General features: G+C 38.3%; 3 protein-coding genes across 7 annotated transcripts; 2 read left to right on the forward strand and 1 right to left on the reverse strand.

Annotated features, from left to right (window-relative positions):
• Positions 1 to 1,057: 1,057 nt before the first annotated feature.
• LOC132168114 (probable phosphoinositide phosphatase SAC9) lies at positions 1,058 to 37,225 on the forward strand. 4 transcript variants are annotated; one of them, XM_059579195.1, is made up of 13 exons: positions 1,058 to 1,315; positions 2,049 to 2,647; positions 3,251 to 3,383; positions 5,037 to 6,253; positions 11,166 to 11,273; positions 11,427 to 11,597; positions 18,710 to 18,952; positions 21,564 to 21,998; positions 25,281 to 26,117; positions 27,377 to 27,574; positions 32,406 to 32,864; positions 33,121 to 33,351; positions 36,782 to 37,225. In XM_059579195.1, exons 1-13 carry the CDS (start codon positions 1,303 to 1,305, stop codon positions 37,058 to 37,060), a joined length of 4,923 nt encoding a protein of 1,640 aa, XP_059435178.1. In that variant the 5' UTR covers positions 1,058 to 1,302; the 3' UTR covers positions 37,061 to 37,225. The 4 variants fall into 4 exon arrangements, with proteins under 4 accessions (XP_059435178.1, XP_059435180.1, XP_059435179.1 ...); XM_059579197.1 differs by lacking the exon at positions 21,564 to 21,998; XM_059579199.1 differs by lacking the exon at positions 1,058 to 1,315 and having other exon boundaries at positions 2,504 to 2,647; positions 3,261 to 3,383.
• Positions 37,226 to 39,471: 2,246 nt separating this feature from the next.
• Positions 39,472 to 41,182, reverse strand: LOC132187977 (F-box protein At5g49610). 2 transcript variants are annotated; one of them, XM_059602407.1, is made up of 2 exons: positions 40,917 to 41,182; positions 39,472 to 40,795 (listed from the first exon to the last, which is right to left on the reverse strand). In XM_059602407.1, exons 1-2 carry the CDS (start codon positions 40,954 to 40,956, stop codon positions 39,747 to 39,749), a joined length of 1,089 nt encoding a protein of 362 aa, XP_059458390.1. In that variant the 5' UTR covers positions 40,957 to 41,182; the 3' UTR covers positions 39,472 to 39,746. The 2 variants fall into 2 exon arrangements, with proteins under 2 accessions (XP_059458390.1, XP_059458383.1); XM_059602400.1 differs by having other exon boundaries at positions 39,472 to 40,819.
• A 2,656-nt stretch (positions 41,183 to 43,838) lies between these two features.
• LOC132177152 (uncharacterized) lies at positions 43,839 to 44,273 on the forward strand. Its single transcript, XM_059589422.1, has one exon. The coding sequence runs from the start codon at positions 43,839 to 43,841 to the stop codon at positions 44,271 to 44,273; it is 435 nt and encodes a 144-aa protein (XP_059445405.1).
• The last annotated feature ends 9,975 nt before the right edge of the window (positions 44,274 to 54,248 follow it).

The following is a 54,248-nucleotide window of genomic DNA, read 5'->3' on the forward strand; positions in this document are numbered from 1 at the left end:
TAGTACATTGGAAGAGGCTAAAGTTGTTAGTTTGGTCAAAGAACACCTAAATATAGCCAAAAAAAAAAAAACTATAGAAGGGGAGGGGAAGGATAGGAATGGGGAGTAGAGGGGGAGAACCAGAAAATATAAAAAGTTAAGTTTCTCTTAGAATCCTAAGTGTGGTTCTCTTAGAACCTAACATCTATCCCCATTTACATTTTTGTGTTTGCAAAAAATCATTTACGTAACACCATCTTAATTGAATTTAATAGAAATCGATAAATGTGGTTTGTTAATGCATACAAAATGGTTTGTATTTTTAACACAAATTAATCTCACTGCATTTTCTTTCATTATTATTATTATTATTTTTCAAATAAACAAACAAGTAGATATAAATGTGTCATGTAGACAAAAATACTAAGAAATAAACACTTGAAAAATATATGTTACGCATTATTATTTTAACCAGCTATTTTTACAAATATAATGAATTACTATTAAATTTGTAAATTGGGAGTTATACACAAATTTAATAATGAATTAATTAATTTACAATGCGAAAATAGTTATTTTTTATTTTTTTATCATTTATCTATTTAAAAATATTGAGCAGCATTTTTTTTATATCAATTCATGTAAGCAGCACACGTGGCCGCTAGTTTTGACAAATTCCACGTCAGAGTTGCACATGTGCACCTATTAGTTAAAAGGATGTCACACCCGCAAATAACACGATCTAATGTAAATTATAAATTTATTTGAAATTAAAAAAAAAAAGAAAAAAAAAGGAAGGGTGGCGGTTGTTTGGGGGCAGCGTCCCCTAGCTGGTGTGACCAATCGTTAGTTTATTTTTATTCAGCAGCAAGTGCAAGATCTATATATATTCCACTTCCTTCTATAAAAATGCAAAGTTACAAAAATTAATTTTGGATTTATCTCTTTATGTTTTAAAATTTTAGATTTTAAGTAAACACGTATTATGACGTAATATTGTTTTTTTTCTAATTTTAGACCAGTAAACATTAATTACGTCTCTTTCTCTTTCTCTCTCTCTCTCTCTCTTTCTCTTTTACATTCCAGGAGGCAGGAGCCACGCACATCCAACGCTCGCGTTCCTCCGGTTTCGCAATTCTCCGGTGCATTGAGTTCACCTCTCTCTATCTCTCTATGGCTCTACACATTCATTCATCGATGATACAAACCGCTCGATGATTGAATTCCCTCATCAATCGCTCTCTCTCTCTGCGCGTCCAAGGATCGTAGGCCTCGGCGGTGCTATCCAAGACTAGTACTACTAGTCGGTTCGATTCCCAGGTCATGGAATCACCTGGTCAGCTTCTCTATGCGCCTCACTCTTCTTTCCGCTTGCATTTTCTCATTTTTTGGATTTTAATTCACAGCCTCACTTTGTGTCTGATCTGTTGCTGAATCTGGAAATTCAAATTGTAAATTATCATCTTGTAGCCTATATGATATTTGGTTATGTGCCTTAATGTTGTTATTGGGATCCATAGATCTGTTTGTTTACGGTTATCAGATAGTATCCGTGGCCATTTATAAATTCTGGCATTTTTCAACTTTGAAGTAGCTCTAGCTCCGATGAACCATACTCTGACGCTTTGAATATTGTTATTGAAACCAACCTAATATATTTGTATGATTAGTAGACTTGTTCTTGTTCCCATCGACGCATCGAGGATCAAAGTGTCCCTCAAAAGTAATGTCAAGGTAGATCTAAGTGAAAATGTGGTGTTGACGGCATAGGGAATCGGTTTTTTTTTTTTTTTTATGGCTCTACAAGGATGGTATGTTGGAGCCATTTCATGCGAAAAAGGGTAAGGAGGAAATGCTTATTTATGTACTTTTACGAGTAATCTATTTTGCAAAGGATTAGAGAATCAATATTCGTAATTGATAATGCTAATTCGAGTGATGATAGCAGTCACCAACTATTCTTGTTTTCTTAGTTTGTTGTAAACATAAATATGACTAATATCTGTTACTTCCAAACAAATTGTTCTGATTATGGCATGTTTTTCGTTTTTCCTTGTATTTTGTTGCAGTCAAGGGTTTTAAGGATACATCTGTCATTGTTCTTACACTGGATACTGGTGAAGCATATATCATTGCCAGCTTGTCTTCCAGGACTGACACTCAAGTGATATATATTGATCCAACAACTGGTGCGCTGTGTTACAATGGAAAGTTGGGTGTTGATGTTTTTAAATCGGAAAATGCGGCTTTAGATTATATTACAAATGGATCACAATGGCTATGTAAGAGTATAATATATGCCAGGGCGATATTGGGTTATGCTGCCCTGGGAAACTTTGGTTTGCTTCTTGTTGCAACAAAGTTAACCTCTAGCATTCCGAATCTGCCTGGTGGAGGGTGTGTATATACTGTGACTGAGTGCCAGTGGATCAAAATATCTCTTCAAAATCCCCAACCCCAAGGTAAAGGAGAACTCAAGAATGTTCAAGAATTGACTGAGCTTGAGGTCGATGGAAAGCACTACTTTTGTGAGACAAGAGACATCACTCGGCCTTTCCCAAGCCGTATGCCCTTGCAAAAGCCTGATGATGAATTTGTTTGGAATGGATGGTTTTCAATGCCTTTCAAAGACATTGGGCTGCCACAGCATTGTGTCACTCTGCTGCAGGTTTTGCTTCATACTTGAAATCTTCATATTGATGCTCCTCTGATGGTCATTGTTTTCCTTTCTTTCAACATGACTGGTTTTCAAGTCGACCTCTTCTACGTGTCATTTAAAATATCCTAGCTAGTGCGTCATATGCCCATAATAGTTTGTTTTGGAGCATGTAGATGAGTATACATATACATAGAAAGAATGTATAAGGTGACAAGCTGTGAGGTACTCTCCATATCAGGCGGTGAACTTTGCAAGATAAAAGTATTTTCCTTAAGTTACCACGTATCAATTATGAAGAAGTTAAGAAAACTAATTTCATTCGACTGATGGATAAACAGAATTTTAGTTACATGCCATTGAGGGTTAGACAATCCTTAATTGATTGGTCTAGTGGGTAACACATGCACCTTATTTATATGTCTCTCTTTCATGCAATTCTAGTCAATCTTAGTCTATATTAGTATATTCCTACTTGGGGGTTTGAATGTATTAAAGGAGCTTCCCTGATATGTTTGTGTTTGATGTAACATATTAGTGATTTACCTGCCTTACAACCTGGTAGTATTCAAATGGTTATCTTATGTGTGTTTAAGATATGATATTAATGTGTAGGGGTTTGCAGAATATCGTAGTTTTGGAAGCTTAGGTCAGCTAGAAGGGTATGTTGCTCTCATAGCTCGGCGTAGCAGACTGCATCCTGGCACTCGGTACCTGGCTAGGGGGTTAAATTCATGTTTTAGCACAGGTATGTAACCTATTAACAACTCTTGAAATCAAATGGCATTTTTCTTGCTGGTTTTTGTGACGGTCTTTTGTTTCCCTCTGGGTTATTTCCCCTTTGTATACTTTCTGTGCCCTTGGCTACTGGCCCTTTTTGGCATTTTTATTACATCCTAGTATCTACACAAAAGAAGAAATGCTAGGTTCTTCTATGCCATGCTGAATGGATCATTGTGGGATATTTGGTCAATTGTGCAATTCTCTTTGCTTCTAACTGTTTTTTTGGTTTCACTAAACTGGTTTTCACTCTTAATTGATAGATGCATAAATATTCGTATTTCAAATTTACTGGGCTATCATGCCATTGTTGGGCGAGTACCAATAAATTTTACACTGGACTATGTGATAAAAGTATTTCTGTTCCCCTTGACTGTGTCAATGAAATATTCGATTGTTGTCACAAGTTCACTTTTACAGCTCTACTTAGCCAACATTACTTCAGGGAATGGTTTTATGCCTATTTGTAAGTTTGTGATGTACAATTGGGTTGGGAAGTGTTGAGCTCAATAGCTCTATGAATTGATTCCTGCAGAAAAGAATTTTCTAGGACCCAGGTGAATCATCCTCACTAGAAAATAGATATGACAAACTTATGGGAAACCAATAATTAGACTAGTATGTCCTTTGACAACCTCTTTATTTCTTATCGATTCTTCCCTTTCCATTTGAAACACATGGGTGTACCATATCTTATGGTGTTGGTGAAGTATATTTCAGAGTTCTATCAGTAATAGTTACTATATTGTCTCTAGTTCGGAATTCATTGACTAATTAAAAGTATCGAGAATTTCCCATGTTGGGATGAAGAGATATACCAGCACTGAAGGACATTAGACAAAGAGATGAGTCAATGTGATTACATTATCTATTCATTGTTGATGATTTAGTTTTTAGAGGTAATTTCATTCCAAATCCTTGCTATCTGTGCAAAGGATGGGGGCTCCATGGGTCATCTTTTATTCCATTTTTTGGGTTTTGAGGGAACAGGATCTCCTTTTTATTTATTTTTATTTATTATTTATTTATTTATTTAATTTATAATTTTATTTTTATAATTTATAATTTGGGGTTTGCCTCCTTTGGATTATGCAAAGATATGCCTTTGATATTTATTTTGGTTGAGAAGGGGGAGTTGGAGATAAGAGGAGATGTTTGGTGTCGAAAACTGCTTCTTTTTGTTCTTTTGTTCATTGGGGACTGTTTGGACCAAGAGAGGTAGTTGTGCTTTTATGGGAAAGAGGCACCTGCACATGAAATTAAAGCAGTTGTCTTTTTGTTGTTTATTTATTTCACTTGATCTTTTGCTGTTTTTCCACTTCTTTTTATTTGTTAGATTCTCTTTCTTGTAGACATTCATAAATTTTTACAAGCTTAGGTTCTTGTGACTTTCCTCTGTAGTTGAGTGGTGTCGCTTATCTTTTCCTAATTTATTCATACTGTTTAGGCATTTTCACCATTTCGTATTGCTTGGATAAGTAACTATGAGCTTATACGTGTATCTCATTCCTTTTTTATAAGTTTCGCAACTACCATTACATTTTATTGCCTGCTCTTCTCTCAGCTTTATGTTGTGTCCCCATAAACTTCTTTGAACTTAAGAAGAATATGTATTTTACAGGAAATGAAGTTGAGTGCGAGCAACTTGTATGGGTCCCCAAAAGAGCTGGTCAGAGTGTTCCTTTTAATACATATGTTTGGCGACGTGGCACAATTCCAATCTGGTGGGGAGCAGAATTAAAGATCACTGCTGCAGAAGCAGAAATATATGTTTCAGGGCGTGATCCTTATAAAGGAAGCTCACAGTATTATCAGAGGTTGAGTAAAAGGTATGATGCTCGAAATTTAGATGTAGGTGTTGGGGGCAGTCAGAATAGAAAAGCTCTGGTTCCAATTGTATGCATCAACTTACTTAGGAATGGAGAAGGAAAGTCAGAGTCCATTTTAGTTCAGCATTTTGAGGAATCTTTAAAGTATATCAAATCAATTGGAAAACTTCCTTATACTCGAATGCATTTAATAAATTATGATTGGCATGCCAGTATAAAGTTAAAAGGTGAACAGCAAACAATTGAAGGATTGTGGAAACTTCTAAAAGTACCCACTGTATCTATAGGCATTTCTGAAGGGGATTATTTGCCTTCACGACAACGGATGAAGGATTGTAGAGGTGAAATCATATATAATGATGACTATGATGGTGCCTTCTGCTTAAGATCACATCAAAATGGAGTGATACGTTTCAACTGTGCAGATTCTTTGGATAGAACCAATGCAGCTAGTTATTTTGGCTCCCTCCAAGTTTTTGTGGAGCAATGTAGGCGGCTGGGGATATCACTTGATAGTGATCTGGCTTTAGGTTATCAGCCAATGAATAATTATGGTGGATATATTGCTCCATTGCCTCCAGGTTGGGAGAAACGATCTGATGCAGTGACAGGGAAAACATATTATATTGATCACAATACTAAGACCACAACATGGACGCATCCCTGCCCAGATAAACCCTGGAAGAGATTTGATATGACATTTGAGGAGTTCAAGCGATCGACAATACTTTCACCAGTATCTCAGCTAGCCGATCTTTTTCTGCTTGCTGGTGATATTCATGCAACACTTTATACTGGTTCTAAAGCTATGCATAGTCAAATCCTTAGCATATTTAATGAAGATGCTGGAAAGTTTAAACAGTTTTCTGCAGCACAGAATGTGAAAATTACTTTGCAGAGAAGATATAAAAATGCAATTGTAGATAGCTCTCGTCAAAAGCAGTTGGAGATGTTTCTTGGAATGAGGCTTTTCAAGCATCTTCCATCAATTCCTATTCAACCTCTAAACGTATGTTATTCTAGAATCTTTCCAAATGATCTCTAATTGTATTTTATTCTTTTATTCATTGTGTTTCTTCTATGTGCTTTGTTAGTTCATTTCATAAATGCCATAGTTTTGCTTGAATAATAACTGGTTATTCTTTATTGATTTTGTAAAGCATTTTATGAACTTTTCTCTTTCTATATTGTCTTTTTGGCTCTCTTGAGTTTTTAAGTACGTTAAACTTTATGATTAAATAGTATGCAAATGTTGATTCATTATATTAATTTATATATTTCATATTGTTGGTATCTTTCTCAAACCATGTTGGAACACTTAGCTTGTGGATCATTAGTTGTTTTACGGGAAAATGCTGTAGAGGTCTCTAAGGATTAATCTTTTATTACCTCCCTAAGGTATAAAATTGATCAAATCACTCCTTAAGATATGGTGTACCTTTAGGGTTTTTAATGAAAATTGTGACACGTAAGCATAGGATCACGTTAGATCCAATAAAATAGCTTCATGTGCACAAAAGTGCTATCTCAACTTGACACATGGCAAAAAAAAGAGAAAGAAAAAGAAAAAGAGAAAGAGAAAGAAAAAGAAAAAGAAAAAGAAAAAGAAAAAGAAAAAGAGAACGGGGAGGGAGGGAGGTGGGTGGTGGCGGTGTGTGGGTGGGTTGCAAGTTAGGCCCTCCACAATGGATGGAGTAGGCGGTTGGGTGACCCCAACCCCCTCCTCTGTTGATGGGTAGGGCAACCCACCCATCCATGGAGGGTGTGGATTGTGACCTACCCACTCCCCCTTTTCCAGTGAGGGTGTGGATGGGTCTCCTTTCATTTTTTCAATTTTTTTTTTTGTTTTCTTATACCTACATGTTACAATTTCTGTTAAAAATCCTAACAAGAGATGTATAGAGGGAGTGATTTGGTCAATTTTAAACCTTAGGAACTGATTTGATAAAAGATTAAACTCAATGGACCTCTACAATATTTTTTTTCCGTATTTTACATTTCTAATTCGATGGACTGTTGTTCCTTATCCTTTGGTCTTTTATTTATTTATTTTTAATCTTTTAATTTTTTTTTTCTTTCACTTGTAACTAAGCTAAAATTGTATGGATTCTGAATTTATTGTTGCTTTATCTTTTTCTGCAATGAATACACTACTGTTTTTTATGTTTTGGTGAATGACACTCCGATGGGCTTTTTTAGTAGGTCCCATGGTTTGAGACAGGGAGACCCTTTCTCTCCCTTATTGTTCCTTAATGTTATGGAGGCGTTGATTAGAATGATTTCTGCTATGGCGAGCAGGAGTCTATTTTCAAGCTTTTCAGTGGGATCCAAGAATGTTGGCGCCTTCAATATTTTCCTACCTTTTGTTTGCGAACGATACTTCGATGTTTTGTGTGGCAAATCTAGATCATCTTTGCAATTTGCATTGTTTGTTCCTATGCTTTGAAATGATTTCAAGTTTGAGAATTAATCTAGCTAAATTAGAGTTGGTCCCCATTGGCAAGGTCAACAATGTGGAAGGTTTGGCTAACATTTTGGGTTATAGGGCCTTTTCTCTACCTTTGAAATATGTAGGCCTTCCGCTAGAAGCTTCGCTTAAAGGCAAAATCTATTTGGGATAGCATTATTGAGAAGATAGTGTCATTTGGTTGGATGGAAGCTGATGTATTTGTCAAAGGGTGGGAGGGTGACTTTGATCTAAAGTACTTTATCTAATCTGCCTACTTCATGTCTCTTTTCTCCCTCTCGATTGGTGTTGCCAACAGCATAGAGAAGTTTCACCAAAATGTTTTTGGGGTGGTATTGGTGATGAGTTCAACTTTCATTTGGTTAGCTAGTCTAAGGTGTGTTTTTCAATTTTTGAAGCAAGGTTGGGGACTGTAATTTACTTTCATTCAACTGAGCATTGTTGGAGAAGTGGCTTTGGCGTTATGTTCATGAAATAGAGGCCTTATGGAAGGTGGTTGTGGATTGTAAATATGGCAGTGTGTGAGGTGGTTGGTGTTCTAATGATGTTCATGAGGCGTATGGGTGGGGCTTTGGAAGAATATTAGGAAGGGGTTGGGGGAGTTTTCCAGTCACTCTAGATTTGAGGTCTGTGATGACTCCAGGATTAGATTTTGGTATGACTTGTGGTGTGGTGATTAGGCCCTCAAGGTAGCTTTTTCGGACTCGTTCAATTTGGTCCATTGTAAGGATGCCTCAATGTTAGAACTTTTGGAGTTTTCTAGCGACTTTCATCAGTGGAATGCTAGCTTTCTCGGAGTGGCTCAAGATTGTGAGGTGGATCTCTTTACCTCGTTCTTCAATATTTTATACTCCTTCAAATGGAAACAGGGTGGCGAAGACAAACTTTGTTGGGTACCATTTGGTTTGATGTTAAATCATACGACAATGTCCTTGTTCCTCATTGGAGGAGTATTTGGTAGTATAAGGCTCCACTGAGAGTGGTTTGCTTTTCTTGGTTGGTTGCCTTAGGGAAGACTCTTTTTTTGATAAGTAATGTTGTATATATCAAAAAAAGTGTAAAGCGCTTTGAAGAAAAGGGTGATTAAACACTTTTCTCATGGAGAGTATTGTGGTATTCTTCGTAAGCTTCAACGCTCGCGGAATTTCTAGATTTCTGTGCGCCATTTTCAGTTTAAAGCTTGCATTTGTGGGATCTGGGATCTTTTGTATACTTCATGTGTACATGGGTTGTGCCCCTTGCGCTTTTTAATACATTGATTTTACCTATCCAAAAAAAAAAAGTATACATAGGTAGCCCAACATAAAGCCCAAAAACACAACCCAAGATGACCCAACCCAAAAGACCCAACAAGAAACCGCAGCCAAACAGAAAAACCTAAAAAAGACCCAAAACTAAAGCCCACAATAGCCTAACACCTGCCCTAAAAACCCAAACCCCCTACTGCACCTCAGGAGGAAATGAGAAATCATTTTCGGTCCCAAAACAACCCCGCTGGATAATCTTAGAAAGCTGCATGTCATCATGGTTGTTGGTGCTATTTGTGTTAGAAGAGTGGGGAGTTCGTGGATCACCTTTTACTACATTGTGAGATGACTAATGTCTGTGGAATACCATCTTCAGCCTTGTAGGGTTGCTGTGGCTTATGCCTTGTTGAGTAGTAGATCTTTTTGCTTCATGAAAAGGGTTCTTTTGGTGGAAGTCGAAACAATATTATATGGAAGATGGTTTCGTTTTGCTTATGTGATGCCTTTGGATGGAGAGAAATGATTAGATGATGAGGTTGATGATGAGGTTCTTGAGGTGGTGAAAGCCCTTAATGGTGACAAGGCCTTGGGTCCTGATGCTTATACTATGGGTTTTTCCAAGCTTGTTGGGAGTTGCCTAAAGCATCAAGGAGTTTTGACCTATTAGCTTAGTGGGTGGAGTGTATACGATTGTGGCCATAGTTCTATCTAATAGATTGAAAATGGTAGTGGAGAAAATCATTTCTAAGCCTCAGAACGCTTTCTTCAAGGGTAGGCAGATCCTTGACTCAGTTCTCATTGCCAATGAGTGTACTGATAGTAGACTTAGATATGAGGTTTTCTAGGTGTACCATGTCAATTGGGATTTCCTTTTGTATATTTTGAAGAGATGCGGTTTTGGGGAAATATGGTGTAAATGGGTGGCATACTATATTTCATTTGTACACTTCTTAGTCTTGGTGAATGGGACCTCGTCAGGTTTCTTTAGTAGTGCCTATGGCCTGAGACAGGAAGATCCATTGTCTCCCTTTTTTCTTTTTTTTGTTGTTGTCATTGTTATGGAAGCGTTAAGTAAAATGATTTTAGCTTTAGTGGATGGGGCTCTTTTATTGGGATTCATGGTTGGGGTCAAGGAGTGGTGGTGCTATCAACATTTCTCATATTTTGTTTGTGGATGACACCTTGATTTTTTGTGAGGTAAATTCAGATCACTTTCACAATTTGTGTAGTTTGTTTTTATGATTTGAAGCGGTTTCTGGTCTAAGAAAATCCAGGTGGGTCTTGGCTGTTAGACCAAGTGAAAGGACCTCCCACCAACAGAATATCTATCAAGCCTTGTTCTGAAATGAAATCTGAAAATTCCTTCATAGCAAAGGTTAATTGAGATGCCCCAAAATCTTTCATTTTGGAAGTGAGTAAAATTAAAGTCTTCCCCGATGCACCAAGGAACTTACCACCAACTGAAAACCCCTAATACCTCCTCCCATAAATAATGCCTTTGGGAATCTGTATTGGGACCATAAACTCCCGAAAAAGCCCAATCAAACCGGTCCAAAACAGATTTGAATTTACAAGAGAGCGAGAAAGTGCTCACCAGAGTCACCACCTCTTCAATGCATTCTACTGCACGTTTATCACACAAAAGCCCAATCAAACTGGTCCAAAACATATTTGAATTTACAAGAGATAGAGAAAGTGCTCACCACCTCTTCAATGCATTCTGCTGCAGGTTTATCACACCTTAGTAGATACCCCCGAAGCTTCTATGGCTGGCAGAACAGGCCACCCCGTGAAAGGACCACCCCACAAACCCCAGACTACCAACTGAAATTTGCTCCATTTTAGTTTCTTTGCAAACACACTATGCCAAGCTTCCAACTTCCTAGAAGTTGCTGGTGGGCGCGCCTTCGGATCGTAGACCATTGTTGCATGTTAGCACAACCGTTTTCTTGCTTGTAACTATATATAAAGCTGATGAATAGAATGAAGAGAGTACACTCCCAACGGAATATTTTATATAAAGAGCTCATGGGAATTGATCTTTTCTAGAATAGATCTTTTCTTTGGGAGGTATTACATATGCATATTTGTTGCTTGTGATTTTTTTTTTCTCCGAGACGATATTGATCTTTTCTAGAATAGTTTGAAAATAATCTAGCTATTTAGCTGTGTAAACTTGGAATTGTATAACATGACAATCATTGCAGGTACTCTCACGACCATCTGGTTTCTTTCTTAAGCCAGTTGCCAACATGCTTTCAACTTCTGATAGTGGGGCCAGCCTTCTGAGTTTCAAAAGAAAAGACATAGTATGGGTATGCAAAATATATTTCTTTTCATTACTGAGGAATAATTTCTTGCAACTTAAGAATGAACAAAAAAAAGGAATTCTTTGTATATTATTTCAAATAAAAGGTAATCCATCATTTTATTTTCTTATGGAAATATATGCATTGTCTGTCTCACAGGTTTGCCCACAGGCTGCAGATGTGGTTGAGCTTTTTATATATCTTGGGGAGCCTTGTCATGCTTGTCAGCTTCTTCTCACAATATCTCATGGTGCAGATGATTCAACTTATCCCGCAACAGTTGACGTAAGGACAGGACGGTGTCTAGATGGGCTTAAACTGGTTGTGGAGGTCTGTATCTCTCTTTCATACATGTTTCTTTTTCAACTTTACATCCACATTTGCACTTGCAGTTTACTTCTGTATGAGGTGGAAGAGATAGTGATATTTACATGGTTAAGAGGATGAGGGATTCTTTCCCCTTGTAGTTCCTCTTCTAAGTAAAAACGTGCTTTCTTGTACCTTGCTCCATTATGAAAGAAATTCTCCCATTGGCTAAATTACTTTCTTGTGGGCAAGAAATCGACTCATCTACTTTTAATTTGATTAGTAATAGTAATTTTATTGAATAAATGTTGTACATAGAACACAGGTGATGTTCATAGCATTCTTTAAATAATTTCAATTTTCAGAAGAGCAGGAAAACCCATAGATGAATGAAATTGGCAATCATCTAATCATACAGATATCTCAAATCCATGATGGATTCACCAGTTCCAATCCGGATAATCATATAACAAAGCTCATAATAAGTCATGGACGTTTATAAGTTTTCTGGATATCCATACAGCCTTGAGTCACTCTGAAAACAGTGGATAGACAGTAGAGATTTTAGTACTACGTATTTAATGTATTAACTGAGGGTGATGTTTAATGTATTAACATCACCATAGTAATATGCGTATTATGACAATATCTACTGGAGTTTTTAAAATTGTAGTACTATAATCCCTAATTTTTTGAATCCATATTTAGTGTGGGATAAAAGTTTGAACTTGTAAATCCTTTTTGCTCCTTTCTTGGGTGCGTTGGTGATGATGATGATAAATCATTCATATCTCCAAAGTGACCATTGCTTTTTGGATACCAAATTGATGATGAACTGATACGAATCAACACCAATCCACCGAGAATATATGTATTTTAAAGGTGGGAGTCTGTTGGTTGTTTTTGGGGGGCCTAGAGTACTAAGAAATACAACTCATGCACCTACAGGAGATTCAAACAATAACATAGACAGCACAACATCACGCCATAGGATTGCACCACATGGAACTAAAAGTACTTTTCATCATTTCTTAAAAAATTGTTTCTAGTATAGGCTACTAATGCTTGGAAAACAAGCAAATAGGTGGTCATGTAAACCAGCCATGTAAGTTGATACTCGGACCACTCAAGAGTCGTTCCTTTTTTTTTGGGATAAGAAGAGAATTATAAAAGAAAAGGTAGGAGAAAGGTTGTATACAATAACTGCCCCACCCACAGCTCTCAAACCTTAAAGTTTTGAGTGTCTAAAAAATCCAGAAGAGCCAAGGATGATAGAGCATGAATGAGCTGATTACAAAGAGAATAATGAGTGAAGAACACCTTGAGTTTCTGTCAATCTAATATGACCTAGCCACTAGACCAACTAATTAAAAGCAACACTTGACCAACCAGCTGCTGGTTCAGTACATACTGTTGATTATCAGAGTACAAAACCTTCTTTTTTGGCAAATAAGAATACAAAACATCTGTATGCCTGACAGGCTGCAGTTTCAATGTTTTTTAAAATATTTATGAAATGGTTTCTACCTTATATTGGAAAGAATAGGACTCATAATTACTATGATATATGTTCTGAAGAGCTTCCAAATTGATCTAGACTTGAAGCTAGGTCAATTTCCTATAGTTATTTATTTAATTATGTAGTTGGGAGGCTTCTTAAATTTGCATTGGAATTATTCAGTTTGTTCATAGATTGGAAATACTTTTTTTTTTTTTTTTTGATAAGTAATAACTAGTCTTATTAAAAGCGTAAGACGCCCCAAGGTACACATGGAGTATACAAAAGGATCACTTAGCTAGAAAAAGAAAAGCGAGCAAGGAAATCATCATAGCTAATCGACAACGGGGATAGATGTGCTTCAGTCCAAAGATACAAAGTGTGAAAACAGAGGATAAAACGTCATCCAAATACCTCTCCAAGTCCTCAAAGCACCTATTGTTCATTTCTTGCCATAAACACCAAAAAATACATGTAGGCACCATCTTCCATACCACAACACTCCTCCGCCTCCCAAAAGACTACCAACAGGCTAGCAAATCAAAGACCTGTCTAGGCATCACCCAGGCCATCCCAAAGCGACTAAAGATGGCATACCACAGAGCAGAAGCAACCTCACAATGAAGAAAGAGATGATCTACCGTCTCCTCACTCTTCTTGCACATACAACACCTGTTTATCACAATGATGTGACGTTTCCTGAGATTATCCAAGGTCAGAATTTTGCCTAGACCAAACGAAAAAAGCCGCTCTCGGATGAGCTTGCGTCCGCCACACATTCTTCCAAGGGAATCTCCTACCCTCATTGCAAGCCAAAGAATAAAAGAGGGCCTTAACCTTGAATAGACCTCTTTTGGAAGAAATCCACCACAATCTATCTTCACACACACCCTTGTCTCACTTTGACTTAATGCAACACTTGTAGAAAGAACGCAAAGGCTTCCAACTCCCAATCTTGTGCCTCTCTAGTAAAACTCACATTCCACTAATTTGAACCTCCCAACATCTCCATATTAGCCGCAACTGAAGCATTCTTCTCACAAGCAATTCCATATAAAACTGGAAAGGCTACCTTGAGAACCGAATCTCCACACCACAAGTCATGCCAAAAGCTAATCCTCGTTCCATCCCCCACCACATGTCTAGTAAAGCCTTTGAGAGTCTCCCACCCTTTTCAAGAGAGCACCACCCACCCCATAAGCTCCCATACTTCGAATCTACTGCCACTCTCCACCAAGCATCTCTCTCAATCCCATAGCGCCACAACCATTTCCCTAAAAGTGCGCAATTGAACACTATTAAATTTCTGATACCCAACCCTCCCTCCTTGATTGGAGTGCAAACCTTTGCCCAATTTACCAAGTGAAACTTGAACTCTTCGCCTATACCACCCCATAGAAATTTGCGTTGTAGCTTCTGGATGTGCTTAGCAACACTCATTGGGATAGGAAAGAGAGACAAATAATGAGTGGGCAAATAAGCTAGGGTGCTCTTGATAAGGGTGACCCTACCACCCTTTGATAAATACTTCCTTTTCCAGGTAACCTACCTGTATTCTAGCTTCTCAATAACACTATCCCAAATATGCTTGGCCTTATAAGAGGCTCCCAACGGAAGACCGAGATACTTCACTGGCAAAGATGCAACCCCACATCCTAAAATACCGGCTAACATACGCACTTGCTCTACATTCCCCACTGGAATTAAAACCGACTTAGCCAGGTTTACCTTTAGCCCAGAAGCAGCTTCGAACAGCAAAAACACATTCCGCAAATAACGCAACTAGCTGGGCATAGCATTGCAAAAGATCAAGGTGTCATCGACAAACAGAAGATGTGAGAAAGAAGCATTACCAACTTTTAATCCTTCTAGCAGTCCCCCGTGCATCGCCACTGAGATCATCTTGCTCAGAACCTCCATCACAAAGACAAACAACAAAGGAGAAAGGGGGTCCCCTTGTCTCAATCCCTTGGAGCTACTAAAAAAACCATTAGGGGAACCATTAACCAGACTCGAAAATTGCACCGAAGAAATGCAATGTTTTATCCAAGAGCACCATTTCCCCCCCAAAACCACACCTCCTAAGCAAATATAACAAAAAATCCCAATTCACATGGTCATAAGCTTTTTCTAGATCCATCTTATAGATCACCCCTGGCTCCCCTGACCTCAACCTACTATCAAAGCATTCATTAGAAATCAAAATAGGATCTAGAATTTGCCTACCCTTAATGAAGGCACTCTGCGATTTGGAGATAATTTTATCCAACACTATCTTCAATCTATTTGCTAATACCTTCTCTATGATTTTGTAGATACCTCCCACCAGGCTATTCGGGTGGAAATCTTTGAGGTCAATAGCACTTGGAATCTTCGGAATAAGCGAAATGAAAGAAGCATTGAGGCTCTTTTCGAACATCCCTCCTGCATAAATATCCCCAACACCTTCATAATGTCCACCCCTAGAACATCCCAACAAACTTGGAAGAAGGCCATAGAAAACCCATCGGGACCTGACGCCTTGTCGCCGTTCATCTTTGACACTACCATCCTAACCTCTTCCTCTTCAAAGTCTCTCTCCAACCATCCAGCTTCAACCTCTGAAATGGAGTCCAAGGATATATCATCCACCCTCGGCCTCCACCTACATTGCTTAGAAAAGGGCTTTTGATAGAACTCTACAATGTGCTCACTGATCTCTGTCTGATTAGAAGAAGGGTTGTCTCCAATCATAAGTGTATCAATAGCATTATGCCTTCTATTAGAGTTGGCTATGGAGTGAAATAATTTAGTGCACTTATCACCTTCCTTCAACGACAACACCCTTGATTTCTACCTCCAACTCACTTCTTCCGCAAGAGTATACTTCTCTAAATCTCGAACCACCTCCACCTTCCTCACTAACTCCTCGCCATCCAAATTCCAAGGCCCCAATTTCTTCATGCAGACCAAACCCCCGAAGATCTTCAAGGAGAATTCTCTTATTCCTTCCTATATTGCCAAACACCTCCTCATTCCACCTCTTCAAATCCAGCTTTAAAGCCTTGAGCTTGCAAGCAAAAACAAAGCTAGGTGTACCTTGGAAAACACAGGACTCCCACCATTGTTTCACAAGAGCCACAAACCCCTCCTCTTTAAGCCACATATTCTCAAACTGGAACGGCCTTCTCCCCCTAGACACATCCCCCATATCAAGAAGAATTGGGAAGTGATCCGAACAAAGGCGCGGCAGCCGCTTCTGCATAACCCCCGGAAACCGGGCTTCCAACTCTGGAGACACAAGAAAGTGATCTATCCTTGACCACATGGGAGGATCATGAGAAATCGACCAAGTGAAGGAGCCCCCTACAAGAGGAAGATTCATCAGCCCTTGTTTAGAAATAAAATCTGAGAACTCCATCATAGCATAATCTAGGCGAGCTGTACCTGATCTTTCACTAGGGAATTGAGTTACAATGAAATCTCCCCCTAAGCACCACGGCAAGTTCCACAAACTTAGGACACCCGCCAACTCATCCCAAAGAAGCCTTCTATCCCTATCAGAGTTCGGACCATACACACCTGCAAAAGCCCAAACCGAGTGATCCACCATATTCCTAAAAGTCACAGCCAAAGTGTAAGCCCCTACACATTCTTCTACCTTTTCCACCACCCTATTATCCCACATGATCAGGATACCCCCCGAGGCCCCATTAGAATCCAAACAACACCAGTCCACATGACTCCGACCCCATAAACTGCGCACAATGTTGCGAGACATACCCTGGAGTTTGGTTTCTTGAAATCATACAATATCTGCCTTCCAATCTCTAAGCCAATTACTCACCCTCAATCGTTTATCCCTCTTGTTCAACTCTCTTACATTCCAAGAAATAATTCTTGGCTTCATAAAATTACTGCGGTTCCCCTCCCCTTCCTATTACCACGGCTAGAGCTTGAACCTCTAGCATCATAATTCACTGAGCACTCAAAATTCTTGACCTCCCTCTTACCCTTTGTACCGCTGCCCGAGTTGGCTACCATTGCATTGTTGCGGTGTTCCCCCTCTAGGAAAGTCAAAAGGGCCAGCAATTGCAGTTTATGACCCACAAACGATATCCCCACAATTGGATAATTCTCGTTTGCACATTGTACTACCCAATCTGAGTAACCCGACACACCCTTTGAAATAGGCGCATAAGAATTTAGAGGAGCATGCCTATCAACACTAAGGTCCCCTACCTCCTCTTCCTCCCTGCACCTTCGTCCCAACCTATCAAGATTACCAATAATCTGGACCTCATTACCTGTCTCAACCAAATTAGAGGACCCATGACAAATGCTAGTGAAATCACAATCAAGAGGGGAGCACACTACAGGCAAGCCAACCGTAGCTGAAGACCCCAAATTACCCAGTCCCTCACTAACCTTTACTCTGTCCTGGTTTATCTCTCCAGTAGACCAAGCCACCAGCATGCTGTCCTCTGTCACCGGAGGTGACATCTCCATAGTCATCGTCGCACCTCCTCCCAACAGATTCTGAGGAGTTCCGGCAGACTGGATTGCTAGTATCGGCACACACAGAGATGCACCGGCCTCCTTTGTTGGGCCCATACCACCGGGAATCACTCTGACCTCCTCAATCACTTTCGCCGGCAACACACCGGCCTCTCTTGGAATGCCTAGAGCCGCTGGACTTCTCTACTAGCAATCTCTGAGGAATTCTGCTCGCCTCTTTTGGGCCCAGACCGCCGGAAGTCTCTTCGGCCTTCACACTCACCATCGCCGGTGTCCAGATCGCCGGTCTTGTTAAGCACAGATCACTGGTCTTCATATTGGCCAGCCCTCGCGAACCCAAGCAGAGTTGCCGAGGTCAGCCGTGGGTGCCCCTCCTGCCGAAGACGACGCCCTTGCCAGGCACGACCGCAAGGCCTTCGTGCCTTTCGATTTCTCCAGCAACAGAAATGAAAAAGAACTACCCCCTTTGACCCAGCACAACCTGGGCTACTGTCTTGGCCCACGCCCGGGCCCAAAACACCCTTAGGCTTAAATGACACCTTCTTAGCCTTAAACCCTCTCGTGGGCCTTGTACCTTTGCCCTCAACGCCTATCTTCTCCTTCCCTTTTTGGACTAATTCCTGCTGGACAATAGAGCAGAAATACTGGGGGTAGAATATGAAGCAAATAATACTAAACATATTCTGCAGAATTTTATAATTTGATCTCGGAGTAAAATGGATAACATGCTTTAGTGCAGATTGTAGTAAAATTTAATGCGTTGATATGACTTAGTAAATTTCCATGTATACTATTAAAAAGGCATTGGAAAATATTGAAAAAATAAAGTGTGGATTCTTTTTTTGGGTGTGGTTGTGGCCCCAAAAGAGGAAAAAGTACCTAGATGAACAATAGCTTTTGAGATATATGTTGCCTAGCTATAAAACCTCAGCACATCTGACACTTCCAATGAACATTGCCTGTAACCTTTATTTTTGTCTATAGGTTGTAGATATTAATACCTGATTTGACCAGGATTCCCATAACAGAGTATAACACTTCCCATCTCTATGATTTTCCTTTGATTTGATTTGATTTGGTATCATGACTTTGTTATTAATATTTTTATAGTTTCTAATCCCGCATATCACATTGTTGACAGGGTGCTTCCATACCTCAGTGTGAAAGTGGGACAAACCTCATCATACCCTTAACTGGGCCAATTAGTGCTGAAGATATGGCTGTTACTGGGGCAGGTGAACGCCTTCATGCTCAAGATACACCAAATATTTCATTACTGTATGATTTTGAAGAACTAGAGGGAGAATTGGACTTTCTTACTCGTGTAGTAGCACTCACGTTTTATCCTGCTGTGTCTGGAAAAAGCCCTATGACTCTTGGTGAGGTACAAAGCAATTTTAAGATATATTTTAGTTGATGTGTCATAATCCTTTCAGCCTAAGCTTTTTAATTTTTTTTTTTGGTTTTCACATACATAGTTAATTATAGCAGTATATTAGAGGTTGATGTGCTTTTTCTGAATAAAGCTTTTGTGCTAGTCAAATGGAAATTTGACGAACATGGAGGGTGGGGATGACAAACATGGCATTTTTTGATGTGCATATCTGTTGTTAATTGGATAATATCATTTGTTATAATATACTGTTAAAAGTTCCTTTGATTGGGTTTATAAGATTGACATTGTAGTCATTGAACAGTCTCGAGCTTAGGAAGGTGAAAAGTTTTGCTATGTGGTGTGCTGGTATGTCAAAATCACAATTTAGGCATGAAATGGAATTGGATGCGATACTGGTTTCATCTTGGGTTTCTCAGTGGGAGATAATCTGTCTGAGAGGATTACCATTTCTCATCTTTTATTTGCAGACGATACCCTGGTTTTCTGTGGGGCGAATTTTGATCAAATCCGCTCCATTAAAGCACTTCTTATTTGCTTTGAAGCCGTTTCTGGTTTAAAGGTGAATATGGCTAAATCAGCTTTGATCTCGGTAGGTGAGGTGGAAAATGTGGGAGAATTGGCTGGGATTTTGGGCTGTGGTTTAGCTTCTCTACCTTTGAAGTATTTGGGACTTCCCTTGGGCGCTTGTTTCAAGGCCAAAAACATTTGGGATGATACTTTGGAGAAGGTTGAGCGGATGTTGGCTAGTTGGAAAAGGTTGTATCTATCCAAGGGAGGAAGGGTCACTTTGATCAAGAGCACACTTTCCAATCTTCCTACTTATTTATTATCCCTCTTTCCTTTACCTGCTTCTGTGGCCAAGCGAATAGAGAAACTCCAACGTGATTTTCTTTGGGGTGGCTTAAACGAAGAATTCAAGTATTACTTGGTTAGTTGGGATAAGGTATACTCTCCCATCTATAAAGGTGGCTTAGGGATCAGGAAGTTAAGAGTTTTCAATCAAGCCTTATTAGGGAAGTGGCTATGGTGTTATGTGCACGAGAGAGAGGCTTGGTGGAGAATTGTGGTGGATGCCAAGTTTGGTTCTGCATGGGGTGGATGGCATTCTGTTGACAATCCTGGGCCTCATGGGGTGGGTCTTTGGAGGCATATTAGGAGAGGGTGGCGAGTGTTTTCTAAATATATTAAATTCGACCCAGGAGACGGATCTCAAATCAGATTTTGGGATGATGTTTGGTGCGGGGAAATGATTCTTAAGGAAGCTTATCCAGGCCTATATAACATAGCTAATGCAAAAGATGCATCCATTGCCGATAATTTGGAGTTTATGGGTGGAAATCGTCAATGGAATGTTAGCTTCCTTTGATCGATCCATGATTGGGAATTGGAAGTGCTAGCCTCGTTCTATACTACGTTATATTCTCACAAGTGGAGAAGGGGAGGGGTGGACAAAATTTGGTGGATCCCATCAAGAAAAGGGAAGTTCGATGTTAGATCATTCTACAACATCCTGATAAGTAAAGAAGCGAGTCCTTTTCCTTGGAAGAGCATATGGCGCACCAAGGTACCTTCGAGAGTGGTTTTTTTTACTTGGACGACGGTGTTAGGAAAGGTTCTCACAATTGATAATCTCAGAAAAAGGAATATTATCGTGATCAATAAATGTTGCTTGTGCAAAATTGATAGGGAGACTATTGATCATCTCTTCCTTCACTGTGAGATTGCTCGTTCCTTATGGCAGGCCATCTTCAGTCGTTTTGGGTTGTATTGGGTCATGCCTAGCAAGGTGGCAGGCTTGTTTGCTTGTTGGTAGGCGGGAGGTCACTTTAGGTGTGTTGTTGTTTGGAAAATGGTCCCTCTATGCATTATGTGGTGCCTTTGGTTAGAAAGGAACGAAAGATGCTTTGAGGATTCCGAGAGATCATTGGAGGAACTTACGGCCTTCTTTTTCCATACGCTTTACACTTGGACAGCTGCTTGGCTCGCTCCTATAGTAATTAGCTATCTTGATTTCCTTGTTCTTTTCTCTTCTTCTAGCTGGTCGTTTCCCTAGTATACCCCCTGTTTACTAGGGTTGCGCCCCTCTGCGCTTTTGATATATAAACATTATTTATCAAAAAAAGAAAGAAAAAAAAGAGTTATTAGGGTTAATAAGTCATTAGGGTTTGATGGTAGTTTGGTCATTGTGATATTTTCCTAATCCTGTATATTAGGATGTTTGTATTAGGTTAAGGACAAGCTGAATATATATATATCAAATAAATAAATAAAACAGAGGATGAAAAAGTAAACAAAAGAATCTTCTCTAATGAAGGTTATCAAACCATGCCAATTCATAGGTTTACTGTTTACATGGATCTACTAAAAAATAGAAAAAGATACATAACCAAATGTTAACATGGCATCCAATATATATATATATATTTTCAGGGTGGAGTTTACTATGATTGCTGCTGGTTAATATTTCTTTAGTACAGGTAGATTGTTTTGTTTTCTGTTTTCTGGTTAGCTGTTTCTCTTGTATTTATCTTGTATTCTTGGGTTGCGCCCTTGCGCTTTATAATGAAATTCAATTACTTATAAAATTTTTTTGTTACAGATAGAGATCCTTGGAGTTTCTCTTCCTTGGAAGGGTGTGTTTACTAATGAAGGCCATGGTAAAAGATTAATTGAACTTGCCAAAAACAGTCAGAAAGAAATCAACCCCTTTTTGTCCAGTTCAGATTCCAATCCATTTTTGGGCACTTCAACTAATGAAAATGTGCCACCGTTGGTGCAACAAAGTGCTTCTGCCAACCTCTGGGTTGACCTTTTGACTGGAGAGGGCACAGTTTCAGAACCCATTGTGCAACCAGTGAGGGGAAATGCTGTAGACAAGGGAAGTGACGTGCTTGATTTCTTGGACCAAGCTGTTGTTGAATTTCATGGTGCTGAAGATGATCATACACATTCTTCATCACAAGATTTACGACCTTCGGATAGTAGCTCCCAGCAGTACTTAACTTGTCTGGCGTCCCTTGCAGGGCCAAGTGTGGTACGTTGTTACCTGTTGCATGTTGCTTTGAGCCATCATATTATTCCTTGTTTAAGACCCATCATAGAGTTTAACATCAAGTTGTTCTTTAGCACCCTTTGTTCATAAATATATTATTTGTCTTATTGCTAAGTTTGATGCTTTCATATCCTGGCTCATTTCTGCCTATTAGTTCTTTTTTTTTTTCATAATTAATTGCTTGGTCTGCTTCAGTCTAACGTATTTGGTAGTTCCTCCCAGTTTCTCAGCTTTGTATTTTCATAAAAGCAGACACACTTCTTGCTATTACCCACCTTATCTTGAGGGCATTGCTGGCGACTAAAATCTGTTACAAATCTGCATAAGCCTTCATCTTACGGAAAAAAAAAAACCTTACCCAATGTTGCTACACATGACGAAATCTTCTCAAGTTTCTGCTCTTTTGCATTTCAATATTATGCTTCTGACATAGAATTCAGATTTTTAATATATGAGGTCTTTGACTAGTTTAATGGATGATGTTGATTGTGGAGTTTGTTGATTTTGATAAACTTAACTCAATTAAACTCAATCTCAATCCTAAATAAACTGGACTTGGTTCTATGAATTCCTAATAAACTAATTGGGGTAAGCCATAAGCATATCTTTTCAAAATTATAATCTATTTAAGGTTATACTTTCCGGTACTTCTCTATCTAGTATATACCTCACTGCCTTATAGGCCTTTCTTTAGTCCTTTTCACTTTCTACTTGAATTATATATATTTTTCTCACTAGTTCGGTATAGGTCGTCATTGTGCATGACAAGACCATCTTAGTTGTCTTTCCCTTATCTTTTTTATTTTTATTTTTTGGTAAGTAATAAATTAATCTCATAAAAAGCGTAAGACGCCCCTAAGTACACTAGGAGTATATAAAAGGAACCACCTAATTAGCAGGAGCAAAATGAACAAGGAAATCACTAAAACTAATCAATAGAGGAGACACATACGCAACCGTCTATAAATTCAAAGTTTCATAGAGCAAAGATAAAATTTTCCCCAACGTCCTCTCTCTGTCCTCAAAGTACCTATCATTTCCTTCCTTCCATATACACTAGAAGAGGCATGTAGACTCCGTTTACCACACTGCAGCACTCCTAGGCCTGTGGAAGGACCACCAACAATTAAGCAGATCAACAACACTACTAGGCATACCTCAGGACAACTCAAAACGAGTAAAACAGGCACTCCAAATGGCGGAAGCCACATCACAATAGAGAAGAAGGTGATCCACCGACTCCCTAATCCTCTTGCACATGTAACATCTATCCATCACGATGATGTGCCACCTTCTGAGAACCCAAAACGAGTAAAAGAGGCACTCCAAATGGCAGAAGCCACATCATGATAGAGAAGAAGGTGATCCACTGACTCCCTAATCCTCTTGCGCATGTAACATTTATCTATAACGATGATGTGCCGCCTCCTACGACTATCCAAGATGTCTCTCCCTTATCTTTTTCTCAAGAAGGACCCACCTCCTTGTTATATTTTTCACGATTTCCCATCTATCCAACTCGACGTTATCATTTTAGCCACCCACATGTTGTGTACGTTCTTTCGTAATGGTCCGACATTTTTTTCCGTAACTAGTTGAAATTTTATTAAAAAAGCTCAAAGGCATAACCCTAAGTACATAAGAAGTATATAAGAGATACATCTAGCCAGAACAAGAAAGAATATTTGTCCTTGTACTAGTCCTATAAAAGTTTCGTTCAAATTAATGGGTATTATACGCTTACACAATACCATGGATATCCTTCTTTACTTTATCCACCATGCTATAATTCTATGAAAAACAGCATTCTTGAAAATATTGGGGTTTTGGAGTAAAAGAGGAAAGAGTTTGGGAAGAAAATTTGTGTGTAGGAAATCTCTACCCACCTGTCACTATTGCTACAATAGATTGGTATACGCTCACTGTGTATACTTATTACAATCATGCCACTTACAATTCGTGTTCTCTTTATTTTATTGAGAATTATCTAAGATATCAAAAATACATAGATTTAACTAATTTATTGTTGGCTTAACATCATTCTCAATCTTAATCTCATGTTGTTGTTAAACTACCACTCCATTCTCTGGGCATGGTACTTGCTATCTTAAAAACTTAAGATACTGAGCATGATATGGATGGAATAAAATGACAATGCTTTTGCATGTAAAGTCGAATTTTTCTTTGCCTAACATTGTTGTCATGAATTCTGAATTATTTCCTAAAAGTATTAAACAGTTGACATTTGAAGTGTGGTTACTTGGGGACAGATTTTTCTAGGGGTTTTAAGTAGTGGACTAGGCTGTGTCTGCATGCTTCCTCCATCTGGTTGAGGTGAATACCAATTGTTAAAATTGAACCCTTTGGTTTTTATAAGTTGCCCCTTATATGTGATATGCTTGTATTTATTGTTGATGTGCGTATCAAAAGAGCACATATGTGTTGTTGATGTTTTCTTTTGTGGCATATATCACAAACAAATATCAGATCGCATTATTAAAAAAAACAAAAACTTCAAAAAGTTAGAATTGATTGCAACAGCACAAGGTTGAAGCTATTGTGATAAATTCACAACTTAACAATGCCCTAAATACCATCTACTTTAGGTTAGCTATGCTGGTTGCTTTCTCCTCGAAGCTCTATTTTAGGCCACTTCCTTTGCTGAATCATGAGGAAATATGGCTTTCTCTCCTCAGTTCCACTTATATCATGCATAGACTATGATTGCTGAACACCTTAAAAATGTAAAACACCAAAAAAGAAGATGTCAGTCTTAGTGTTTATAGTTCCTAATTTAGATTTATCTGTGATTATTACACTTTTTCTTAGCGGCAGTCTCAAAGCAGTTGGGCATCAAAAGTTGGGCTCTAAGAATTTCCATATAGTTTCTTGAGCCAGGAGGTACAAGCGCAATGCATTGCTTTTAACGATAAAAGGAATGCACAGTAACATTATTTTAGGTCAGCTTATTCCAGGTTCTCAGTGGCATCATTGCTTGCAGGTTTTAGGCCTCATTTGCATCTTATGTAACTAGTAGAATTATGTAAAACTATGCCCATTCTAATGAGGATCTTGTCACATGATATTCAACTTAGTATGTCAGCTAGTATTTTTAGTATTTATGCATGTATTAGATGAGTTATTTGTTAGAATAGTATGCATATTGTTTAAGAATAATAAAGCTTAATAGTTAATGGATTTCATTTATTAAATGTAAAACATGATAGGGTATAAATTGACCTATATGACTATGCAATATTACAGGAAAGGAAACTAGACTTCACGGAAGCTATGAAACTTGAAATTGAACGCCTCAGGCTGAATCTTTCTGCTGCTGAAAGGAATAGAGCTTTATTATCATTTGGAATTGACCATGCTACTCTAAATCCAAATCTTTTGCTTGGTGAATCCCAAATGGGAAGATTATGCAGAGTTGCAAACAACCTTGCACTGCTTGGGCAAGTTTCCCTTGAAGATAAAATTACTGCTGCTATTGGTCTTGACACTAATGATGATAATGTGATAGATTTCTGGAATATTGCTGGAATAGGAGAGAGTTGTTCTGGTGGCATATGTGAAGTGCGTGCTGAAACCAAAAGACCAATACGTACATCCCCTATGGTGTCAGTTGCTGTAGGTCCACAATCTGTCTTGTTGTGCTCTCAATGTGAAAGAAAGGTTTGTAAGGTTTGTTGTGCTGGGAGAGGGGCTCTTCTGCTTCCTGGCTATAACTCAAGGGAGGTTTCAAACTACAATGGTCTATCAAGCCAGAGTGGATCAAACCATGGCGGCCAAGATGATGTCTCTTCGAATCGTTCAGTAGCACTAGATGGTGTTATTTGCAAACAATGCTGCCAGGACATTGTGCTTGATGCTTTGATCTTGGACTATGTCAGGGTCTTGATTAGTTTGCGAAGAAGTGCCCGTGCAGATAGTGCTGCTCATAAAGCTTTGAACCAGGTGGTAGGATCATCCTTAAGGGATTATCTTTCCGAAAGGAATCAGCCTTCTGATTGCCAGCGAGCTGTCAAAGTCCTAAGACATTTTCTTAACGGAGAGGAATCGCTGGCTGAATTTCCATATGCTTGCTTTTTACACTCGGTACTGTCTTTTTTCAATTGTATTATAAGAGTTACTAGTTGCTGTGTGTCCTCATTAGTAATTGCTTTGTGCTAATATTGATCTTTCTCGGCATTCATTTTATCAAGTTTAAAGGTCTTTTTTCAAGCTGTAGTCTGTTTACATCTTCTCCATTATTGCCTTCTCCAACCACGTGGTAAAGCTCACGTTGTTTCTTTATTAATTTTAATGGATTCCATATATTAGTTGGTTTATTGTCTTGATAAAATATTTTCCCTAGATGATATTTTCTGGTTTTAGGTTTGCTTAATTATTTATGAAACAGAAGGATGTAGGATTGTTTGAGCAAAGAGACTAAGGGACACTTCTATGACTTCTTCTACTAAGTAATTTGAAAGTTCCTACTAGTTCTATCTGACTAGCTAGGTTGAAAAAAATTGGAACTCATGAGAAGAACGTGTCAAAGTAGAGGCCAAATTGGAATATAGTTTAAGATAGAATATAAATGCCATCTTGCTTCTTCCCCTATGCATGATCATAGTATGTTCAGGTAAAAGAGTTAGAAACATTTAGCTTTGGGCAGTCCAACATTTAGGCTTGCCATTTGGCAATTTACAGTCATAATCCTTTTGGTTTATTTTACTTCATGTCTTATTTTTGGATTTAAGGAGCATTAAACAAGTCCTTATTCGTGTTAGACAATTGACATTGTGTCATTAGGATACAATGTATTATACAAAATTTAGTGACTGCTTACTATCCTGATCTGGGAAATGATGCACCATTATTTCCTCTCTCTCTCTCTCTCAACTCTCTAACACGAATAAGAACTTGTTTAATGCTCCTTAAATCCAAAAATAAGACATGAAGTAAAATAAACCAAAATTGTGTCATTAGGATACAATGTATTATACAAAATTTAGTGACTGCTTACTATCCTGATCTGGGAAATGCTGCACCATTGTTTTCCTCTCTCTCTCTCTCTCGGATTGAATGCAAATACCAATCCGATATAATTAACCATACAATTAAAGTCTTGTCAGTCGGAGTTTCTTTCTGCATTACTTTCAATTATCCGAATATTCCTTAGGAAGCTGAAAGAATATCTTTGAGTAGAAGCTGTAAGCATTGTTGTGTTATCTGTTTACTACAGGATAATTATGGTACATATTAACAGAAAAAAAATAAAAAAAAATTTGTGCTACGGTGTATATAGTGTTTCGTTATTTTTTTTCTTTTTAATTATTTCTTGATGCTGAACATAGTATATCTAATTGTAGGTTGAAACAGCAACAGATTCAGCACCGTTTTTGTCATTGCTTGCTCCATTAAATTCTGGATCGCAGCATTCATATTGGAAAGCTCCCTCTAAAACAACCTCTGTTGAATTTGTTGTTGTTCTCGGTACCCTTTCTGATGTCAGTGGCGTAATCTTGCTTGTTAGTCCATGTGGTTATTCAGCGGCTGATGCTCCCACGGTGAGTGCACTGAATTTATGTATGGGTAAAGTATTTATGTAATTGATTGATGTGATTCTATGCACTCAACAATAAGTCTTTTTTTTTTTTTGATAAATTCACTCGACAAGAAGTCTAGAAGAACATTAAATTGGTGTATAATTTCAAAATTGCAGGCTACTCTCCTGTCACAGATATTGAACTTGAGAATAACCTCTTCTTTTTTTTAATTTGGTTAAATGATTAATGATATTAAGCTTGAGGGTCAAGAATAGGATTGACAAGAGAGAGGCTCAGTACATCTTTGGGCTTAACAACCCATTAATATATGTAGAAACAAATACAATATTCTGGAATATGGACACCTCACAGGGACACCACATAGGGGCACACCTCATAGTGACACCACATAATAACAACTCATAGGGACAACTCATGGAACACCTGGTCCTTTCCATTTTTATTATATTACCCTCATTCTGTAACACTCCCCCTTAAGGTAGATTATATACAAAGGAACTATAATGATTACGACAAAGACATTTTAAACACATCAACAAGTTGGTCTTTTTTTTTTTTATAAGTAATGTTTATATCAAAAGCGCAGAGAGGCGCAACCCAAGTACACAGGGAGTATACAAGAGAAAACGTCTAACAAGGAGAAGAGAAAAGAACAAGAAAATCAAGATAGCTAATCACTAAAGGGACAAGCCAAGCTACAGTCCAAGTGAAAAGCGTGTAGAAAAAGAAAGCTGTGAGTTCCTTCAAAGATCTCTCTGAGTCCTCAAAGCACCTCACACTCCTTTCTAACCATAAACACCACACTAGGCATAGGGGAACCATCTTCCACACAACATTAACAAGTTGGTCTTTAGGCCCAAAAACCACCAAACCACTGAATTGGCTGAAAAACGAACTGAACTGGCTGAAATGCCACTAAACCAGCCAAAAATGAACTGAACTGGCAGGAAAAGCACCGGACCGGTCAAAAAAACTAACCAAAAAACCATCAAAACCGGCTACAACAACATTGAATTGACCAAAATATCACCAAACCGGCCAAAAACACAACAAACTGACTGACAAACTGAACTGTACCAACCTAAAACTTGTCTGAACCGGCTAAATTGGCTTATATCGGCCAAAATAAGAACAAAACCAATAGAAACGGGTCAAAACTCACTGATAAACATTGAAATTGGTAGAATCTCGTCGGAAAACACCAACACCGGCTGAGTCACTAGAGTTTCTTTCGTAACACTGACACTGGTTGAACTTCAGCAGAGAACACCGAATCTGATTAAAACATGCGGAGAAAAACCAGAACCAGTCGAAACTCACTCGAAAACACCAAATCCAGTTGAAACACGCCAAAAATTTCCCTCATCAGCTGAAACTCACAGATAATCTCCAACACACAAAAATGGAAAATTGGCTAAGGGTCGTCGGGAACCAAGATATCGACCAGCTTGACTCAAATCCAAATTGATCCGGTTTGGATATGGACCTAGGCTTCTATTTTTTTTAAAAAAAATCGATGATTGGGTCTGGGCTTGATTCAAGTGAAGAAGGTTTGGATCAGGCTGATTCCATATTGGCCTTGGATTTGGCTCAAAAATAAGTGGAAAAAGGTTATTCTAGAATAAGGGATCAATCTAAACTGAGTTTATCCTTATCCCAGATGGGGATAACATACACCCACAACCAAAAACCAATTCTTTTCATTCAAACACGCCGAAGATTCGCTGTTGGCAACCAGATGATGCTGACAATCACTGCAAAAACAATAACAGACACCACCAAGGACTACAATAAACCACAAGCACCAAAACATCAAGCAAAACACAATCAATGACAACCCCCGACTACCAGAACTACCAACAGTTACAATCATGAGAGAAATAACCAACCACCTTTACATACATGGCCAACAACCACTATAACACATAAATGACCAATCAGAAGCAACCGAAAACCACTGCAATGTGGGACAAATTTCCAACCACCACACATAGCCACTAACGCCTTTGATGACCAACAATGACCACCACATTGATGAGGTGGATGGCAACGACATCTCAACTTTTACAACGATGATGCCGCCATCGACCTCCTTACTGTTGCAAAAGGGTGGAAAGAAAACAAAGAAGAAAAAGGAAAATAGGGGGAACTAGACCTTTTTTTTTAAAAAAAAAAAATCATGTCAAGAATAAGTTTCACAAAAGAGACTCAATAAATCTCTGATTTTTTTTTATAAGTAATGTATATATCAAAAGTGCAGAGGGGCGCGTACACAGGGAATATACAGGAGAACGCCTAGAAAGCAAGAGAAAAGAAAACAAGGAAATCAGAAAAGCTAATAATTAAAGGAGCTAAATAAGTAGCTGTCTAAGCAAAGAGGGGAAAAAAGAAAAAGTACTTGAGCTCCTCTAAGGTCCTCTCTAGATTCTCGAAACTCCTATCATTTCTTTCCCTCTATAGACACCACATGATGCATAGGGGCACCATCTTCCAAATGACCACACTTCGAGAGTTACCACTTGACCACTAACATGCGAACAAATCCTTCACACTGTTAAACATAACCTAGGAAAGACCAAAGCGACTAAAGATAGCGTTCTATAATGAACAAGCGACCTCACAAATTCACAATCGAGAAGAAGATGATCGCCAGATTCTCCATTGAGCTTGCATAGACAACACCGATTAACCACGATAAGTTGTCTTTTCCTGAGATTGTTCATAGTAAAAATTTTCCCCAAAGCCGCCGACCAAGCAAAGAATGCTACTTTTGAGAGAGCCTTGGTCCACCAAATATTCTACCAAGAAAAAGAGGGATTGGGATCGGTCTTTCCTGATCCTCACAGTTACATTGATATATATAGGAACAAGTACAACATTCAGGAATATGGACACCTTATGGGAACACCACATAGGGATACCTCATAGAGACACCTCATAGAAACATCTCATTGGGACACCACAAAATGATACAACTTGTGGGGACACATTATAGGGGCAACTGGTCCTTTCCCCTTTTATTAGAATATTACCCTCATTCTCTAACAGGAAGTCAAGGACAATGGCCAGTCGATTTAACAACATACATATTATAGTTAATGGTTGTATAGTAGATATAGCTATGTAAGCCAGAAATCTGGTTCATTTAACTGATCTCTTTTGGAGAAATGGTTGTGGTGTTATGCTACGGAAAGGGAGGCTTTGTAGAGGTTGATGGTGGAAACTAAATATGATAGCATGGGAGATTGGTGCTCTAAGGAGGTAGTGGGGCCCTTTGGAATGGGAGTGTGGAAATATATTAGGAGGAGGTGGGGAGTCTTTCTAGATTTGTTAGATATGAGGTGAGCGATGGATCAAAGATCAAACTTTTCCAGAATTGTTTAGTAGCACAATTTGAAGAGGTGTGGGTGGCAGATCATGCGTATTTTTCTAATAGAAATCTTTAGTGGAATATATCACTTACCATACCAGTGTAGAATGGGGAGGTGGATTTGATAACTTCTTTGATCTTTTGTACTTATCGAGCTTAGACAAGGCAGAGAGGAAGTAAAATCATTTTATCATGCATTGTCCATTTCAGTAGGCTCCCCATTTTCTTGGAAGAGTACTTGGAGAGGTAAGGTTCCTTCAAGAGTGACTCTTTTTGTGTGGATGGAGGCTCTAGAGAGGATCTTAACTTTGAATAACTTGAGAAGAGGAGAGTTATAGTGGTATGCTAGTGTTTCTACGTGTAAGAGGAATGGGGAGCCCATTGATCATCTTCTTCTTCATTGTGAAGTGGCAAGAGAGTTATGAGTGCGCTATTCCGTCTTTTTGGTGTAGAATGGATTATGCCTAGAAAGGTAATAGAGTTGTTGGATAGTTGGAGAGGTTAGGTGGGAGGTGTAACATATTATAAGTTTGGAAGATCGTTGTGCTTAATGTGGTGCATTTAGAGAAAGCAAAATACATGGAGCTTTGAAGATTGTGAGATTTCGGTGGTAGAACTAAAATCCATTATGTTCAAATTCCTTTATGTATGGATGGCGGTGTCTAATAGTCATAATTTTTCTAGTAGCAAGGGATGAACAAAAATCTAAAGCCTTGATTCAAAATTATCTTGATATACCCCCATGAGGATCTGTTTAGGCGGTGTATAATAGTCATAATGGGGGTAAATCAAGATAATTATGATTTCACCACTTCCAATATCAAGGATTAAATCAGATATTGATTCTTAAAAGGCATGCATGCATGCTAGAGATCATGCCACATTCATGACCTATACTGGGTAAAAGAATGTATAATACTTGTAGGTCATACCCAGTTGAACCAATATAGGTCATGAACGTGGCATCATCTCTAGCATGTATGCATGCCTTTTAAGAATCAATATCTGATTTAAAGTTTTTTTTTGTCAGTTTTTGAACTTGAATGCGCACTTGGGTCAAACCTCATAGATGTCCTCTAGGGAGGATACGAGGATAGAATGGGAGTGATAAATTAAAAGGGAACAAATCAAATTGACAATTAGTATAGGTTTAATGTTGATGTGGAGCTAAATGTCATTTCAGTCATTCAAATTGGAATTGCATACAAGATATTGACCATAATCATTGATGTTTGTTGTATGTGGTGTAATTTTATGTACCTGTACATATAGATATAAATTGCAGTTATCATTGTGCCTGCAGTATGCTTGCATCCTTTTTGAAAACTCAGTCACTTGTAGGTGTGAGATTCTTTAGAGTAAATCATCTTTTACAAATTATGTGTTACATTACACTGGTTCTTGTAAATTTTACTTATTGTATGCTTTTCTTTGACTAGCTACCTCTTATTGTTAGTACAGGTACAGATTTATGCTAGCAATAAAATACACAAGGAAGAAAGGTCATGCATGGGAAAATGGGATGTCCAATCCTTGGTCATGTCTTCTTCAGAGTTTTATGGACCAGAAAAGTTGGGTACAGAGGATAAAGTACCTAGACACATTAAATTTGCCTTTAGGAATCCTATTCGGTGCCGCATCATTTGGATAACACTCCGTCTTCAGCGACCTGGTTCAGGTTCTGTTAGTTTTGAGAAAGACTTAAATCTTTTGTCTTTAGATGAAAACCCCTTCGCACAAGTAAATCGACGTGCCTCTTTTGGAGGGTCAGTTGAGAGTGACCCTTGTCTGCATGCCAAAAGGATTCTTGTAGTTGGAAGCTCGGTAAAAAAAGAGACGGGGCTTACATCAGCACAAGGCCCTGACCAGATGAATTTTAAAAGCTGGTTGGAGAGAGCTCCACAATCATATAGATTCAAGGTAAAACTAATGCTTCTGTGCTTTTTCCTCTCATTATTTCAGCTCATTATTGAATGAGAAATGATAGAATTCATTCATTGTGGATGAATCAATCATTGAATTTGTGTGTGGTCTACATGAGTCCACAAATCTAATGGCTAATCTATTGAATTTGTTGAGATGAGGAAAATAGGAGAAAAATATTGATGTGAATAATTTCTCTTATTGAACTATGTCGATATGCATTGCCACTGAAAATCCTCTTTTATGCTTCTAGGTTCCAATTGAGACTGAGAGCTTGATGGACAATGACCTTGTCTTGGAACAGTATCTATCTCCTGCTTCACCGTTGCTTGCTGGATTTCGCCTAGATGCTTTCACTGCGATAAAGCCTCGGGTTACCCATTCACCCTCTTCAGATATACATAGCAAGGAGACATCAATGACATTCTTGGAAGACAGATACGTCTCTCCAGCTGTGTTGTATATACAAGTGTCTTATCTCCAGGTATTTACTGCCTTGCTTTTTCAGGTTGCTGTTAGATTAGCCTGGCTAATCCTGTGTAGCTCATTTTCCATGCACAGTGGATGTGAACATGAAGTTCTACATTCCTCTTAATATGTTTTCTTTCATTGCTCATATATTAGCCACTTTCTTACACTTGGTCAGCCCTTGGTTTCTTTGACCAATGACTAGTTGTTCTTTCAGCATGCAATTTATTAAATCTTGACAAATACTTACAAGGACAATTCTTGGCCACCCTTCTTGCACTAGGCTACCTGAGAATGTGTTAATTGGAGACAACTGCTTTCTCTTTGTGGTGCCATAAAACCCATAAGTTTTCATCAATTGATTCTCTTCTCCCTCATACCCCAATTTGATATATGATCAATATGATAATTACAAGCAGCAGCCAAACAGCAATTCTTAATGATGAGGACTTCTACTGAAAAACAGGAGAGACAACTAAAAAGTTTGCTGATGTAGATTTTCTCAGGACAGTTGACTAGGAGTGTCTTTGGTTGCAATTTCAAAGTGAAACACAAGAAGTTTTCAGATGTGTCTCCCACAAAGCACTTCTCAGTTTTTGTTTTCAAAATAATTTTCTAAACACAAAACACTTTTTGTAAAACAAAAAACACTTTTAGAAACTCCCCCATCTTCATATAAGAATGTTTTAGAAACACATGTTCAGTTTTCAAAAAGAACTGAAAAACACATTTGAAAATGTAAAACAAAAAACACTTTTAGAAACTCCCCCATCTTCATATAAGAATGTTTTAGAAACACATGTTCAGTTTTCAAAAAGAACTGAAAAACACATTTGAAAACTCGATTTCAATCTTTCATGCACCAGCCTCTACTTAGGAAAAAACAGTGGAGGCTAACCTCCACAAGGTAGAGGCTGCCCTTTCACCCATATGGTAATTGAAGTCGAGCTAAAGTTCCAGTTGTTCCGACTATCGGCTACCTCTCTAACTACTGGAAGTGGAGGGGCATATTATAATCCTGTGATCAAAGTGGACATGGCGAGTGCTTGTTAAACCCACCTCACGACCATTGACAAGGGGGTGGCTTCAAGAGGAGAGTTGGTGGTTACAACCACCCCTAGCCACCCCAGGAGAAGACGGGGTGGCTGCGTGGTCATCCCATGTCTTCTCCTGGGGTGGACGCATGACTGCTCTCAAGAGCAACAATCACTCACAGTGTCTTCTTTGGAGGTGGCTGCGGCAGCTCGCAAGAGAAAATAGTGGGTGGCCGCTTGTCTTCTTGTAAGGTTGTCGCGTGGCTACCCTCAGGAGAAACACGGCCACCCAAGAGAAAACAAGGTTAGTTGCTCGGCCACCCCAGGAGAAGAGGGGTGGCCACATCTACCCCATAACCTTTCTCATCTCTCATGAACTTCAGCGTTGTGGCATCCAAATCTACCCATGTGGTCACCAAAAAACCGTTGCAGGGATTATAAATGTAGCTGCTTGTGGGGAGTGTAGTGTTCAAATGAGGTTCATGGGTCGTATGGGGTAGGGCTATGGAAGAATATCAGGAGGGGTTTGAGAGTTTTTTTAGTCACGGTAGAGTTGTTGGTGATGACTCCAAAATTAGATTTTGGCATGATGGTGATGGGGGGATTAGGCCCTCAAGGCACCTTATTTGAGATTGTTCAGTTTGGCCCATAGCAAGGATGCTTATGTGGCTTGTAACTTGGAGTTTTCTAGTGACTCTCATTAGTGGAATGTTAACTTTCTCAAAGCGGCTCATGGTTGGAAGGTAGATGTATTTACCTTGTTCTTCAATTTGTTGTATCCCTTTAGATTGAGACAGAGTAGTGAAGACAAGCTTTGTTGGGTACATTTCAAGAAAAGGGTTGTTTGATGTTAAGATCTTACTACAATATCCTTGCTCCCCATGATAACACTCCTTTCCCTTGGAGTATTTGGTAGAGTAAGGTTCCTTTGAGAGTAGTGCTATTTGCATGGTAGGCTGCCTTAGGGAAGGTACGTACTACTAATAATCCAAGAAAGCGGCATGTCATGATGGTTGATTGGTGTTTGTATGTGTAAGAATAGTGGAGAGTCTGTGGGCCAACTTTACTCCATTGTGAGATGACAAGTACTCTTTGGAACACCATCTTCAACTTTGAAGGGTTGGCTTGGGTTATGCCTGGACAAGTAATAGATCTTTTCGTCTGCTGGAAAGGGCAATTTTTGTAGGCTTGGGAATGCTGAAATGTGGAAGATGGTTTTATCTTGCCTCATGTGGTGTCTTTCAAGGGAGAGAAATGGTTGGAGTTTTAAAGACCGTGAACGGACGATGGAGGAAGTTTCAGACCTTTGGATATATGCCTTCGATTTAAATTTTCTACCTTTCATGTGTTTATTGATCTTTTTTCTTCTTCTTTGCTAGGTGTATTTCTTGTATACTTCATGTGTGTACTTAAGTTGCACCTTTTACGCTTTTTAATATCAAAACAAATAAAAAAAGAAGAAGAATCAAGCACAGTTCCATTTAGTTGATCAAGTATACTGAACTGGATGTTGGATAACTTCTACGATTGCTTTGACAATGAGTATGCTCGGACTGGATATTTAGCTCAAAAAATTGAAGCTTGTTTCTCTTACACTTATTTAATATGAGGGAAATAAGATGGTCTGCAATAGTTCCCATCCTGTTGTCACATCCGTCTCTTTTAACAACTTTATTACCAGTGGTATTGCCTCTCAATCACTTCTACTCTCCCGTTCTTGTCATCTGTGCTATCTTTAACTGTGTCATGCAGTTGTTTGGATTGTTGAAATGTGTTTCGGCTCTCATATCATTTTGCAACATAGCGAGAGAGTAGCTTGTGTTTGCCTTGTCAAAGTTATAGGGTAAATGGTGTTCTGTTTCTATCATTATAGTTATATGGATAAGGGTGTTTTTGTAATGATGAAAAGTAGTTCCCTGTAGAGCATATTAAGAGGACACCGGTGACATTTTTAAGGATGAAGCATTGTATAGGGTGATACATTCATCTATTTGGCAAGAGTGTTCTCATTTAAATCATTTTGAGAATCATACGAAATGCCTGTAGTCTTTGTACCATATGGAAATGGAATCACCACCCCTCATTTACAAGGGGTGGTGGGTAACCGCAGGGGTTGAATCCTGTTTGGGAATATGAGTTGTATTTACTTATAAAAAATCTTGGAAACAAGAAGGTTTAAGAATGGGTATGGCTTAGGAGACTCGAATGGGTGCAGAAAAAAAAAAGTTTGAGACTGATATAATCATTCATGATTAGCATTCTAGTCTCTTTGCTTTGTTTCTACATTCAAATAAGACCTAGCTTTGCAATCTGAAATCTTGTTTCTGTTCTGAAGAAAATAATCTAATTAAAGACCAAAGTATGTGAATTCCAATTTCAATGAGAGCTTATTTAGAATAATATATGTCACAGGAACCTCATGGCATGGTAACAATGGGGGAATTTCGACTGCCAGAGGCTAAGGCTGGAACAGTAATGTACTTCGATTTCCCTAGGCCAATATCAACCCGCAGGATTTCATTCAAACTTCTTGGAGATGTCGCAGCATTTGCTGATGATCCTACGGAACTAGACGATTCTGGATTTTGGCAATTGGCATCGGGCTTGTCCATGGCCAATAGGATTAAGTCGTATTACTATGGTGATCCTTATGAACTTGGGAAATGGGCTACTAGTCTTTCGGCAATTTGAGTCTTATTTTTGCACGTAAAATAGCGTCTGAGGATTGACTGGGAGGCTTGTCATCGTCCAATAGGGGGTTGGTTGTGGTTGTTATATTGTTTTTACTTTTCTTTGATGTGATATCAGCTTGTAGCATTATATTCATTGATGTAATAATATCAGTGTTGTGTACAATTGATTTGCTTCACTCTTTGGGATTAAGCTTGCAGCAATCTACTTTTTTATTTTTACCCGTAATTTTTCAGTACTGTACTTGAGCCAACCCAAACAGTCATTATTTTCAAGACTATATCATGCTGCGATTTATTTGTAATTTGCCTTATTGGAAGTAAATGACGTAAAGAAACATTATTTAGTAAACTGTTATACGTTTGTTACACGATTAAAATGGTGTGACAGTAAAAATTAATAAGAGCTTGTAAAAAGAAAATTTAAAGATTAATTTTCACTGATACATTATCCCAATCATATAACAATTGTATAACAATCTATTAACATACGACTTTGCCAATAGAATACAAATATAAACATTGAGTCTCTGTAGATAGCACAAGACCCTTCTTCTTCCTGGAAGAAACCAAGCCATGAAATCAACATAGAGTGCTGATCCTATATGGTGCATATATATGCCACATTGAAAACATTAAAATCCTTGGAGCAAAAGAGCTCAAATACCAACAATGCACTTTGATAGGATTCTAAGTTCCTTGATCCTCCTCTAATCTAACATCGAATGCGATTAAATGGTTGATACTATAAAGGGTGTTCAGCGTTTCAACACAGGTACCACCAAATATATAGATTCTGAAATCAATATTATAACTATGCAAATGTTTTCGAATATAAGTTTCCAATTTCCAATCAACATGTAGATCTATAGGGTATACACGAATAGATATTTCACAAGCAATGCATTTATCAAACTCAAAATGTATTCAACCGCCGAAACGTTCTGGAATGATTAATTTTTCATAGGAATATTGAATCGTTACAGGTAAACAATTTGCATGGGATAAGGGAATCATGAAACTTTGACCAATGTACCTTACCGCTCGTATTGTTTGTTGGCCATAATTCATGACCCCATTTATCATAGGGAACATATTGTAAATATCTATGAATCTGTTCCGGTATACATATTATACCTTCATTGAATGTAAAGAACACGAGAAAATGTATCGTATTGGTATTGTTTTCGTTCATGACGACTCATTGTTTGCAAGGCCGAAATCTGTCATTGCTTTATGCCTCTCCAAGCAAAAACATGCATCACCTAGAATATTAACGAAAGCTCTAGATTACATTAGTTAAAAAAATTTAATTGAAGTTGTCAACTATTCTAATTGGTGGCATTTTTTCTTTTTTGGCTTACAGTGTAACAAAACTTGGGAATCAAAAGATTAGTAGGATTGAGAGATAAATGAGGCACACCTCGTACTTGTAGGTACACCAAACAGTATATTAACTATAAATAGATTCCGTTTCCCTCCATGAGTACATAAGCAAAACACGCCAAGAAACAAGAATAGAACAAAAAAAAAAAGGCACTCACGCACAAAGGAAAAAGGACAAAAGAAGATGAAGAAAAAGAAAGAGCCAAAACAAAAAGAGTTGGGAAGGGGAGGGAATTAAGGGGGATTGAGATCACTAAAGGACGGATGAAACTAGGTGTATGGGTAGGGGCACTAGCCCCTCAAAAGTTTTAAAGTTTTCTAATGTTTACCCTTTAAAATTAATTTTTTGCCATTCAAAAAGTATTATTTTTAGTTGTCCCATGAAACTAAATTTCTAGTCCGATCCATGCTATGGAGATGGAAGAAAAAATGAATATTTCTACAAACTAAGGGCTCTATCAGATTTGGAGGAAAACTTGGTCAGATTGGAGGAAGTTCCTGCTGCCGCCAGACCACTAGCCCTTCCTCCGCCAAACGCCTAACAAAATTTGGATAGGATTACTAACAAGGTTCTTCTACAATCAACATTGTCAAGGCTGCGAATATCTCATTTGAGAGCATCCAAGAACATCTTCAAGCTCTCAAGTCTCAAATTTTGGATAGGATTACAAACAAGGTTCTTATTTAAAGATAAATAACATGATCAGACTAAAGGCAACAAATTTGCAGTTTGATCATGCAACCAATAACTGCCAAGAGATGGCGTTATATAGACTTGCTTGGTTGCTTTCTTGCTGTAAAACTGTAAAAGGAAGAATGAAAAACTCTTCTTTTATGAGTTACCGATGCGAAGATCAAAGCTTGAGAATCAAAAAATGGATCTTGAAGTTTCATGGAAACCTTGAGAAGCAAACTAAATATAGTACTGAACTATATACAGAGCAATGTGATGGGATCAGCATCACCAACCAAAATGAATCAGAAATATGCACAAGTAGTAGTAATAATCAACTTCATGCAATATCATTGAACAAAGAATATCTTTTATTTACCTTTCAAGCTGAGGAACAAGGAGAATTAAATTTCCGAATCCAAGAAAAAACCAGCCTCACTGTTTTTCATTTGCAAAAGTGAGGAGATTCAAGCCCAAACGACAGCTTAAATTGAAAACTTTACACTTAAATAAGTAAAAAAACCATCAAATTTTCAACAAATAAAATTGGCCAATTGAGTAGCAGTGCTTTGTTTCGACAAAGAAGTTTATTTACAGCAGAGTTCAGCAGATGTAGTAAGTCCACACCTTAGTGACAGGAGAATATTGTGCTCCTGAATGCATGAGCTGAGAACCACAATGGAAGCGTCGAGCCGTTCTTCACGGAGTACATTTCTTTCCACACTCGATTCTTCCGCTGATACACCAACACCTGCTTATGAGTTGCTAGGAAAACATATTCACCTGTCTGACTTATCGGGAAAATGCCCGGAACAAGTCCTCTGATACATCTAAGACTCACCCTATCAGCCAATTGCCATTCTTCCCTCTCATAGTCTTTCAATACCCAAATATTCATCCAAGCATCTGATATCTGCACCACGGACAGGCAACCATCTGATTCCAACAAATAAATCCTATTCCCAGCAGAACCATAGCTGACTTGCTCAGGCAATGGCATCTTCCTCCATATCTCACAATCCAAATCAAGCACAAGAATGCCAGACCAACTACCTGTCAACCAATGCAACGAGCCATTCACAAACACAACTTGATTCCGATTCATGTGCGTGAAATGATCATCTTGAAATGACACAAACTTTGTCCATTTGTTCAACTCCGAATCAAAAACCAAGCATATAAAAGTTCCATCCGACCTATGACCAAAAGAGCGGTGATAGCCCGCCAACACAACCTTAAATTTCTGACTCGAGGAATCGCATGCCAAACCAACCAGAATGGCCTCACCATCAGGGTAAAACCGAGTCACAGGCCTCTCTCTACTCCTAGGAAGCAACCTCAACTCCCTAGTCATTGGATTGCAGATATAGTAAACACCCTTATCAGGAATACTCGAGCAACACAGCAAGCCATTACACGAGGCTCTAACCTTAAATCTATCTTTCAAGAAATCCAAAGAAAATTCAGAAACACCCCTCAGATTATCAACACAAATCAAGCAAGATTTCGATTCTGATGCCTCTGAGACCTCAACCAATACCATAGGGTTCTTGACAGACAATTCATTATAGAGCTGGACAAAATACTTGTCCGAGGACAATCTGTTCCAAAGTTTACACACGGTTTTGCTTCTGAATAGGGACTTCACCGGCAATCTTGCAAGAATTTGAAGAACAACTTCGTCCGGGAAAAACCCATCCCCTTGTGAATTCATAATTAGCAAATTCCAAGAAGAAAAAAAGAAAAATTTGAGATACCCAGATGTGAAAATCGATAGAAAGGTCCAAGCTTTGCTTACCAGATGAAAATCCCGATACGGGTATTCGGCGAAAACTCATTTGATGCGTGTGAATCTGAGTGGGGCTTTTCACTTTTTGCCTTTTGAGTTCGTCATTTTCTTGACTCCGTTGGGCAGTTTTATTATAGTATTTTTCTTGACCAAGCCCCAAGAGGGCCTGAGACTTTGGGGTATAAACAAATTGGCTCTGGCTGCAGAGAGAGAAAGATCTGCAAAGTGTAAACAAAGGAGAGAATCTGATGGAAACTCGAGAGCCGGAGAGAGAATATGACGGTGAATGAAATTATTTGGACCAATTTGATTAACGGTTGTGATTTAACATAAGAGGCAATTTGGGCTTGTGGACCCTCACCAGATTGGCTAATGGGCTATTCGCGGTGATGATGGGGTCAGGCATAAACGAGTTGGATATCCAATGGACCAATGGCAATGAATATGGCATACTTAAGGGAAATGCCACATGCCATAGACGTGGCCTTCACCAATCAACTCATATATATATTTCCCTTTTCCCCCTCTCCCGCTTTGAATTAAAAAAAGAAAAAAAAAAAAAACTTATATATATATATATATATATATACACTTACATGTTAACCCTTGTTTAAAAGAAGAAGAAAAAAAAAAAAAGGAAAACTCAAATAGGAGTATAAGAGCGTTCCCAATAGGCTCTCTAAATACCAATTTTCAGTCAAATTTGGGCTAATTTACAAGAAAAACATGCTCCAACTAACTCTCTACTCTCCTCCCTATATTTAGTTTTGTCATAAACCTCCATACAAAGAGCCAAAATTCACTCCCTACTCATTTTTTTTATGTTATTTCCTCTCACTATCTTTTCACTTTAATGCAATACACTTCTTTTTCCAACTCTAGATCGTGTTACAATAGAGTAATATATAAAGATTTTGTTATATTTTAGTTACTTTTAAAGTTGCTCTTCAGATTTTAAAAAATAAAATTTTCTCCTCAAATTTAGTTTGTATTTGAAGAGCTCACTATCAGAACTACTTGTGAACATACTCGGGTTTGAATTGATTAAACTCAACTCAATTATTAAATAGGCCGTTCGTGAACATGAAATTATGCCCACTTATTAAACAATACAGACTCGTATAAACTTGACTCAATTTGGTTAATGTTTGTGAACAAGCTCATACAAAGCTCGACTCATATATATTTATTAATATGTACATATATATTAATACGTGAGGTAGTATATTATTTATCAAGTAAAAGTAGTAAATATATATTAAATATGTGAGCATAAATTAAGTAACAAATAGCAATAGTCAAGTCTCCAAGAGGTAGCCACGCCTTATAAAGCGGTAGTATCTAGTTCGAATCTCCCTCCCTCCTCTTGTGTGAACATGTCAAAAAAAAAATAGCAATAGTCAATATATATTAATTAACAATAATTAATTGGATATATATCGAATAATAAAAGTAAAAAAAAAAAAAAATGTTTGTTAATGTGTTTTAGGAGTACTTTTTGTTTTTAATTTGAAAAAAATGTGGTGAAGTGACATAAAAGTAAAAGCAATTTTGAATATTTTGTGTTTGAAATTATTTATTAAATTATTAATGTTTTTGTTTTGGAGACAAGAAACAAACATAACGGGGTTGAGCATGCATCTTGTTTTGATCAGAAGTCAAATGAAATGTCCTCCAAGAAATGTTTTAAATTGACTTAATTGCTTCTTGGGATTTGTAAGGGGAGATCAATAAGATTAAAGAGATCGAGGGCATTATGATAACTATAGGGTTTTGGAAGGTCAATTACTTGTACGATGTAATTTCTCATCATATAGATATTGAGTTGTAAGCTCAATCTTACTTCTGTCGTGATTAAGATTTTATTGGATTAGGGAGGTTACGTCTAGTTTTATTGCTGTTGGAGATCAAGGGAAATTATCCTACGAAGGCGCTTTTACGTGGTTAATTGGGCTTCTGCCACCCTCCAAAATCCTTTAAAAATTTGAGGTTTTACTCGAAGCATTTGGAACTCCACGTGCCAAATCATTCAAAGCTACAAAATCAAGTGGAGGATTATTAAAGATATCCACGATTACTGATGGATATTCTAGATCGATTGCTTTTGTTTCGACTCTCAACTAATGAATGAATGAAAATATCTTGTTAACTTTGAAAGCTATTAAAATAACATTTTGCAACAATGCCAACAAAGTAAATGATGAGTTTTTTTTTGTATATAATTTGATTTGTCCACACTAAAAAGGAAATTGCTTAAGTGAATTGTATTTGTAAATTATTATTTATTATTATTTTTTTTTTGTATTATTAGATAGAGTAACACTAAAATTACATTTTTTATTTTATATTCACCCCACAATATTGATGTAACAGTTTCAATCTACCATTAGATCAAATCCTTGTTAAAAAATAATAATAATAATAATTCAATAGTTAATTGAGATTGCCACATTAAATAGATATGATAGAATATTACATAATATGAATAAATAAATAAATAAATAAGTAATGTTATAAATTACATTTTTATCTCGCAACTATAATACAAAACTGTCTTAGATTACTCTAAAATGATAATTAATTAATATACTTATATACTTGGGTATCTATAATATATGTAAGTACATCTAGAAAACTCCAAACCAATGATTACTTAAAGTCTGCTAGTTTTTATATACAAATTAAGATCAAATCCTAGAGCCTTTAGTGAAATCTTTTTTTGGGTAATTGGCTTTGGCATATATGGGCAAATCAAACGAACATTGAGGAAGATTCGAAGTACTCAAGTAAAGTAACCAAAGGGTTCATAGAAGTACCGTCCATCTATATTAGTTTCTATACCTTCTTCGCCTGCCCTCCTTTACCCCTTAACCTCACTACACACACATATTAATACACAAGACAGACAGACAGACAGACAGACAAATTAAGATGCCTGCAGCGGTAACAGCAGAGATGAAGGCCAAAGCAGAGGTTTATTACGGGGATGAAATCTGTAGAGAGAAGTTCATGTTGTTGCTGTCGGAAATGGGCTTCCCGGATGGGCTTCTAATCTTAAAAGACATCGAGGAATGCGGGTACGTGAAAGAGATCGGCTTTGTTTGGCTTAAACACAAGCAGAAGAGAGAGTTCAGGTTTTACAACGTTGTTGTCTGCTACGACACAGAAGTCACGGCGTATTTCGAGCCCAAGAAGATCAAGAACCTGACAGGTGTCAAAGCCAAGGAGTTCTTGATTTGGATTACCCTGAGTGAGATTTATGTGAAGGAGAAGGACCCTCCAGCACGGTGGATTACCTTTAAGACACCAGCAGGGTTGTCCAAGTCTTTTCCAGTATCGGTGTTCGTTGGAGGAGCCATTGATTGAAGAAGTAATTATGGAGGACATATATGCAAGTGTAATTAAAAAAAAATTAAAATACGTATATAAAATGTATTAAACATTTATTTATTTATCCTTTGTTTTGTGTATAAATAATGATTTACTTGTCAATTATATATTATCTCGATGATCAGATGAGTAAGGTAGTTATCCTTTGCTTTCTGTATGGTGTGGCAAAGAAGAAAAGAATATGCTAATTACAAATTATTCTCAAAGAATATGCTTAATTACAAGTGCCTACGTAGCTAGCCTACAGTCGTCTCTTTCCAATTTCTTCACGCAACCGGAAGTGACTATTTTGGAAGATGACGTACGTTGCAGTGCTAGCTGCAATGCAAAGATTTCTGGTACCTTAATTTGGTGCTTAAAGCATGTAAGTCGGATTCAACTACATGCTTAATTAAGACAATAGGAGATTGCAGACGATATGGTGCTTTTCGGTTTATGTAGGAATGGAGGCTCACACCCCACCATAGAGATGAATCAGATTCAGAAGCAAATCTGAACTTTTAATCACAATCATAGGCAGAACAAGCTAGAAAAATTCAATTGACTATAAACCATGTTCATTAAATGACAAGGCGAAATAGTAATAGTTTATCTATCTGTCATCATCGCAATAAGCTTATCTATTGGATTGCCTAAAAAATCACAGTTTCTGACTATTCCTTTCTTGGCATGTTTGTCATATCCAAAAAAAACTATTGAATTGTGCCATTTAATTACCCAATTTTCATATGTTGCTAGTACAAGAGTTTTACAATGAATGATATGAGAAGTGTCAAGCGGGTGGTCAAATTATAACCGGGCTTCTCACTTTTATGCACATCTTTTGGTTCGTTTAGAAATTAGCGGACGAAAATTTGCTCCAACACTTTGGAGAAAGAAAGGTAAAAGCCTTGTAAAGTTAGTTAACCAACCCATGAAAAAGAAAGGAGCTTTGTATTTGAACAGCCTAGAATTAATGGAAATAAAATGTTTCAAATTAATGAAAATAGTGTCCATCAAGGGTGGTGGTTCAATGGCTCAAGGAAGTTTTCAAGTGGTCAGGCCATGTAATGGGGCGTAGGTTGTGAATCTCCGCAATGGAAAATTCTCTTATATGCCTGGCTAGTATTAGCCACCTTTGATTCTCATTGATGCCCTGATAGAGGTTAGACTATGGCTCAGTCAGATTTGAGGGAGCGCCTATGGTTCCTACCGTCTAGGCCTCTCCTGTGTGGCTCCTAACAGGTAAGTGTTACTATGGCCACGCTTAGGTAGGATAGCCACAATTGGTCTCCCCAGCCTACCTTTTTGCTCAAAAATAATAATGATAATAAATAAATAAATAAAAATGAAGTGGGTTATAGTGAAGGAATGTGAAGGAGTATTTTGTTAGAGAATATTTGTGGATTTGATTTTATTGTAATTAGATTTGATAGTAATCTTTGATTTGATGACCAAACTTATCTACCTCAATTCTGCTATAAATAGGAGTACCATATATTGTAAAAGAAATCAAACAATAAAAACATAATGTAGCCCTTTGAGCTTTATCTGTGGATGTAAGTCGTTGAACCACGTAAAATCTTTTGTGTCTATTTTATTTATTTTATTATTTCGCATTTAATATTCAAATCTTTACGAAATTCTTCGATTTGTGGTCTCTTAAGAAGATGATAATTTATTAAATTGGATTGAAGAAAATTTTTAATTTGAAAACTAGTTTCTCCTTGGTGCCCAATTCACTGTTTTGCTAATAGCCATGAAAGTTTGAAACAAATATGTATGCATTTGGCGTACATGTGTTTTTGTTATGGATTGCTTGGGTTGTGTTTTAAAAAGTTAGCATTTGAAAATGGAAAATTTTTGGGGCAGATTTTTTTGAAAACCTATAATTTTAAAGGTTAAGTTGTTTTTAAATGTTAAACTACCATTTTCCTAAATGGTTAATTTGGATATAAGCATATATATATATATATATATAAGTTGCTTATATCCAAATTAATAAAACTTTTTTTTGTAAGTTTTTTTTTTTTTTTAGTTAGAGAAGGTGATTATACCGAATTTAGGTTGTATTTGAATTGTGACTAATTAATTTAAAAAGCAAAAAAAAGTTGAAGGGGGGTTTTAAGTTTTATCGATTGTGTCGTCAAAGTTGTTAGATTCTTAAGTTGTTTTGGAGGTTTTGGCTACTTTAACTACAAACATAATTATGAATGAAAAAAATAATGTACATTTCACCAATCCAATCTTTATATATATACAACCAACACCCTTAATTGTTGTCTTCAACGTTAGGATTGTGAACGAACAAGTTTATTAGGCAAAGAAGATTACCAAGATTTTGCAACCGGACGTACTGTATACCACATTGCAGGCATTATTATCATCACGAATTAGAGAAAGAGTTACCGTTTGGAATCAAATCAGTTTATTTAACTTACAAAATGTACTTACTCACACAAGAATATACCACCCCCACCTGCTCTTAAAATGAAAATCATCGTTACAAAATGTAACCCAAATTCCCACCGGCTCTCTTACAAAAAACCCCTGCCCACCGGCTGCCCAACTCCCAGCAGGCAGCTCCCACCACCCCCGACCAGCCGGTCGAAACAGGCCGGCACCCATGCCCAGGCCGATCCCCACGTCCAGTCGGCTGCCCACCACCAAGCAGGCTGCCCAGCCCATTGTTGGAAGTCGAAATCACCTGAAATCGCTTGAAATAGGCTTTGAAATCGCCTAATATCGACTTCGAAAATCCAACGCCGCCCAACAAGCCAATCACCCCGTCGATCCAGCTGCCCACCGCCGAGCCTGAAATCGCTTGTTTGATCCCCTGTTGGAAGGCTCTTGCCTGAAATCGCTTTTCAGATTTTTTTTCTTTTCTTTTTATTTTATTTTTTCTGGTTATTTAGTTGCTTTTACATCAACTTGTAGTGCATGTGATGAAATTTGTATAATTGCAGTGGATTGATTTGTTCAGTGATTATAGGTAGCAAATTCACATAGATTTCTCATATTTTTATTTCTCTTTTTTTGGGTTATTTTGTTGCTTTTACATCAATTTGTGGTGCAAAAATGTGATAAATTAGTATAGTTGTAGTGGATTGATGTTGGCTTTGCTGTGGGTTGATTTGTTCAGTTGATGAATTTGCATTGATGTTGACTTTGCAGTAGATTGATTTGTGGATGAATTTGCAATGGATGAATTTGTATGTAATTTGAAAAAAATTGCCATGATGGGCACCATAATTGCCAAAAATGTCAGCGGGGAGGGGGCGGCATCTATGCCGGGGAGGGGCAGCGTGGTCTCGCAGTGGAGTTTGAGAAATTTTTTAGGTTCAGACTAGTTGGTAAGCTTTTGTTGGGAATATTATCGGGTGAAGTTTGTTGTTTGGGTTATTATCCTGTAAAACCAAGCTTATTTTTTATGTTAAAATAATATGAGATGGCAGCATTTGAGTGGAAGGTAGAAAACTCATGTTTTTTGCCTTGACCATATAGCAACAACACTCAAAATAAAAATGAAACCCTATTCTCACTCACGCGTGCTTTCAAGTTTTTTTTTTGTTTTTTTTTTTTAAATTTTTTATTTTATTTTATTTTTATTATTAATGGGTTAACCTCAGTTGGGTTAACCCATGACACGTCAGAGGAATGCGGCTAGGAGACGCATTTTTTGCTTCTCCGTAGCATTACTCTTGTTTATTATGTTATTGGTATAGAATTAAGTGAGAGAAAACAGAGAAATATGAAAAATCACATTGTATTGTGCAAATGAAAAATCACATTGTGAGAGAAAAACAGAGAAATAATTTCGGTGAGAGAGAAATTGTGTCGTGAGTGAGAGAGGAGAAAGCACTGGGCAGCAGAGAAATTTTTTTCTCTGCTGCCGGTGTGTGTCTGTGAGAGTGAGAAAGCACTGGGCAGCAGAGAAATTTTTTTTCTCTGCTGCCGGTGTGTGTCTGTGAGAGTGAGAGTGAGAAAGCACTGGGTCGGTGTGTGTCTTTGAGAGTGAGAAAGCTCTCGGCAGCAGAGAAATTTTTTTCTCTGCTGCCGGTGTGTGTCTGTGAGAGTGAGAGAGAGAGAGAGGGGAGTACCGGTTGGGTTTGTGTTGGCAAGCTCTGGCTGGGATGCACGGCGCCGATGGAGAGAAAGAGAGAGGGAGAGGAGAAAAAAGAGGGTTTTGTCTTTTGTGAATGATGTGAGTTGGTGTTTTAATCCGGTGTTTTTCACTTCATTTGCTTTGGTGTGATAATCCTAGTTGTCCAATTTTAATTGGTGGGCACAAAGGAGGTGGTGTAAGAAGTTATCCTCTTAATTATTATTAAGAAGAGAGAATAGTTCATTTGGAGCTAAGATATTGTAACAGATCTTTTCAGCAAGTAGTCTGGAAGTGGGGGAAAGGAAGAAGTGGAAGGTTGTGGAGATGATGGGCTGGATTCTGTTAGATGGGTTGGTTGAGATGTGGTAAAGTGACGTGGGCTTTTCCTAGTTAGTTGGTTGTAACGGTCCAGTAGTAATTGTCTACATCTGGCCTCATTTTAGTTGTTTTACTAGTATAAAAGGCCAAGGCTTGTTAATGAGAACCATTCAGAAGTTTGGCTCTCAATTGTTCTTAGAAGTAGTTAAAATCTCTTAGTTTCCTTAGTTACGTTGACCCTGTAGAAGTAGAGTGTAACAGATATTCGGCAGACCATGTCAAAAAAACAAAAAATCCGCAGGCCCTTTTTCTTGGGTCTGCCCAAGTATGGCGTAGCCCAAGACTTGGCATTTGGATTGTTTTGAAAGGAAAATAATAAATGCATAACTTAAATTTAACTTTGGTCTAATTTTTGTCTTAAGCTAAAAAAAAAAACTGCGGAGGGGAGATATAGCTTTAAACTAGAGAGAAAGATAAATTTGATCTAAAGTTGGGTTTAAGTTATGGCTATATCACACCTCGTTTTGAAAAGAGAAATTCTAGAATCCAATAAAAACTTCATATTTTGCCTACAAAAGTCCATATGACAATATGCCACATCATTTTTTTTTTTTTTTTTGTAGAGGGAAAAAGACAACAAAAAGAAGATGATATGATATCTTGCCACGTGAACTTTTATGGACAAAATATAAAGTTTTTATTAAATTATAGCATATCTCTTTTAAAAACCTATAATTTTAAAGGATAAATTGTTTTTAAATAAAATGTTAAATTGTTTTTAACCATGTTTTCTAATTGCATATATGTAAATTGTAATTTTTAAATCCTATTTGTTTTTTTAAATCACAAACCCAAATTAATAACACTTTTTTTCTAAGTGGTTTTTTTTTTTTTTTTGTTAGATAAAGCGAGTGGACCGAATTTTGATTGTATCTTAATTGTGACCAAATTAATTATAAAGCAAAAAAAAAAAAAAAAAAAAAATTGTTGAAGGGGGATTGAGAAAATAATTTACATTTCACCAATCCAATCTTTATATATATACAACCAGCCACAGCACCCTTAATTGCTGTCTTCAAACGTTAGGATTGAGAAAGGATATGTTTAGGCACAGAAGATTACCAAGATTTTGCAACCATTGCAGGCTTTATTATCCTCAAAACTTTTTCTTTGTCTTTTGAAATGATTATCTTCAAAACTTGAGAGTCAGAGAAGGAGTCTACATGCTTTATTATCCTCAAACCTTTAATAGATGGATTTATTAATAACCACAAGTCCATGGGCCCTAGACCAGTTCTCTATATCATGTTTGTGTAAAGCATGCAAAAGTCGACTTGCTCTTTATCAATTTTTGACTTGTGTATTTCAATTTTTCATGATCCAAAGGTAGATTTGTGGGGATTCAATATGAAAATGTGAGATCGGGTTATTTGATGAAATGGGAATAATCAAAAAATAATAATAATAATTAAAGCCTTGAGCACTTATTTCCAATTCATTTACGTCGGAAACACTTTTATTCTATTTTACTTGGTTTGCTTTTTTCAAGTTTGATTGAGCTTCTACGCTCTAACTCTAGCTAGAACTGAAGATGGATGAAATTGAGATTGTTGAAATCCCCCTTATATGTTTAGAAATTGAAATACAACTTGAAAGTTATTAAAGTTAATGAATTTTAATATTTATTTGTTTTATTTCTTGTAATTCTAATATATATATATATATATATATATATATATATATATATATCTAGCTAGAACTGAAGATGGATGAAATTGAGATTGTTGAAATCCCCCTTATATGTTTAGAAATTGAAATACAACTTGAAAGTTATTAAAGTTAATGAATTTTAATATTTATTTGTTTTATTTCTTGTAATTCTAATATATATATATATATATATATATATATATATAATTAGAGTTGAATCTTTGAAGATGTTCTCTTTTGACCATAAACAAATTTACAAATGGCTACATTTGTATGCTTTGTAATGTAGTTGAAATTGGTTATTGATGAAGAGTATTTACCAGATCAAAGGATTTTAATTGAAGCATACAATGGACATACTAAAATAACTATATCAAATTTCGAACGTGAGGTTCTCTGAAGGACGTTATGGTGATTAAACTCGATTGACTTGTAGAATACCCCATCACATGCACTCACACCTTTTCTAGATGTTTGATGCTGCACACACTGTGCAGACACATTAGTGAACAGTGATGGATTTGATCCGTCATTACTGTGCACTTATTTGTTTTTTGCATTTTTAATTTTGAATAATATATTTTGTAAAAAAAAAAAAAAAAAAAGGCTGGCGGGAGTGAGGCGCATGGCTCCGTACAAAGAAGGGAGCCAAATTCCACAGCTACACGTGGACTGTACGATTCGGCACCGAAAAGAGAAAAAAAAAAATGACAATGATATCTTCCTCTAGGGGATCCTACTACTGAATCTCCACCTCAAGCCAGCTAGCCCTATGTCACGGCACCAATTTTTCGCCTTCAAATCAGCCACGTGATGGCCCTAGGCGATGCCCCTAGCACCCTAGGCAGCCCCAACACACCTCACCACTTGAGGTTAGAATGATCCAATGCACAACACAATCACATCAACACCTTTTATGGGAGTAACACCTCCCAACCCTTACAATTCACTCTTAACGAATCTGTACAAGGACGGACTAGAGTCCACACTCTTTGGAGCTCGTAGTCTCACTCGGCCAACAGGCCTACAAGAGATATCTGAATGACCCAGCCACCAAAGCTTCACAAGACAACAATGAACTCTCACATAGCCCACTGTTTCTCACTACAAAGTCACTCAACACTCTCCCAAGTGTGTGGCCTTCTTCCACAACATTTCTTTGTTACAAGCAACTAGGAACTCTCTTCTAGCAACAAGTAACCACGGCACAACAGCATCTCTGGCAGTTTCTAGCACTCTTCGAGCTTTCTCTACCCTCAGCTCACTTTTAGCTCTATTTAAGACTCTCCCTTCACTGGAACTCTCTTTCTGCCCAGCTATGGGATTATCTCTGGGAATTCTCTAGGATTGTCTGCCCAGTAATGAAGCTCACCCAGCTATATTTATAACCCCAGCAATGCTTGCATCTCTTGGCAGTGGGCTGCCACCTGGCTCCAGCCCACAGCACTCAATACAGCTCCAGCAGCATCAAGCAGGCATGCTGCCACCCAACAACATGTCACACAGCATCCCATAAGCATGTTGTCTCCACTGCAGCAAGCTCCAGCATGTCTTCCCCTTGGGCAGGGCGATTGCCCCCTTGACCAAGCTCTTGGAAGACAGCACCACACGTGCCTCCATGCTCTTGCCTTGCTAGTAGCCACTTGGACCAAGCTTATTGGCCCATTTGAATTTCGGCCAGCATTCCACACTGGCGCCCTACCCCATGGCATGCCTTGCAGGCTCTCTTGCAATATCACAACAACTTGTACAGCATGCAGCAGCACCACCAAGGCCATTGTCTCGGTATTCTTGCACTATAGCACACCTTATCCAGCAAGTCACCTGAGCCAGTGCCCCTACCAAGGCCACTGTTCCCCCACAAGCCTTCTGGACCCATACTATGCAGTCGTCTTCCATGTGCCTTTCAGCACCTTAAGGCCAACTAGCACGCCCCATACCATGTAGCTAGCCCCAAGGGCACTCAAGCACCCAACTCAGCATCCAATACTTGGGCAGGGCAGTGCCACCAAGTAGCCACTGCTTGCAAGCACACATCGGCATCACTCAAAGGCATCTTGGGCGCCAAGTGGCCCCTCTCAGTAGCTTCCAACATCATGGCCTAATCAGACAGCATACAAGGGCTTGGGCCACACCCAGCCCACTCACACAAGCCATCCCTAGCAACCCATGCGCCCCACAGCAACCTTGGGCCAACACCCCTCCTGATCCATTGCAACAACACAGAGCCATCCAAGTATACTAAGCCAACCAGGGTGGACTGCCACCATACAGTCCAACCTTTCAACACTGCAACTCAGCCACGGCACACACATAGCCCTCGCAGTATCGTCTTCCCCTTGGCATGCACTCTTCATGCCATAGTATCGTGGCTAGCAAGGGTGCTGTGCACACTACCCTTGCTGCCACGCAACAGCCTTGTCATGGCCATGACAAACCACCCCCAACGTGAGGTTCTCTGAAGGACGTTATGGTAATTAAACTCGATTGACTTGTGGAATACCCCATTACATGCACTCATGCCTTTTCTAGATGTCTGACGCTGCACACACTGTGCAGACATAGTAGTTAACAGTGACGGATTTGATCTGTCATCACTGTACACTTATTTGTTTTTGCATTTTTAATTTCAAATAATATTTTTGTAAAAAAAAACAAAAAGCTGTTGGGAGTGAGGTGTATGGCTCAGTACAAATAAGGGAGCCCAATTCCGTAGCTACGCGTGGACTGTACGATTTGGCACCGAAAAAAAAAAATGATGATGATATCTTCCTCTAAGGGATCCTACTATTGAATATCCACCTCAGGCCAGGTAGCCCTATGTCACGGTGCCAACCCAACTTTGTGGCCCTCTTCCACAACACTTCTCTGTTACAAGCAACTAAGAACTCTCTTCTAGCAGCAAGCAACCACGGCATCCAGCAGCATCTCTGGCAGTCTCTAGCACTCTTTGAGCTTTCTCTACCCTCAGCTCACTTTCAGCTCTATTTGAGACTCTCCTTTCCTCTTGAACTCTCTTTCTGCCCAGCTATAGGATTATCTCTGGGCATTCTCTAGGATTGTCTACCCAGCAAGGAAGCTCACCTAGCTATATTTATAGCCCCAACAGTGCCTTCATCTCTTGCCAGTGGGCTGCCAGCTGGTTCCAATCCACAACACTCAATGCAGCTCCAGCAGCATCAAGCAGGCATGCTGCCACCCAACAACATGCCACACAGCATCCCATAAGCATGTTGTCTCCACTACAGCAAGCTCCAACATGTCTTCCCCTTGGGCAGGGCGATTACCCCATTGACCAAGCTCCTAAAAGACAGCACCACACGTGCCTCCATGCTCCTGCCTTGCTAGCAGCCACCTGGACCAAGCTTATTGGCTCATTTGAATTTCGGCCAGCACTTCACACTGGCGCCCTGCCCCATGGCAGGCCTTGCAGGCTCTCCTGCAATATCACAGCAACCCAAGGCCACTGTCTCGGTATTCTTGCACTGTAGCACACCTTGCCCAATAGGTCACCTAAGCCAGTGCCCCTACCAAGGCCACTGTTCCCCCACAAGCCTACTGCACCCACATTATGCAGCAGTCTTCCATGTACCTTCCAGCACCCCAAGGCCAGCTAGCACGCCCCATACCATGTAGCTAGCCCCAAGGCCACTCAAACACCCAACTTAGCATCCAACACTTATGGAGGGCAGTGCCACCACGTGGCCACTACCTGGAAGCACACATTGACATCACTCAAAGGCATTTTGGGTGCCATGTGGCCCCTCTCAGTAGCTTCCAGCATCATGGCCTAATCAAACAGCATACAAGGGCTTGGGCCACGCCCAGCCCACTCACAC

Source organism: Corylus avellana, chromosome ca1 (assembly GCF_901000735.1).
Source record: "Corylus avellana chromosome ca1, CavTom2PMs-1.0".
Lineage (NCBI taxonomy): Eukaryota > Viridiplantae > Streptophyta > Magnoliopsida > Fagales > Betulaceae > Corylus > Corylus avellana.

Coding starts and splice junctions, on each gene's coding strand:
- LOC132168114 (XM_059579195.1), top strand. Junction 11,274..11,426: donor AAAGAAAAGACATAGTATGG/GTATGCAAAATA, acceptor TCTGTCTCACAG/GTTTGCCCACAGGCTGCAGA. Junction 32,865..33,120: donor CACAATCATATAGATTCAAG/GTAAAACTAATG, acceptor TTATGCTTCTAG/GTTCCAATTGAGACTGAGAG.
- LOC132187977 (XM_059602400.1), bottom strand. CDS start 40,956: ATGAGTTTTCGCCGAATACCCGTATCGGGATTTTCATCTG. Junction 40,820..40,916: donor CGTATCGGGATTTTCATCTG/GTAAGCAAAGCT, acceptor TGAATTCACAAG/GGGATGGGTTTTTCCCGGAC.
- LOC132177152 (XM_059589422.1), top strand. CDS start 43,839: ATGCCTGCAGCGGTAACAGCAGAGATGAAGGCCAAAGCAGAGGTTTAT.